This window comes from Haemaphysalis longicornis, unplaced genomic scaffold (genome assembly GCF_048455015.1).
Source record: "Haemaphysalis longicornis isolate Haplotype H1 unplaced genomic scaffold, Haemaphysalis longicornis Haplotype H1 scaffold_245, whole genome shotgun sequence".
Taxonomy (NCBI): Eukaryota; Metazoa; Arthropoda; class Arachnida; order Ixodida; family Ixodidae; genus Haemaphysalis; species Haemaphysalis longicornis.
In genome coordinates this window covers 90,618-162,096 of record NW_027526311.1, presented here as the reverse complement: position 1 = coordinate 162,096, position 71,479 = coordinate 90,618, and the positions used below count along the sequence as shown (strand labels likewise).

The window sequence follows — 71,479 nt, the reverse complement described above, 5'->3', positions numbered from 1 at the left end:
TAAAACTCAGCAGCAGTCCGCAATCCTCTTGAAACAAACCCGCATGGCAGATCTGGAGATCAAGGTCACACCCCACCGCAGCCTCAACAGCTGTCAGGGTGTGATCTCTGAGGCAGATCTCATTTCTGAAACCGATGCCGACCTTTTGGAAGGCCTAAGGGATCAGGGCGTCACGGCTGTAAAGCGCATATTCATACGCCGCGATGACAAACAAATAGCCACTAAACACATTATCCTGACCTTCGATAGATCCATCCTTCCATAAGGTTTTCCTTCGCACTCCTCCCCCAAAGGTGGCTCCGCTGGTACCGCCGTCAGTCGATGAGGACCAGCAGCGAGATGTTCGCCAGTGCGGCCGACGATCTGTTAAGCCGCCGGAGGCGGCCGTCGAGGAGTCGATGGGTTCGGTGGTTGCTGGATTCCGGTAGCCATTAGACGCAGGCTTGAGTACGATATAACTTGGAGTTTATAGGCAGTACTATTTACAAGAGAAATTTACAATATTTACATAAAATGGGGTAACTCGTTTCAACTCTCGACATAGCCGAAGGTACAGGGTACCTACAAACGAGAATGGACCCAAGTGGTGGATCTTAGAAGAACGCTCGGCATAGCCGATGGCGCGAAGCGCCTGCAAGAAGTAAAATCCGACCCCCGGTAATGGGGTTCCTAGCATTTATAGGATTTGGGCAGCGCCCCTGCTGGTGCGAGAGTGCACATGATGTCAGGCGGATATCCGGGCTGACATCAGGGTGACATCAGCTCTCAAAGCCCCGATTGGTCCACTACAAACAAATAAAACACACACACACAAAAAAGAACTAACCAATCGTAAACATGTCACCCCCGCGGTCACATGACCCGATAATCTCTCTCACGCCACTCCTAGTCAGCTTTCCGCGAACGCTATTGCCACCGCTAAGCCAAGGCAAGGCCTCGGCTACCTAAACTCGCATACCGTGAGGAGCGGCCACCCCACTAGGTTGAACGGGCGGTATCTTGTTCAAAAGCCAACCCCGGACGGCTTAGAGCGGTCTAGACTAACGCCTTACAGTAACGTCTTAACGTCTCGCCGCCTCGCCTTCGTCTACGGGCGCTCACCGGCACAATGAGGGAGTCGGGACTAATCCCCTCCCGAAGCCAAGGACGGCCGCCGCCCGACCCGCGGGAAGAGCTGACCGCATACCAGCGCAACAAAGGTTATCGGGAAAGCACAAAAGGAAGGAACGCGAGGCATGCACTCGCGGCTTCCAACTTCGCGTCCCGCCGGTAAACAAACGAGAATTCCGCAGCGGGCTTACACCCCCCTGCCAAGATTCTGCAATAACTTGAACTCAGTATTAGCAGAACAAAAAAAATAATAAAAGTCAGCTGCATGTAGCTATTGTTTTTCACGCAGTTCAGGGCTTAGAACTGAAACTAAAAATGACACAATATAACGTGAGACACGCTACACCCTGAAACAACAATACCGCAATGCTAGACAAAAGGAACAGAAAAAAAAACACATAGAAACACCAGAGGTACACTGGTTGCCGCTGGCTAGACGATTGTTCATACGGCCACTTCTTCAGTGTTCCGTTTTCGTCTACGCGCACACACTCGCACACACACCGGCACCGGTGGCCTCCCCACGCTGTTCCCCGGCCAGTGCGTATGTCAGAGCCGTTACTGCACCTCATTCCAGCACTCGTTCGGAAGGCGGGACAGGGTATCCGCGTTGGCGTGTGCCTCGCCTTTCCGGTGTTTTACCACAATGTTATACCGCTGCAATGCCAAGGCCCAACGCGTGAGCTTGGCCCCTTGCGGTACTGTCTGGGTGAGGTAACTGAGTGGGTTGTGGTCGGACACGACTATGACTTGGGCGCCAAATACCCAAGTATCGAACTTCCTCAGACCCCAAATCACCGCGAATGCCTCGCGTTCAATGGTGGACCACCTCGATTGCGTGGGCGTGAAGCGGTGGCTGGCAAATGCTATCGGCAGCTCCTTGCCGTCGTCGGTCAGTTGAGCCAAACAGGCTCCCGCGGCAATGGCTGACGCGTCGGTAAGCAGCCAAAAGGGTTTGGTGATATCGGGTGTTGTCAAGGAGGTGGCATCACAGAGAGCACGTTTTATCATTTTGAAGGAATGATCGGCTTCAGTAGACCATGGGATGCGAGAGGGAGTGCCTTTAGCCGTCAACTGAGTCAGAGGCTTCGCGATTGCGGCAAAGTTAGGTACATAGTCCCTGTAATATCCGCACAGGCCCAGCGCGCTCCTGAGCTCTTTCTTAGTCTGGGGTACCTTAAGCCCTTTGATCGCCTCCAGCTTTGCCGGGTCGGGGCCATGCTTCCCGGAACCCACCACGTGACCCAGGTAGCGGATGGAAGACTGCGCGATCTGACACTTCTCTAAGTTCGCCCAGAGGCCCACCGAGGCGAGCGTCGCAAACACGGCGTCTAAGTGTCTCAGGTGCTCGGGCAGTGACTCGCTAAAAACGGCAGTGTCGTCGAGGTACGCGCAAGCATAACCCTCATGAGGTGCGAGCAGCTGGTTCATGATTCGCTGAAAGCTGGCGGCAGCATTTCGCAGACCAAAAGGCATCACCCGCCACGCGAACTGTCCCATGTGCGACACGAACGCGGTGGCCAGTTGAGAACTCTCCGCCAGTGGTACCTGCCAATACCCGCGTCGTAGGTCGATCAAGGTGATGAAATGTGCCTTGCCTACCTTCAAAACCAACTCCTGAGGGCAACCCATAGGAAAAGCATCGAGCTCGGTGATCGCGTTGAGGTTCCGATAATCGACGCACATTCTTATCGTGCCATCCTTCTTCGAAACGCACACCAACTGGTGGGCGGAAGGACTTTCGCACCTGTATATAAGGCCTAGCTCTAGCAGTTCGTTCACCTGCTTCGTCACCTCTCCCTTCAATGCCTCCGGCATGCGGTACGGACGGTTCCGCTTCGGTTCCGCGCCCTCGATGAGTTTAATCCTGTGCTCTCCCACCCTAGCGATTCTTAAATTTCCGGAAAACAGGGGGGCATAGTGCTGAAACAATTCGCTTATGCTGACCCTATCCTCCGGGCGTAGGTGCAAGGTTTTCTCCTCAGGGAGCGCTGGGGCAACCTCAGCCGCAGCGATTTTCCTGGGCACGTATTCGACTTCTCCGAAGTCCTGGTCGTCATGAAATATGACGCCAATGTTCTGCACTCGGCAGGTGTAGGGTCGCAGTCGGTTACCGTGGACCAGCATACGTGCTCCCTCCGGCTTCTCTACATAGTAGGAATGCTGCCTGTATTTCTCCCTGACTGTATACGGACCCAACCACTTAGGGTATAACTTTCCGGGTCGCTTATCATCGAACACTAGCACCTGGTCCCCGGGGTCGAAGGACTTCGGGGTAGTGCGTAGGTTGTAGTGGGTAGCGTATTCGCGCTGGCGCTTAGCGCTAGTCCCATCTGCAGCTTCGGCCGCTTGTTGAAGTTTTCGCCTCAATTTTAGCAAGTATTGCTCGGGACTCTCAGCTAGGGCGATCGGGAGCTCCTGTTCTCCTGTCCACGAGCGTTGGAGAATAGGTAGCGGGCCGACCGGGTCCCTACCATACAACAACCGAAATGGGGACACCCCGGTTGTGTCATGTGGCACCTCGCGGTAAGCCCAGAGCAAAAATGGGACGAACTTATCCCATTCGCCCGCGTGTTCGCCTACCACATGGAAAAGCATATTTTTGAACACCCGGTTGCAACGCTCTACCGCTCCGTTGCTCTCAGGGTGGTCGGGTGTAGAGAACCGCGGGGAACACTCGAGCCGCGCCAGAAACTCGGTGGTGAGCTGCGCGGTAAAGTTCGTCCCGCAGTCCGAGCTAACTACTTCCGGGACTCCCGTCCTAGCGAACACCGTCAGCAGCGCGTCGCAGGTAGCCTTCGCGGTCAACGATCTTAGGCAGACCACCTCCGGCCAACGAGTACACAAGTCCACGACGCATAACGCGTATCGGTATCCGCGTCTCGAAGGTGGGTCTATCGGCCCTACCACATCGATGTTCACTTTTTGGAATGGGTATTTTGGTCGGCTTAGCGGAGCTATCGGCATGCGGTCTGTTAGTCGCCGGTCTGACCTCACCTGACAACCGTGACAGCTGTTGCAACACTCCTGGATGTCCTTCTCCATGCCTGGCCAATAAAAGCTGTACTTTATTCTAGCGCTGGTTTTTCGACAACCCAGGTGACCACCCCAGGGCGATTCGTGAGCCAGTCTGAGTACTTGGCGGCGACGCGCCACTGGCAAAACCAACTGCTTGATCGGCTCCCCCAGCACCTTGTCTCGGTGGTAGAGCAAGCCGTCGATAACCAGCATGCCTCCCTTCCCGTCGGCTGCATCGCGCCACGCTTTTTCGAGGGTTGCGTCGCCCTTTTGCTCTGCTCTAAGCACTTGGGTGTCACTCGCGGCAGGCTCTCGCTCGTGAACGCTATTACCCGCGTCGTCGTCAACCTCACCGGTCACCGCTTCGTTCGCGTTTTCCTCACCCTGTTCCAGGGTTTCTTGGGGAGCGTCTGCTTCGTTCAGCTCAAGCGCGGCTACCAGCTCGTCGCGCTTCGTCGGTGGCGCGACCATCCCGGTTGCCTCCTGCTCCTGATCTCGGTTTTCCTGCAGAACGCCCCAATCCTCCGCGGATAGCAAACAGTCTGTACGCGATGTTAGCTTGTCGGTGAGTGCGCAAAGCACTGGAGTCCCTTCCCCGACGTTGGAGAAAATCGCCTGGCCCGCCCTTAGTGCAAGCGGGAGGACTACTAGCTTAGCCTCGACTTGTTCCCCAAACGCGGACGCAAGCTTCACGGTGCCGTGAGACTCCGTTAGCGCGTCGGGCACGATGCTCTCCCGCACGACAGTGATTTCTGCCCCGGTATCCACTATAGCGCTTATCTCTTGGTTCCCACAGTGCATGGTTACGCTCGTTAAGCGATCCCCCACACCTGTAGGTCCCTCGGTGGCGACCCGCGCGATTAGCCTTTCTGTGCGCGCTGACGCGTTTGTCGCGGCTGTCTGTCGCTCCCGGACACGTGGGCAGTTCGGGCGCAGGTGACCCTCCGCGCCGCATTCGAAGCATGCGTTAGGTTTCCCCTTGCTCTGTTGGTTAAACCTTGTCTTGGGCCCCTGCGGAAGTTTCCGTGCCCCCTTCGGGTTGTCACCGCTCGGCTTAGTCGCCGGTTTTTCCCCGTTGGTCACGTTAGCCTCAGCGCTAGCGTCTTTGTTTCCTGCGGCACCCTCAAAGGTCTGCAGCAGCTTCGCGGACTCTGATGCGTCAAACCAGCTGGCCCCCTCACGCAGCCTCACGTATTTCAAAGCCTCCTCGGTCAGCCCCGTCTTCAGCTGATCGGCCACGAGCAGGTCCAATAGCTTTTCGAAGGTTGACACACCTCTCGCTTCCACGTAGAAATTTAGGTAGCTGCGAAGGCGGGTAGTGAAGCTTTTCCACGTCTCCGACTTACGCTTGCGGGCCCCGAGGAACCGCTTTTGGTACTCTAAGGGCGAAAGCCTCAGCTCCTCAAGTACCACCTCCTTGACCGATTCGTAGTCGCGGTGCTGAGCGGGAGTTAGTCTCGTTGAAAGGTACTCGACCCTCTCGGCGATAATGGGAAACACTATCTGCCCCCAGAACTCCTTAGGGACTTCGTATACCAAGAGGGTGCTTTCAACCGATTCAAACCAAATCGGTACTTCCGCGTCCGTAGGGAATTTTGGGAATGCGCCTGCCAGCATTTTCGCATGGTACCGCAAACCATTGTTCCTACCGCGCGGAGACGCACTGCCAGCTGGGCTGGGCTCACGCGATCGAGAGGCACTATTCGCAAGAGCAAGTTCCAGTTTTAGCGTTTTTCGGCGCTCCCTTGCCATTTTCAAGTTGTACTCCATCTGGCGCTCTGAGAGCACCTCACTTTGTACGTCGCTACCGCCACTCACCCTCTCGTTATCCTCGTCGCCAGACATGTTAGCCCTTTAACCCGCTATCTCTGGCCCACACACAGCTCTGACACAACAGTGGCAGCGGGGAAAGAAATGAGGAGACTCACCCACTTTAGCTGCGTCAAGTGTGGCTAGCGGCCTGTGGTCGCTCGAGGTTTCCGCGGTTCGGCGTTCCCGCCAGGCTTCCTAGTGATGCTGTCGATCGGTGTCTCCGCCCAGGGTGGTTCTGGCTCTGTCGACGTTCGGCTGCTCCGCAGCCAGGGGCGATGATGCGAGATCTCGCCGCGGTGAAGTTCTGCCAAGTTGTTTCGCCCGAGGCGAATCGCCAGAGGCGATGCAGGTGTCGTACCGTTGCTTCCGGATACCAGCCTGTCCGACTGCGCCAGTAAGGTTTTCCTTCGCACTCCTCCCCCAAAGGTGGCTCCGCTGGTACCGCCGTCAGTCGATGAGGACCAGCAGCGAGATGTTCGCCAGTGCGGCCGACGATCTGTTAAGCCGCCGGAGGCGGCCGTCGAGGAGTCGATGGGTTCGGTGGTTGCTGGATTCCGGTAGCCATTAGACGCAGGCTTGAGTACGATATAACTTGGAGTTTATAGGCAGTACTATTTACAAGAGAAATTTACAATATTTACATAAAATGGGGTAACTCGTTTCAACTCTCGACATAGCCGAAGGTACAGGGTACCTACAAACGAGAATGGACCCAAGTGGTGGATCTTAGAAGAACGCTCGGCATAGCCGATGGCGCGAAGCGCCTGCAAGAAGTAAAATCCGACCCCCGGTAATGGGGTTCCTAGCATTTATGGGATTTGGGCAGCGCCCCTGCTGGTGCGAGAGTGCACATGATGTCAGGCGGATATCCGGGCTGACATCAGGGTGACATCAGCTCTCAAAGCCCCGATTGGTCCACTACAAACAAATAAAACACACACACAAAAAAAGAACTAACCAATCGTAAACATGTCACCCCCGCGGTCACATGACCCAATAATCTCTCTCACGCCACTCCTAGTCAGCTTTCCGCGAACGCTATTGTCACCGCTAAGCCAAGGCAAGGCCTCGGCTACCTAAAGTCGTATACCGTGAGGAGCGGCCACCCCACTAGGTTGAACGGGCGGTATCTTGTTCAAAAGCCAACCCCGGACGGCTTAGAGCGGTCTAGACTAACGCCTTACAGTAACGTCTTAACGTCTCGCCGCCTCGCCTTCGTCTACGGGCGCTCGCCGGCACAATGAGGGAGTCGGGACTAATCCCCTCCCGAAGCCAAGGACGGCCGCCGCCCGACCCGCGGGAAGAGCTGACCGCATACCAGCGCAACAAAGGTTATCGGGAAAGCACAAAAGGAAGGAACGCGAGGCATGCACTCGCGGCTTCCAACTTTGCGTCCCGCCGGTAAACAAACGAGAATTCCGCAGCGGGCTTACACTTCCAGAATCTATAAATGCCGGGTATATACATTGCAATGTCCGCCCGTACATCCCGAACCCACGGCGCTGTTTCAAGTGCCAACGGTTCGGGCATGGCACAAACTCTTGCCGTGGCCGACTTACCTGCGCTAAGTGCGGTCAGCATGACCATCCTTCAGAAAATTGTGAATCCGAAACCTTCAACTGTGCCAACTGCCAGGGATCCCATGCAGCGTACTCGCGAAAATGTGAAAAGTTTAAGCAGGAGAAACAGATAATTAATGTGAAGGTAACAGAGAACATCACCTTCGCAGAGGCGCGGAAGAGGTTCGCCTCTTTCCCCCTGGGGAGGTACGCCGACGCAGCTCGCCGGGGGGCGGAGCGGCGTCTTGTTTCGGCGGGGACCCAGTACCGCGAGTCGGACTTGGTCCCGCCTCCGCCCCCCCCTGGGTTGCCTCTGGCAGCCCAACCCGCCACCGCACCGCCTGCTAAGTCAGCAGCGGCTGTGGTGGCATCCACGTCCGGTGGGGATGCTACTGCACCCACCGTTTCCCCCTCTCCGTCTCCATCTCGTCCGGGCCCTCGCGTGTGCTTCGGGCCCGGACGAGATGGAGACGGAGGCAGTCGCAGCGACCCCATCCCCCTCCTCACTGCCTGTGCCATCTGGGGTGCTCCCCACGCCTTCGGCACTGGCAGTGCAGGCAAAGAACACCCGAAAGGGTACCATGTCAAGGGGGCCCAGTCCGCTGGGCACCCCCTTACCTTCAGATGACGACATGGACGTCGAGCCCTTCCGGCTTTCATCGCAGCGGAAGGAACGGGCTGCGACGTCCAGGTCAGTAGAGAAGGTCAGAAAACCCCTTCGAAGAGTGCAAGCCCCGAAAGACCCTACATAAATAGTCACACTCCAGTAGCTCCGAACACTTCATAATGGGAAGAGAGAACATAGTACAATGGAACTGCAGAGGCCGTCTGAATAATCTTGACGACGTGTATGAGATTCTGCATAGCAATCAGCCAAGTGTAATGTGTGTTCAGGAAACACATTTGAATTCTAAACACACAAATTTCTTGAATAGTTACCTGGTATACAGGAAAGACAGGGATGGCTGCACACACTCTTCTGGCGGTGTGGCCATAATCGTCCGGAAATCATTAGCATGCCACCCTGTCATTTTAAACACTATCCTTGAGGCTGTAGCAATACGCTTAATAATATTTAATAGGTTGATAACGGTATGCTCCATATACATTCCTCCTCATGTTACACTTTTGAGTTCTGACTTCGAGGCGCTGGTTGACCAGCTGCCCGAACCATACATTCTAACAGGCGACCTTAATGCTCACAATTCTCTTTGGGGCTCTTCTCGTACGGATGCCCGAGGTCGCCTGATAGAGAGGTTTCTTACATCCTCTGGAGCATGCCTTTTCAACAATAAACAGCCTAGATACCATAACATAGGTCACAACACATACTCATGTCTTGACTTGGCTATTGGCTCCGCAGTTCTCTTTCCTCTTCTGGAGTGGGGTGTGGGCACGGACCCATATGGCAGTGACAATTTCCCCACTTCATTAACGTATATAGGTAAAGGCCCGAGCAGTCCATCTTCCCATAATAGGTTCAATGAAGCACGAGCTAACTGGAACACATTTACAGAGACATCCAAACTACACCACACATCCATAGGACACCTACACTGAGGAAGCTACCCAACTCCTCACGGCGCACATCCTCGACGCCGCCAAAAAGTCCATTCCCCACGCCTCTGTTGCCCCGCGCAACCAGCGGAGGCCGTGGTGGAATGAGGACTGTAGGCGGGCGCGAGAGGCCCAGAACAAAGCGTGGGGTATCCTTCGCCGGTACCCCACGTCGAGTAACCTTCTCTTATTCAAACGGGCCAAGGCGTTAGGAAAACGTGTGCGCCGTGAGGCAAAACGAGAGAGTTGGCGTACATTCATAACATAAATTAACTCCTACACAGACACACGGAAAGTATGGACACGAATACGCAAACTCAAGGGACATCAAACACACAGCCTGCCTCTGGTCAGTACAACAGGGGACACACTCGAAGACCAGGCTGACACACTCGCACAACACTTCCAACACGTTTCTAGTTCAGCACACTACACAAACACCTTCATGAAACACAAACTCGTGGCCGAAAAGAAACCTTTACATGACAATGACAGGTCAGCCACCTCTTATAACTCCGAGTTCACGCTTCATGAGCTGAGGGGTGCTCTGAGCAAGTGGAAACCCTCAGCTCCAGGCCCAGACAACATTACATATACAATGATACAGAACTTACACACAGACACTTGTAACACTTCTTCACCTTTTCAACAAGATATGGCTTTCGGGGCACATTCCAAAGTCTTGGAGGGATGCCATAGTTGTAGCATTCTTGAAAGAAGGGAAGGACCCTTCTTCCGCTAGCTATCGACCCATTGCCCTGACCAGCTGCCTGCGCAAGCTTCTCGAGAAGATGATAAACCAGAGGCTCGTGTACTTTTCGGAGTATAACGGCCTTCTCGAGAGCTGCCAGGCAGGCTTCAGGGCGGGGCGATCCACGAATGATCATCTTGTGGCACTAGAGTCATATATTAAGGATGCCTTCATTCATAAACAGTTCTGTTTAACTGTGTTTTTCGACCTAGAAAAGGCCTATGACACCGCTTGGCGTTATGGAATCCTTACTGACCTGAAGTCATTCGGTGTTTCTGGTAATATGTTTAAAACCCTTGCTAGCTATTTGTCTGAGAGATCCTTTCGCGTCAGAGTTGGTTCTGCACTGTCAAAGGTACACGCGCAAGAAAATGGCGTGCCGCAAGGCGGAGTTCTAAGCTGCACTCTCTTCATAGTAAAAATGAACTCCCTTGGGAAGGCACTGCCGCCTACAATTTCTTACTCCATGTATGTAGATGACGTGCAGATATCTTTTAAATCATGTAATATGTCCATCTGCGAACGTCAAGTCCAGCTCAGCGTCAAGAAGCTTGCCGGCTGGGCAGACAAGAATGGGTTTAAATTGAATCCTGCAAAAAGCTCCTGCGTTGTGTTCTCCAGGAAGCGGGGGGTCCATCCGGACCCAGACATTACTCTTAATGGCATGTCGCTTCCTGTGAAGAAGGAGCACAAGTTCTTAGGTGTGGTGTTTGATCACAAACTCACATTCATTCCACACATCAAGGAACTTAAACATAAATGTCTTGAAACAATGAATATACTTAAGGTTCTCTCCCATCAATCTTATGGTTCCGACAAAGAACTCCTACTACGGCTCTATACTGCTTTGGTTGGGTCTCGTTTAGACTATGGCAGTGTGGTATATGGGTCGGCGACTAAAACAGCGTTGCGAATGCTTGACCCAGTGCTACACTTGGGGCTTCGTCTCGCCTCGGGTGCTTTTCGCACTAGCCCTGTCGAGAGTCTGTATGTCGAGTGTGATAAGTGGAGCCTTGAGAACCAACGAACGTACATGGACTTGCTATATGCTTTTAAAATTTCATCACTGAATAGTCATCCTTTTTATCCTGTCTTTAACGATACATCAACATCTCTGCTCTTTGCAAATCACCCATCCGTTCCTCTGCCCTTTTCACTTAGAGTGAGAGAGCGAGCCTCGGATCTCAGTGCTTCGTTTTTAGATGTGTACAGGTCATCCTTTTCTAACAGTTTACCGCCTTGGCAAGTTCGCCCTGTGTCGTGCGACCTTTCTTTTATGAGACTTGACAAAAATCGTGTACCACGAGCTGCAATACTGCAGCACTTTCTCTCTTTGCAGTTTAAATACACATGTGCAGAATTTTATAGTTACGCTTCTAAAACCTCCAGTATGGTGTCGTGCGCTGCTCATGGTCCTAATTTAAATGCAGCCAGAACCATGAGCATGCACACATCAATTTTTTCAGCAGAAGCGTATGGAATTTTACTGATTGTACAACACATCCTTGAAAATCACATTCCCAATTCCATCATATATACAGATTCTTTGAGTGTTGTTCGCGCACTGTCATCGCATACACCCCCCAGAAACCACATAGTTAATCTTGTATTCTGCACTATCATGTCCGTGTATGCAAAAAGCATGAGCTGGTCCTCTGCTGGGTCCCAGGACACGCAGGGATCTCTGGGAACGAGTTGGCAGACGAGAGGGCCGGTGCGGCTGCACTCAGGAGCACTGTGGACATTACAACGGTACCCTACACAGACCTCAAGCCACACATAAGACAACACCTGCGCAGAACATGGCAAACACACTGGGACGAACAGACAGACAGCAAACTACATGTAATAAAGCCACACTTGGGACGGTACACAACTGACTCACACAACAGACACACGGAAGTCGCCTTGGGTAGGCTGCGGATAGGGCACACCCATACGACGCACTCGTATCTGCTGACGGGATCATCTAGACCCCAGTGCAGCAGGTGCGGAGAGGCCCTATCCGTGATGCACATTCTCATACAATGTAAGGCACTCGACACTACACGACGCAAACACTTCCCTCAACTACACTCACGACATATTCCACCACACCCGTCATACTTCTTAGGAGACGATGCCATGTTTTCTGTTCAACGCACCTTTCAGTTCCTATCAGAACTTCACTTTTTACAACTCATCTCATACCACCCATAGCTTTTACCCCTGGTCCTATACACCAGCCACCTTATTTATTTTTAACCACTCTTGTTCTTCACCCTGGCCATTTACACCAGCCGTGCTCATAGCTTTTAACTGATTTTATTTCTTGTTCTCTCCTCATCAAATCACTTTGTGTTTGGCGCTCTTTGCCCATGTCGGCCTTGCGCCAATAAAATCAAACCATCATCATGGACGCCGAGCCCTTCCGGCTGTCATCGCAGCGGAAGGAACGGGCTGCGACGTCCAGGTCAGTAGAGAAGGCCAGAAAACCCCTTCCAAGATTGCAAGCCCCGAAATACCCTACATAAATAATAACACTCCAGTAGCTCTAACATATCATAATGGGAAGAGAAAAAATAGTTCAATGGAACTGCAGAGGCCTTCTGAATAATCTTGACGACCTGCATGAGATTCTGCATGCCAATCAGCCAAGTTTAATGTGTGTCCAGGAAACACATCTGAATTCCAAAGACACAAATTTTTTGAATAGTTACCTGGTATACAGGAAAGACAGGGATGGCTGCACACACTCTTCTGGCGGTGTGGCCATAATTGCCCGCAAATCCTTAGCATGCCACCCTGTCACCTTGAACACCGTCCTTGAGGGTGTAGCCGTCCGCACAATATTATTTAATAGCTTGATAACGGTATGCTCCATCTACATTCCTCCTGATGTAGCACTTACGAGCTCTGACTTCGAGGCGCTGGTTGACCAGCTGCCCGAACCATACATCCTAACAGGCGACCTTAATGCTCACTACTCTCTTTGGGGCTCTTCTCGCACGGATGCCCGAGGTTGCCTGATAGAGACATTTCGTACATCTTCAGGAGCATGCCTTTTCAACAATAAACAGCCTACATACCATAACATAGGACACAACAAATACTCATATCTTGACCTGGCGATTGGCTCCGCAGTTCTCTTTCCTCTTCTCAAGTGGGGTGTGGGCACTGACCCTTAAGGTAGTGACCACTTCCCTACCTCACTAACGTATATAGGTAAAGGCCCATGCAGTCCATCTTCCCAAAACAGGGTCAATGAAGCAAGAGCTACCTGGAATACATTTACAGAGACATCCAAACTACACCACACATTCATAGGACACCTACAGGTTGAAGAAGCTACCCAACTGCTCACGGCGCACATTCTCGACTCCGCCGAAAGGTCCATTCCCCACGCCTCTGGTGCCCCGCGCAACCAGCGGAGGCCGTGGTGCAATGAGGACTGTAGGGTGGCGCGAGAGGCCCAGAACAAGCCGTGGGGTATCCTTCGTCGTTACCCCACGTCGGGAAACCTCCTCTTGTTCAAACGGGCCAAGGCGTTAGGAAAACGTGTGCGTCGTGAGGCAAAACGAGAGAGTTGGCGTACATTCATAACATCAATAAACTCCTACACAGACACACGGAAAGTATGGACGAGAACACGTAAACTCAAAGGACAACAAACACACAGCCTGCCTCTGGTCAGCACAACAGGGGACACACTCGTAGACCAGGCTGACACACTCGCACAACACTTCCAACACGTGTCCAGTTCAGCACACTACACAAACACTTTCATGAAACACAAACAAACGGCCGAAAAGAAGCCTATACTAGATAACAATAGGTCAACATCTTATAACTCAGAGTTTTCACTGTATGAGCTGAGGGCTGCTCTGAGCACGTGTAAACCCGCAGCTCCAGGCCCAGACAACATCACATATACAATGATAGAATACCTGCACGCAGACACTCTTCTAACAATCTTACATATATATAACAAGATATGGCTTTCGGGGCACATTCCAAACTCTTGGAAGGAGGCTATAGTTCTAGCTTTCCTGAAGGAGGGAAAGGACCCGTCGTCTCCCTCAAGTTACCGTCCTATTGCCCTGACGAGCTGCCTGTGCAAGTTTCTCGAGAAGATGATCAATCGCAGGCTCGTGTACTTCCTCGAGTACAATGGTCTTCTCGAGAGCTGCCAGGCAGGCTTCAGGGCGGGGCGATCCACGAACGATCAACTCGTATCTCTTGAATCGTATATAAAGGATGCCTTCGTTCATAAACAGTATTGTGTAACTGTGTTTTTCGACCTCGAGAAGTCCTACGACACCGCTTGGCGGTACGGGATCCTCAGTGACCTAAAGTCATTCGGTGTCTCCGGTAACATGTTAAACACTCTTGTCAGTTACCTGTCAGAAAGAACGTTTCGAGTGAGAGTCGGTGGTGCACTCTCAAGGGTTCACGTGCAAGAAAATGGCGTGCCACAAGGTGGTGTGTTAAGCTGCACTCTCTTCATAGTAAAAATGAACTCTCTTGGTAAGGCACTGCCACCCACAATCTCTTATTCCATGTATGTAGATGACGTCCATATATCCTATAAATCATGTAATATGTCAATCTGCGAACGTCAAGTCCAGCTTGGTGTAAAGAAACTTGCCGGCTGGGCAGACAAGAATGGTTTTAAATTGAATCCTGCAAAAAGCTCCTGCGTTGTGTACTCCAGGAAGCGCGGGGTCCATCCGGACCCAGACATTACTCTTAATGGCGTGTCGCTTCCTGTGAAGAAGGAGCACAAGTTCTTAGGTGTGGTGTTTGATCACAAACTCTTATTCATTCCCCACATCAAGGAACTTAAAAATAAATGTCTCAAAACAATGAATATACTTAAGGTTCTCTCCCACTAATCCTATGGTTCCGACAAAGAACTCTTGCTTCGCTTGTAACTGCTTTGGTTGGGTCTCGTTTGGACTATGGCAGTGTGGTGTATGGGTCGGCGACTAAGACAGCCTTGCGAATTCTTGACCCAGTGCTACATTTGGGCCTTCGTCTTTCGGCGGGTGCTTTCCGCACTAGCCCTGCTGAGTCTGTATGCCGAGTGTAATAAGTGGAGCCTTGAGAACCAACGGACGTACATGGACTTACTTTATGCTTTTAAAATTTCATCACTGAATAATCATCCTTTTTATCCTGTCTTTAACGATACATCCACATCTCTGCTCTTTGTAAATCGCCCATCCGTTCCTCTGCCTTTTTCACTTAGAGTGAAAGAGCGAGCCTCGGATCTGAGCGCTTCGTTTTTAGACCTGTACAGGTCATCCTCTTTAAACATTTTACCACCTTGGCAAGTTCGCCCTGTGTCCTGTGACCTTTCTTTTATGAAACTTGACAAAAATCGGGTACCGCGAGCTGCAATACTTCAGAACTTTCTTTCTTTGCAGTTCAAATACCCACGTGCTGAATTCTACAGTGACGCTTCTAAAACCTCCACTATGGTGTCGTGCGCTGCTCATGGTCCGGATTTCAGTGCATCCAGAACCATGAGTGTGCACACAACAATTTTTTCAGCAGAAGCGTAGGGAATTTTACTGATTGTACGACATATCCTTGAAAATCAAATTCCCAATTCTATCATCTACCCAGATTCCTTGAGTGTTGTTCGCGCACTGTCGTCGCATACACCCCCCAAAAACCACATAGTTAATCTTGTATTTAAATCTATCATGTCTGTGTATGCGCAGAAGCATCAGCTGCTCCTCTGCTTGGTCCCAGCACACTCTGGGATCGCTGGAAACGAGTTGGCAGACGAGAGGGCAGGTGCTGCTGCACTCAGGAACACTGTAGACATAACAACCGTACCACATACAGACCTCAAGCCACACATAAGACAACACTTGCGTAGAACACGGGAAACACACTGGAGTGAACAGACAGATAACAAGTTACACGCTATAAAACCACCCTGGGGACCATACACCACTGACACACGCAACAGACACACAGAAGTCGCCTTGGGTAGGCTGCGGATAGGGCACACCCATGCGACGCACTCGTATCTGCTGACGGGATCTTCTAGACCCCAGTGCAGCAGGTGCGGAGAGGCCCTATCCGTAGTGCACATATTAATCACATGCAAGGCACTTCACACAACACGACACAAACACTTCAGAGAACTCTACAGACAACATATTCCCCTACATCCATCGTTTTTCCTAGGTGATGATGCCATTGTTTCCGTGAAATGTGTGTTTGAGTATTTGTCCGACATCAAGTTTTTAAACCTCATTTCCTATCACGCATCATGAAATCTGGCGCTATACACCAGCCATGCTCATTGTAGTTTTGTGATTTTACTTTTGTTTTTGCTGATTTTACGTAGTGTTTAAGGTTTCATCCCTGTCATCGACTATTGTTTTGGCGCTCTTTGCCCCAGTTGGCCTTGCGCCATAAACATCCAACGATCTTCTCCTTCTTCATTTCCTTACCTTTCTCTCTCAGAGTTAGGGAGGAGGCTTCTGCACTCACGGTTCCTCTTTCAGACACGCACAAGACACCCATCTATAATTTAACTCCACCATGGCATGTACATCCTATATCATGCGACCTATCATTCACATTAGTACAAAAAAATAGGGTACCCAGGAGTGCAATTATGCAGCACTTCCTGTTCCTGCAGGACAAGTACAGGTGCGCAGAATTCTATAGCGACGCGTCGAAAACTGGTTTTACTGTATCTTGTGCAGCGCACGGACCAAATTTTACCGTTACTAAAACAATGAATTCTCGTAGCAGTATTTACACGGCAGAAGCCTATGGCATTTTACTCGTTTCAAACCACATCCTCGAACATAAAATTCCAAAGTCCATCGTCTACAGAGATTCTCTAAGCGTTGTACAGGCTCTGTCATCAGGAAAGACATCTAAAAACTATGTGATCAATGCTCTTTTCAAGGTACTCATGACTGCATATGCCTCAAATCTTCAAATAACTATATGCTGGGTACCAGGTCACTGTGGGATCCCTGGCAATGAGACTGCTGATCAAATGGCTGGTGCTGCTGCTCTTATGACCACAGTTGACATAACAACAGTACCTTACACCGACCTAAAGACACACATCAGACGACAGCTTCGTAACACATGGCAATTACACTGGAGTCAACAAACAGACAACAAACTACACGTAATAAAACCACAACTGGGACGCCACATAACTGACTCCCACAACAGATACACTGAAGTCGCCCTGGCTAGGCTGCGGATAGGCCACACACATGTTACGCACTCCTACCTGCTCACTGGAACTTCAGGACCCAAGTGTAGCAGGTGTGGAAAGGGCCTATCCGTAGTCCACATACTAATTACATGCAAGGCACTTGACACAACACGACACAAACATTTCCCTGAATTATACAGACGACACATTCCTTTGCACCCATCATACTTTTTAGCCGACGAACCAATGTTTTCTAGTAAACGTGTTTTTAAGTTTTTAGCTGAGGTAAACTTCCTGCAGCTCTTGTCATATAATGTGTAATCACCCTGGCCCTATACACCAGCCATCTCCATTGTCTTTTGTTTTGCATCACCTTTACTTTTAGTTACATGTTTTAGTACTTACGGTCTGATGAAAACTCAATAACTTCTTCTTTGGCGCTCTTTGCCCATAGTCGGCCTTGCGCCAATAAAGCCCAACCATCATCATCATCAACACTATTATGTCCGTGTATGCACAAAAGCATGAGCTGCTCCTCTGCTGGGTCCCACGACACGCTGCGATCGCTGGGAACGAGTTGGGAGACGAGAGGGCCGCTGCTGCTACACTCAGCAACACTGTAGACATTACAACGATACCCTACACAGACCTCAAGCCACACATAAGACAACACCTGCGCAGAACATCGCAAACACACTGGGATGAACAGACAGACAACAAAATACATGTAATAAAGCCACACTTGGGACGGTACACAGCTGACTCACACAACAGACACACGGAAGTCTCCTTGGGTAGGCTGCGGATAGGGCACACCCATGCAACGCACTCTTATCTGCTGACGGGATCTTCTAGACCCCAGTGCAGCAGGTGCGGAGAGGCCCTATCCGTGGTGCACATACTAATCACATGCAAGGCACTTCACACAACACGACACAAACACTTCAGAGAACTCTTCAGAAAACATATCCCACTACATTTATCGCTGTTTATAGGTGACGATGCCATAGTTTCCGTGAAACGTGTGTTTGAGTATTTATCAGACGTAAAGTTTTTAAACCGCATTTGCTATCATGCATAATCATATGTGGCCCTATACACCAGCCATCACCATTATCTTTATTGATCTTACTATGTCCAGTTTACACATTTTACACCTACCTTTTGTGGTAATCACTTCTTTTCATTAAATAACTTCTCTGGCGCTCTTTGCCCTCGTCGCCCTTGCGCCATTAAACACCAACCATCATCATCATCATTCCACTACACCCATCGTACTCTTTAGGGGATGACAATATAATCACCACAAGCGTTTTTTTAAGTTTCTTAGTGACGCAAGTTTTTACGCCTCATGAAACCCTGGCCCTTTACACAAGTCATTTTATTGCCGTTTATGCCATTTCACATATATTTTAGTTAACTGTCAACACATTCCACTACACCCATCGTACTTTAGGGAACGGCCCTATAATCACCCACAAGCGTACTTTTAAGTTTCTTAGCGATGTCAAGTTTTTATACCTCGCTACTTACCATGCATGTTGAAGCCCTAGCCCTTTACACCAGTCATTTTCATTGCCGTTTGTCATTTCACGTATATTTTAGTTCAATGTTTTACACTTACTATCACTTCGTCCTCATAAAACTTTTCCTTGGCGCTCTTTGCCCTTAGTCGGCCTTGCACCATAAAAACCCAACCATCATCATAGTAGGTTCATAAAAAGTCCGTAAAAATATGGAAGTCTTGCAACAAAGTGAAGTTACAGTTTCCATTTGCACTACTTCTTGTGACATGAAGTTAACATACAACAGGTCTTATCAATGCACTGAGTCTTTCTTTTTGTTGTTTTAGCTTTCACAAGAGTTGCTGCAGCAGCTTAAAAACAGCATTCGCGAGCTGGAGGCGAAGTGACAGCATGCAGAAAAAGAAAAATGAAAAGCTGAACAGGGCAACCGACTGCAAGAAGGTCTGCAAAAAGTGTTTCGACCAGACCAACTGAGCACCCTATCAAAGAGCTGAAGTAGGAGCTCCAAATGGTTCAACAAGACAGTCAAGCAGGCGTTGCAGTTCAGTGTTGCATGTGGTGAAACAGGCTATAACATGCTGCTGGTGCAAGGTCAGCCCCTTCTGTCAACACGTAGCTTGAGTTGACGCTTGCAAGGTAGTGTATGCAGGTTTTTGGCTCTTTTTTTACAAAAAGTCTCCTTTTTTATTTTTTTTTCAGACGTAAAATTTGAACTAGGAATCATTACTGAGGCATTCGGCCTCCTGCAGTCGAAAGTTCCAACCCTGAGGAGGAAGGACAGGCAAGCAATGTGTCTTGACGTTGGACGAGATAGCAATCTTGCCTGAGATTGAGCACGATGCCAGCACGGGTTCCGTACGCAGCTACACCACAATCCCAGTACCCGGGATTCCAGGCGAGGTGCTCGCTACAAAGGTGCTGGTGTTCATGTTGGGTGGACTCACTTCCCAACCCAACTGCAGCCCTGATGGTCCCAACTACATCCTTGCTGGTCTGAATAGCAGCCCAGCTGGTCCCAACTGAAGCCTTGCTGGTCCCAATAGCAACCCAGTTGGGACCAACTGGAGCACTGCTGGTCCTAACTGAGGCCCTGTTGGGACCAAGAGTGGCCTAGCTGGGACCAGCAGCGGCCCAGCTGGGACCAGTAGCGGCCCAGCTGGGACCAGTAGCGGCCAAGCTGGGACCAGCAGAAACCAGCAGCGCCCCAGCTGGGACCAGCAGAAACCAGCTAAAACCAGTTCAGATATTTTCTCTTAATTGGGATGGTAAGGCACATATCTCGAGATTTGTCATAAAGTGTCTTCTAGGCACTGCACCCCTTGTCCCCCTCATTTTGGCCATTTTTTTTTGGCCATCGCATCCATATATTAAAATTTAAAAACGAAAATAAGAGTGTCACAAATTTTTTTCGTTCTATTTCTGTGTTGTCTATTGCATGATGGGGGGAGCTAGGTTACACTAGCAGTGTTCAACCCCCGCCCCCCCCAAAATATATTTTTGGCTACGTCACTGAATTACGGTAAGAAGGCAGTAGTTCTTACATTTATATTTGACCGTAATAGAAAGAGGAACATTTTATTGCCAGCTGCAAGAGATGATAATACCTGTTTAAAAACCCCATTTTGTCCGTTAAAAAAAACACGTGCTCAGCAAACATTTCTGCAGAATTTATGTTACACTTGCCCGTACCCGCCTTACTCGTTGTTCCAGAAAAAGACACTTAAAGGAGCCATGAAGAGAAAATACAACTTCGTGTAATTTGAAAGAACTAGGACTCAGTATCTCACTCAGCTCCATTACAGCCCCAAAAGATGTTTTTTTAACGAAAAAAAAAGCAAGAAGTATTTAAAAACTTTCAAATTTTGCGCCACAGTGACGTGTAGTAGCAAGAATGACGTCATACGGGCCAACAATAGAACATAATTTTCAGTGCGTTAACTGCACGTTAGCATTCAAGTGATGCGGTCAAATAGAACCAGAGGCCCTATTACAGGCGTCCAGTCATGTGTTGTCGCGACAGGTCAGTTAGGCGGCCGCCAATCGCACAAACAAGGTACCGTGACGTCATAGAAAAGTTGCGGGAAATTGGCTAGGGGGTCGTGACTGCTTCACGCGTTTTCTCTAATATCTCCGTTATTTGTTGGAATATTGCGATGATATTGGTATCATTGTTATCGGGACTAAGCAGTCTTTCTAATAAACCCAACTTGTATTTTGTCTTCATGGCTCCTTAAGCAAGCTCCACCGATTCGCCACCATTCACAATTTGTGATTTCACAGATCGTAGTGAGAGAAACTGGATGTGGCAGCATTTCTGAAGAGCATTTCTAGGGCCTTTCTACTCCTCCTTTGAATCCTTGCTCCTACATATCCCTTAACGCCCATGCTGAGGTTCTACCGCTTGTCCCATCCTACCCTCGTCCTCTGTTTTTAGTGCGCTATGTTTTCTGTGTGACTATGAACCAACACGCCCAAACCTTTTCCCTTTTGAAGGGCCACACCTATTTGAACACTTTTCGCATTTCCTACTTTAACAAGCAAATGCTGCTGCTGCAAGCAGTATTTGTTTTCATGGCCCTGTAACTGCCGATAAAGGACAACTCAAATGTTTTTACATATTAGCACCCTAAGAAGCCATAAAATGGAGGTAACTCCATGTTCAACGTTGATGCTTGTGCAAATTGGTGTTCCATATTCCTGAATTCACAGAGCAAGCACCAAACACAAGGATGAGAAGGGCAAGGGATAAAGAGGACGACTTACGATTTCATTTCCACCATACACCTCCACACTCTGAGAACAAATAAAAAAAACAATCCAAAACCAGGTCCTTTTTTGCATCTTTATTGACATCATGTTAACACGAAACCTTTCTGTGAGTTACGGTAGCAGGTTCTACAACTGTCCGCTGTAAACAGCTATTCAGGCAGAACATGTTTGTGCAGTGTGTATTGCACTCACGGCTTGGCCTTGGTTGTCCACTCAAGTGTTGGAGTCGCTTCCCTTTTTACACATTCTTTTTGAACACAAAAATACACAATGCAAAATCTTCGCATTTACACCCAAGAGAAAATATTTGAACTGGTTTTAGCTGGTCCCTGCTGGTTTCTGCTGGTCCCAGCTGGGCCGCTGCTGGTTCCTGCTGGTCCCAGTTTGGCTGCTGCTGGTCCCAGCTGGGCTGCTGCTGGTTTCTGCTGGTCCCAGCTGGGCCGCTGCTGGTCCCAGATAGGGTGCTGCTGGTCCCAGCTAGGCCACTGTTGGTCCCAACAGGGCTTCAGTTTGGACCAGCAAGGCTCCAGTTGGGCCCAACTGGCCTGCTATTGGGACCAGCAAGGCTTCAGTTAAGACCAGCTGGGCTGCTGTTGGGACCAACAAGACTGCAACAAGATCATAATGGCTGCATTTGGGACCAACAGTTGCTCCCAGGACTTCTTGGTACCCAGATGGTCTCTGCTAAAGAACCTACTGGAACCAGCAAATCATTAGCCGAGGGTCGTCTAGGACGTCTACAGCTCAACTTTGTGCTCTTAAAACGAATAAATATAAGCCTGGTCCAGAAACAATTGGAGAGATGCAGTGTATGTGCCCACTTCGGTCCTTGAGTCCTGGTTTTATAGCTATTTCTACGCATAATATACTCGCCGAATATTCTATTTTCTAACCGAAGAGAAAGAGAAAGAAAAACGGACCCTCGCCCACCAACAATGCAAAAATCGGCTATGCCCTAACCCACACTTATGTCCTTCACAAAGCAGCCAAGTCGGAGAGAACCTAAAAGCTGACAATTAATTGTACAAGGAACCTGAATTTGCAGCTTCAAGGTAGAAATGTGTTTTTGCCGTTGATTGTTCGTTAACGTACCGGCAACGTTTTTTTAACAAGCCGGCCGCGAAGCCAACTCGGCCAACTGAAGCCATGCCAAGCTAGTTGTTTCCTAGCCAACATGGCGACGATTACGAAGTGCGGTGTGCAGTGGTGTGATCGTGTGTTTGCGCGGGACGAATACGGCGCCAACTGAGCATCTTGTAGCGAAATTCGACATCAAAACAGTCGGCGTCATGTCATTGAGTGTTGCCGAAGACGTTTTTTTGCCCACTGAACTTTTGTGAGCGTGAACACGGCCGCATGTCGCGGCGTCATGGTGTGGTACGTAGGACTCGCCGCTTCGTGTGTCTTTGTTAGAGGTCATGTGTCCTGTGTACTAAATGCCTGATGACGACGAAAAGACGCTGCCTGCATCGCTTTCTGTGCAAAGGTGAATGCCGTTCTGATATAAATTCATAATGGGAATGCTGTTCAATATCCATTGTATAAGTTGTCCAGAGGAGTTCAAGACGCCAGGAAATTAATTCGCTGTAAAAACGACAAGGGAAGTGTGCATGGCAGCTGCAACATTTTCTGGTAAATAAAATGCATCTGAATGCATCATGCTGTTCTAGCTGGAGGCACATGCCACTGGCGATATATATTTTACCCACCAAGTGACTAATTCTAACTGGCAGCAGCAAGCCTGTGGGTCCCAACGGGGACCAACAGCCTGCTGGGACCAAGAGCTTGCTGGTCCCAATGGGGACCAACAGCCTGCTGGTCCCAGCTGCTTGCTGGTCTGGTCCCAACTGGGACCAGCGGCCGGCTGGTCTCAGCTGGGAATTTGGCCATAAACCACCTCAACAGGGACCAGCAGAATAATTTCTCTTTGGAATGGAAGCAAGTTCCGGGCTACCACTACATGAGTTTGGTATGTCACCAATGGTCAATTGTGCTAAGCGCAGCATTTACAACAAAGGTCTCCTGGCAATTGACTTCATGGTGAATATCCGGAAAATGTGTCCGTGACGTCTTGCAAAGGTGCCACAGGGTCTACCTTGATCTGGTGGCACTGACATCTGACAACGCAACAGGTCAGGCAAGAGGAGCATGTGAAAAGTGTTTGGTGTAGTGGTAGCGAGGGAGTCAAGGCTTGTAAACACATTCCCCCATCCATCTGACCAAACAAAAGAAATCGCTGCTATAACAGATATGTCCCTCACCTTGCAAAAACCTCTGCGGGCATTTGCTGTGGGGCCAAACAATTACACAATCAAAATTACACTTAGCCAAAGAAAACCTCCCACCAGAAAATATCTTTGGCCCTGGAAAAAAGAAATTGTCAAGCAAAAATGCACAACCTTCAAGCTCGCTCCCAAGCTCCGGCCTGAACTGTTTACACAGAATCAGTTTGACAGAATGAAGGCAAGTGTCAAATATAGTTTTCTACTCACGCGCAAATTGAAAACACATTTGCAATGAAGAATGATTGTGACGTATGTTGTTTTGGCCAGCTTGCCTTGCAGGTGAGCAACAACTTGGCCATCTTTAGACATTCAATGGCCAGTGCCCTGCGCTTCATGGTGCAGCGCGAAAACTGGGACCGCGCCATGCTGACTACAGCTTCGCTTATCGACCAGTTAAACCATTGGTTCGACCTTATGTGCAGTCAGCCCTACAATGACACTGAGCCTTTTCGACCAGACAAAGTATCAGTCAGCCACAGATTCCGTCCCAAATTTCAAGCGAATTGAAGGGTTCGACCAGCCATGCTTTGTTCGATCTTATCTGAAATGACCCATGTGCACATAACAGCTCAAGCCCACTCCAGCAGGAACTACTTTAACTACATGGTATGTGAGGTATCATTTTGTATATTAAATATTTTCCAGTCTTGATTTTAGGCTTTAGTTTATTGCATTGAACACAGTGTAAGTCCATCTGTGCTCGAGTATCAGTGGTTTAGGCAAACAAAACATTACAAAGTTGAAGTTTTGGCAGATATACATAGTGTGCAGGACAGTATCACCATGCCAAGCAACGGGAATTGGGCCGACGTGCAAGGAAAAAAGATATATCTTCTTTACATTCACTAGCTGCTTCTGGCTATCCTGCCCTACATCCTTTGCCCATTCAACCATTTTATATCCTGCCAGATCTGCCATTGGTAGCCACAACGCAGAAAGTAGTGCTTTTACACAGTGGCACATTTCATTTCGAAGGAACATTCAGAAAAAAAAGACAATAGAGGGAAAACAAAACGAGACCATGAAAAGTAGAAGGAAGGGAAAAAATTACCTCATTAAAAGACGTCAGAGCAAATCGGGCAGACAATTTCAGTGTTTTTCCTGTTTTCTTTTTTGTTTGAAGGCATTGCCTAATGAATGACTCTTGGAGTGAAATCATGGCATTGAAGTAATGTCAGTCTATTCTTCGTGTGTGGAAAAAAGTTATTGTATGTCATTTTATTTTATGCACCGCACGCCCCCCTTTTCAATCCCTGCAGTTTCATGAGAGCCTTCTGGCCCTGTTCACGTCTACACCTTCACGGAAGCTCAGCTTAGTGTGAAAACAGCTTAAGTTTTGAGAAACTCTTTATTGCGAGTTCCAGGAAGGGTACTGCATTTTTTGCAGTTGTTTATGGGGTAAGAAGCCATCTGAGGTGACATGCATTTATCCTTCCTTTCAACACAGTGTAGCAGCAGTGACCTTGGAGTTGTTGCAACGGTCTTCTTTTTTTCTTCCTCCTTTCAGGAAACTTTTTTTATATACTCATGGCCGTGCTGGACATGGTTGATGTTAGGGCACCAGGCTGGCACAGCGACGGGGGTGTGTTCAAGGCATCCGAGTTCGGTCCCTAATTGGGGAATTCGATCCTGGATATTCCAAAGCTATCCCAGCTCCCAAGCAGCACCAAGGTTGCCCTGTACGTCTGTGTTGGAGACGAAGCCTTCCAGCTCCGGGCTGACTTCATGCATCAATTCCCAGGAAAGAACATGCGGCCATGCAACAGGGTCTTCAACTACTGCCTGAGCAGAACAAGGTACGCAAACGGAAGTGGGTAAAAAAAGCAGCCTGGCGCAGGAAAACAAATTTGTATAAAAAATGCGCAACAGGCGCAGCTGTCTCACCCCTGCTTTAAGAGTTTCATGGTTTTGCTTTCCCTCGCACAATGGCTTGTTCAGACCAGGTATGCGACATTTCAGTACATACTAATATTGGAGACGATAAAAACTGTGTCAGACTGTGCAACCTTCTTGAGACATCAGCAAGGCCACTCAATGCTTGTCAAGAATGTAACAGACAGTGAATACTTTTGCAAACATAGTGTTTTTAAGAAGTACGACAAAACAAAGCTTTTGCTCTTTAACTATGTTTTGATGAATTTGAAGTGTGCACTCTGCTTGGAAGCAAATGTGGCAAACAAAACTCCTGCTAGTTGCCACAGGCCCGGTAAAAAGCTAGCGATAAATGCCTCGTCCTTCTTGCAAAAGCATTATTGGTTGTAAAACTTGGTTTTCACAAGATTATGTAGCTACTGCTGGCTGATTCTATGAGCAGGAAGCAGATGGAGTTAACTTAGCTGGAGAAATCGCAAAAGGTTCGCTTCTGTATCTCTCAGGCGACAACTTATCAAGCCACAGTTTGGTGCATTTCTAGGTGCTTTTCATCTGGGCTCATTTGCTGTTTCTGTATGGCGTCGATGATATTTACAGAAAATGAACCGAAACGGACTTTGTCCTGCAAACGATTGATGAGTATACTCACCATGCAGAACTTGGAACCGACGGAAACTTGTCAAGTAGCTATGGCCTCACAGGGAAAAGCTGTCTGAGCAAGACTGACTCGATGTGACCCAAGGGCTACCACCTGACATCATGCATGACATTTTTCAGGGGTTCATTCTTGTTGTAATTCAGCAGGTGATCAGGTTCTTGGTCACTGGCTATGTATCGATGTGAAAACAAATGACATCAGAAATAAACGCCATGTACTTAAGCAACAGGTCAATTCAGGAGATGGTCACTGCCTGTCGGATGTTATAGAGGAGAAAATGTTATGTGAACTTTGGCAGAGTGAGCGTTATGCTATTATGTTCAATGAAACGATCAACAATGCAACTGTGGAACAGCTAATTTATTTGCCACGTCTATGAAGTGCTGTGGTGCAGTCTCCAGCTACAGTGTACACAAGAACACAAAACAGAAAACAGCTATATAGACAAAAATAAAAAAAGCTGTTACGCACACCGCAATGAAAATAATTGTTTCAACTTCGCTCTTGTAGCTAAGGCTACTCAAAGTGCTGTTCCTGCAATTTGTATGACATACTAACAGCCAAAAATGCCGCAAAGACGCCGCGAAACAGACCACCTCATCTTGTACAGTTAAAATAAAAAGTGAAGTACAATCTCGTTTTTCTTTAAATTCAGTTAATAAATACACTGGGGCAACATTGAGGGCACCTTGTACTGTTAAGATTACAAGTTAAGGCGCGTTCCCAAAAGGCCGACCATCGGCCGATTTGGTCGGCCAACACCGTGTCGGCGAGCTGTCGGCGGCCATGTCACACCGCGCCGACGCCGACCGTTGCCCAACCGTCGGCGTCGGCGAGAAATCGGCGAGGCGTCAGTGTCTCCGCGATGTCGGCCGACGCGCTTGTCACACCGCACCGACGGCCGCGCGACGCCCACACCGACGGCCCCGCGACGGCCGACTCCGCCGCCTCGCCTCTCCGCCGGGGATCTTTCTTTCTCTATAGTCAAACTTGGTGTATCGTGTCGCCGCAGCACGACTGAAGCCATTCGGGCGTACTGGCGTGTGCGCTGCTTGTACTGTATGTACTCCTCAACTTCTTGTTAGATCACGGACAAAGAAAAAAGAGCTGTGCGCTGCTGCCGCGGCAGTAATAATATGGATGTTAACCCCCGGCGAAAAGACCTCTGTAGCACGTAAAATATGCATATAAATTAGTGCGTATGTCAGCAGAAATTTAACCTCCTCTAATGGAGAAGGCCTGATTTTGCACCATGCTACCGCATTTTCGAGAAACATGGTGCGATTAAGAAAAGGGAAATTAATTGTTGTGGCTCAAGACGCCACTCGCTGTTTCGAAGGAAATATTTAAATGCAAAGGTAGTTGCTTCTCAAAATCACGCGATTCCCAAATTGGATGCGCAAACCATACCCCTTAAAAAACCGCTCTCACACACACACACACACACACACACACACACACACACACACACACACACACACACACACACACACAAAAAAAAAAAAAAAAAAAAACCTGACCCCGCCGGGAATCGAACCGGCAACGTTGAGCGCACGGGCGCGACGCGCGAGAGCACTGCGCCACCGCCCAAATGCCTCCGCGACTGCGAAATAGCCTGGGTAACAGATGGAGGCCCATCCTTCCGTGTCATACGTCGGTGTTTACTAGCTGGTTTACAGAATTCCTGGCTGGTAAACTGAATTTTCTTAAATTGCGCTTGCACAGCAAGGTTCCCCGAAGCCCCCACAATAGCTTATCGCCATAAACTCCGCTTCTTCGCGAAAGCGCTCGCAATAATGTGTGCGCGCGGCTGCCACTGCGATTTCCCACTGCGGGGATAGTGCTTGCCGTACTTTGGTTTTACGTTTCCCATGAAAACCCTTGGCCGATATTGATGCCTTATTACCCAAATTACCCTACGTAACTCTTCTTCTGCACGAAACTGACCTTACATTTTCTACAGGCGAGCCGATCGCAGAGAGAGAGAAAGACTTTATTTAATGCCAGCAGAGGGGAGGTACGGGCTACACAGAGCCGCTCCCTCCCCCCGACGCGTTTACGTCGCCCTCGGGACTAGGCCCCGCCGGCGTCGGCGAGAGCGGCGCGCGAAAGGTACTCGGGAACTCGTCCCTTTCCCCCCCGTCGGCGCCTCTCTCCGCCTCTGCCTGGCGAGAGCAGCCTCGAGCTGCTGGACGACGAAGGTTTGTGATGTCAGGTCCGGTGAGTTCGCGGCACTGACGATGGTGTCCGGCAACCGGCCGTAGAGGTCCGCTGCTTCTACAGGATGCACTGCACAGTCCCACAGGATGTGGGCCAAAGTTGCGCGTTCACGCTCACATACACTGCACACATCACTGACGTAGACGTCCGGGCACACGTGGCGTGCGAGTGCCGGCGTGATTACCGATAGTGTCTGTAACTGGCGTAACAGCACTGCCTGCGTACGCGTGAGTCCCGGGTGGGGCGGTGGCGCTGTGCGGCGGCCGAGGCGGTACCACTCCAGCACCTCCCCGTACGTGAGGAGGGGCTCCGGGTCCCACCCGTCGTCGTCGTCGTCGTCGTCTTCTCGGTGGTCTTTCGCCGCGGAGCTCGGAGGAGGAGGGGGGGCCCCGCCGGCAGCTCGGTGGCCGCCGGCCGGACTCGCCGTCGCCGCCGCCGCGCGGTTGGTCAGTCCTCGCGCGGCGGCGTCCGCCGTCTCGTTGCGGTTGGGAAGACCACCGCCCACGTCTCGGATATCCGTGTGCGCCGGAAACCACCGGAGGTGGGTGGCCGGCACCGCTTCACTGATCACTGCACGACACCTCACAACGCGCACAGCACTTTCACACACGTTGATCTTGGCGTAGTTCGCGATGGCCGAGCGCGAGTCACTGATCACCGTGGTGCATCGCGGGTCCGTCAGCGCCACTGCGATCGCCGTCTCCTCCGCCTGGCGGGCGGACGGGGCGCGGACGCTGCAGGCGCTGTACACTTCACCCGTGGTGGCGCGGACCGCCACCGCGACGTAGGCGTCGGGTCTGTCGGGGTACCGGGCGGCGTCCACGTACAGGGCGCCCGTGTCGTTTGCGTGCGTCGCGGCGAGGGCGCGTGCCCTCGCTTCTCGGCGGTCGGCGGTTGCGGTCGCGGTTGCGGCGGTTGCGGTCGGGGTGGACGTTGCGGGGTAGCGGGAGGATCCGGAGCCGCTGCATCACCTCCGGCTGGAGCTGCGTCGTCTCGTGCCGATGCGAGTCCGTTGTCTTCGGTCCCATCCCGAGGCGCTCCAAGATGCGCCTGCCCGTTCTTGTGGAGGCGAGGCGCTCGAGCTGCGCCGTCGTTTGGGCCTCGCTGATTTCCTCGAGGGTGTTGTGCACCCCCAGCTCGAGTAGCCTGGCCGTACTGGTGCTGCATATCAAGCCCAGGGCCGTCTTGTAAGCCTTGCGGATGGCTGCGTTGATGCGGTCCCGCTCCTGCCGTAGCCAGTAGTGGAACGCGCCAGGCGACGTGGCTCAACGCAAAAGATTGGAGCAGTCGGAGGAGGCTGGCCTCCTTCATTCCGCTGTGCCGCGTCGCCACACGTCGGACGAGTCTGGCCGCCGCACCGATCTTGGTGACGAGGCGGTCGACCGTGGTCTTGTTACTTCTGCTGGCCTCGAGGTACATGCCGAGGACCCGGAGCGTGTCTACCCTGGGGATGACGGCGCCGTCCCTCGTTCTGATTCTGATGTTCGACGAGTCCTCGGCCTCCCTCTTACGGTACTTGCCCGGCGGCGGGACGATAAGCAGCTCCGACTTTTGCGGCGAGCACCGCAGGCCCTTACCGTCGAGGTGGTCTTCGATGGCGTCCACCGCCGTCTGAAGCGCGTCTTCGATGTGGCCGTTGCTACCCCCGGGGACCCACAGCGTGATGTCGTCCGCGTAGATGGTGTGGCGGACCTGTGGGATCCCCGAGAGTCTGCGCGCCACCCCGATCATCACGAGGTTGAAGAGCAGCGGCGATATCACCGAGCCCTGAGGGGTTCCCGTGCTCCCGAGCTTCTTCTGCGGCAGCTGGAGGTCTCCCGCGTGTATTTCGACGGTCCGCTCCGAGAGAAAGTCTCGGATGTAGTTGTAGGATCGTCTGCCCAGGCCGAGCCTGCCGACCTGTTCCAGGATGGCGGAATGCTTGACTTCGTCGAACGCGCTCTTCAAGTCCAGCCCCAGCACGGCCCTGTTGTCTTGGGTGCGGACGGACGTGTCCAGGATGTCGTGTTGTACCTGGATCATGGCGTCTTGAGTGCTAAGCCTCTCCCGGAAACCCAACATGGTGTCGGGGTAGAGCCCTTCCGTCTCGAGGTAGCGTTGCCATCTGTTGTTCAGCACGTGTTCGAGAATCTTCCCCACGCATGACGTTAGGGATATCGGGCGCAGATTCTCGATGTTGGGCGGCTTGCCCGGCTTCGGTATCAGCACCGTTCTCGCCGTCTTCCACTGGCGCGGGAGCGCTCCCGCTCGCCAGCAGCGGTTGAAGTACCTCGTCAGGGACGCGATGGCCCCGTCGCCGAGGTTACGCAGGGCCTTGTTTGTCACCCGGTCCGGCCCGGCCGCCGACTTGCAGTTGATGGTCTGCAGCACGGCCCTGACCTCCCACTCCTCGATGTCGCCGTCGAGAACGGGATTGTCTGCGCCCGCGTACTCTCCGTGGCTTTCGCTGGGGGTGCTCTGGAGGTACTTCGCGTCGATGCGCCTGCATGTCTCTTCCCTTCCCAGCGCTTTGGTGGTCGTGTGCACGACTTGCGCGAGGCGATGCTGCTGGTAGCCCTTGGTGCCGGTCTCGTCCAGGAGGTGACGCAGCAACCGCCACGTTCTCCCCTTGTGGAGCTGGCCGTCCGCCTCGTTACACACCGCGTGCCAGCGCTGGGTGCAGAGTTCTCTGCTGTACTTCTCGATCTCGCGTCCCAGCGTCACTATCCGCTTGCGGAGACGGTGATTGTTTCTCCTTCCCCTCCATCTCTTCTGCAGCGACTGCCGGGCCTCCAACATATTTGCCAGGCGGCTGTCTATGCCGGGGTGTTCCTCGTCCGTTTCGAGCTCCGTCGTTGCGTCCGTTATGAGGCGGACGATGTCTTCAGTCCAGCTCTCGATGTCCGCGATGTCTTGCGTGGACTCCTCCTCGGCGCGCGCGCGGAAGAGGCTCCAGTCTGTGATCTTTTGCTGGCGGCGACGCTCGTCCCGGGGTCGCGCGGTCGTCGGCAGTTCGATCTCTATTACGAAGTGGTCGCTACCCATGTTCTGGCCCGTGTTCCGCCACTTTGCTCCGCCTCTGACCGAGTTGGCGACGCGGACGAACGCGAGGTCCGGGTTCGTGTCTCTGGTGACTGACGTGCCGATGCGAGTGGGGGACGAGGGGTCCGTGTGCAAGGTGAACCCCGCGTCGGCCGCCTCGTCTAGCAACTCCTTGCCCTTCAGCGTTGTGCGGGTGTACCCGAGCTCTTTGTGGGGGGCGTTAAAGTCTCCGCAAATCGCGATCGTGTCCATCGGCGCCGTCGCCAGTGCCGTGTGCAGAATGGTGCGGAATCTCTGTTGGCGATGCGCGGGATTGCTGTACACGTTCACCAAGAGGATGGACTCTTTCTTCTTCTTCCCTAGAACCACTTCGGTTGCGCAGTATTCCAGTGCGCTGCGGCCGAGGAGGCCCTCGTGCTTCACAAACGGGATCCCTTTCTTCACGAAGGTGCAGACGCCCTGCGCACACGCATTTGCCGTTTGCAGCTCCGGGGTAGCGGCGTCGCCGAAGAGCACGGCCGAAGCGTCGAACGCCAAAATACGGATTGCGTCAGCGCTAGTGTTGAGTTGTATGGGCTTCATGGACGTTACTGAGTTTATTACACTCCAGAAACTATCAAAATAGAGCCGCATTCATTGCGGCACGAATGTTGTCGGGGAGCAGTTTTCGCTTCTCGGTCGATTCCCGACGACACGTCCGGCGACCGGTCGGACGACCGGTTTTGTTGGCGTCTTCGGTCGGCGAGTCAGTCACACTACGGCGACTTTCCATCGGTCGACGTGTTTGTGTCGCCGTCGGCGTAGTATGACAGCGCGGTCGGTCAACTCGGCAGTTGGCCGATGGTTTGGCGACTCGTCGGCGTCGCCGTCGCGTCGTCGTCGCCGTCGTGTCGGCCTAGTGGGAAGTGCTCAAAACAAGCGGTCGCAGCTGTCGAGAGTCATCATCATCATCATCATTTATTGTACCCTTAAAGGCCCCTTGTGGGGTATTACATAAGGGGGGGGCGAAATAATAGTACACACATAGCAAGAATACAGACAGTAATACAGGAACAATTCCGACATACATTCGTGTAAAGAAAGTGTAGACCTACAGGCATGAAAATAATAAAAAAGGGGGGGGGCAAAACAATAGCACACACATAGCAAGAATTAAGACAATAAAACATAAACAACTCCGACATACATTCGTGTAAAGAAAGGGAAGACGAACAGGCATGAAGAAAGAAATGAAAAGAGAGAAGGGGGAGGGAGAGAGGTGAGCAATTTCAAGAAGTCAAAGTTTCCTTCGTCCGCCAAAAAAAAAAGCTAGAAAGAGCAATGAACTGACTGAGGGCGTCAACCTTATGGCATTTGAAACGCGTGCCAATGCCCTATGAACGAGCAGCCAGAAGGGCGCCGGCCTGCCGGCCTGAGTACTCTCACACGGTCACAAGCTTTTGGCGTCAGTGGGCCGGCTAATCCTCTTGCCCCAAGGACCATGCAACAATGGGCGAAGCACTCGGAGCAGAGTTCCCCACTCTTTGCGCTCAGTACCCCAAAATATTCCCGGGAGGACAAGGCAGGGCAAGAATGACGACCGCAGACAGGTCAAGGAACGCAGCCCCCGTCTCCGAACAATGCGGGGCGGCAGACCAAAAAGCTGACCTTGCCGGAACTGCCACCTTCGAAAAAGGGGCGAACTGGAGGAAGTGCCTTTACAGCGAACCCCACGGAGCCGCAATGGCTCGCAAGGGACTCCCCAGTCTGTGTAAACACACGAGCTGCGTTCCGCAGGGCGGGGTTCGTGGAAGGCCGGCAGCGGCGAAGGGTTGCAAGGCGGCGTTGCAATGTAAGCCGTGTCACCTCTGAAGAAGGAGCCTTGCCGTCATCGGGACGCAGGGGGAGTAATTATATTTTTCCAGACATGAAAAGAAGCAACCAGAGGAAAAAGCAGTTGGAAATGACGCTAAAATTACGCGTAGAAAAAGAACGAGAAACAGAATATTGTAGGTTAATTAAGGATATAGGAGCTTAGTAACTCACGGAATTTCGAAGGGTTATGCTCGGCAACGACAGATTCTGGTAGGGAGTTCCATTGTTCTATTGCTACGGGAAGGAAAGATTTGTTGAAAGCGTTGGTAGAACCGTGAAGTCTCTGAATGCTCATAGAATTGAAGAGGCGATGTGATGAGCGCACGGGTGGAAATAAAAGCGTAGAACGAAGGTCAGGGAAGTTATAATACAATTTATGGAATAGGCAGAGTAGTGAGATTTTACGTCTTGATGCTAAGAGTGGCAGTCCGACAGATGCTTTTAAGTGGGTGACACTGGTAGTGTGGCCATATTTGGATGAGATGAAACGGGTAGCGCGGTTTTGGACAGCTTCTAGTATATCAGCCAGGTACGTTTGGTGCGGGTTCCAAATGGAGGAGGCATATTCCAGTTTGGTGCGGATGAAAGTCTCATATGCTATTTTACGGATCGATGGAGGGGACAGGTATAACGATCTTCTAAGGTAGTTCTGGGACTTCGAGGCATCGGCTCTTAATTTTAGAATGTGGTTAGACCAGTTTAGTTTGTTAGTGATGGTAACGCCGAGGTAGCGGTAGCTATGGACCTCAGATAGATTAACTGTGCCTAAGCAGTATGGGAATGTAGTTATGGAGCGCTTCCGGGTCACATGCATGAACTTACATTTACTAACATTTAGACTCATCATCCAGCGTGAGCACCATTTGGCAATTAAGGTTAAGTCCTTTTGGAGGACGGATTGGTCGTCGCTGGTTGTGACACGGCGGTAAATTACACAATCATCGGCAAAAAGACGGATTGGAGATGAAATGCCAGTTGGGAGGTCGTTTATAAATATAAGGAAAAGAAGTGGACCGAGTACTGATCCCTGAGGAACCCCGGATATTACTTTGGTAGTTTCTGAGCAGCGATCTCCAACACAAGTGAACTGAACGCGATCTGTTAGGAAACAGGTGATCCATGATAGGATTAGCGGGTCGAGATGAAGAGACGAAAATTTGGACACTAGTCGTTTATGAGGTACGCAGTCAAAGGCCTTTGAAAAATCTAAGTAAATGACGTCTGTCTGGAATGAAGAATCTAAGTTTAGGAGAAGGTCTGTGGTGAATTCAAAAAGTTGAGTTTCACATGACAGGCCTGGACGGAAGCCATGCTGATTGCTGAAGAAAAAAGAATTTCTTTCGAGGTGGTTAGCTATGTGCGAATATATGATATGTTCCAAAAGTTTACAGGCAATACATGTAAGTGAGATCGGGCGATAATTGGTTGGGTCGGAGCGCTTGCCGGACTTGAAAACAGGGGCTACTTTGTTTATTTTCCAGTCTTTCGGCAGAGTACCCTCGCGTATGGACTGGATAAAAATTATTTGTAAGATCTGGCTGGAGATGACGTCGGTAGCTTTTAGTATTTTCACTGTTATGTTGTCAGGTCCGGGGGAGCTAGAAATTTTAAGCTTTTTTATTAGGTTCATGATACCTTCAGCAGTCACTTCAATGGCAGGCATGTCAGTGAAGTCCAATCTTGGTAAGGCAGGAATGTTGGTCGAAGGTTCACACGTAAAAACGGAAGAAAAATAGGAATTTAGGACGTCAGAGCGTTTTGCGACTGGGACGTGTGACCCATCAGGATTGGTTAAGGTGATGTTATGCGACTGATGTCTGTTGGGAGTGAGTATTTTCCAGAATTTTTTGGGATTACCATGGAGGATATCAAGAAGGTCCTGGTGAAAGAATTTTTTCTTTGAGCGCTTCAACAGGCGGTTGTACTCTCGCAAGCAGTTGAAGTAGTTCTTCCTTTTCGGGGCAGTACCAGATTTTTTTGCCACTTTGAAGAGGCGCTTTTTCTTTTGGGCTAGTTTTTTTACCAGATTTGTGTACCAGGGCCTTCCCATTTCACCACGGATGCAAACGAGGGGTACGTAATTACTAATTAGGCTGAGTAGTTTTTGCTTGTACAAACGCCAGTTTTCGTCTACAGACCTTGTATAAGCAGTTTCTTTTAGATATTCAAAGAAGGTGTTAAGTTCACTGTTAATTCTAGAGGTGTCAGCTTTACTGTAGTCTCGAATTAATTTTATTGAACGCTGTCTAATTGGAGCGGAAATATTCAAATTAAATAGAACAATACTGTGATCACTCAGCCCGTCTACGGGCGATAAAGACTCAATGTTTTCGGGGTGAGAAGTCAAAACCAGGTCAAGAGTGTTTGTGCCACGGGTTGGAAAATTTACGGTTTGCGTAAGGTTGAAGTTTAGTGCTAGGTCAAGGAAGTCTTTTGACTGGCGCGATGATGCTGTTAGATTGACCCAGTTTATTTCCGGAAAGTTGAAATCCCCACAAAGAATGTAGCTGGCACGGGGAAATTTAAAGGTTATATCTAAGAGGACGGAGTGAAGTTCATTGGTGAAGGAAGAGTCGGAATCTGGCGGGCGATAACAAGATATCAGTACGTATGTGCGAGACGGCACGGAAAAGTGCACACAAAGGATTTCGTGGGCACAGTTGTTGGGGAGCTGGTAGGAAGGAATGTTGCTTTTAGTGAATACAAGGACACCACCACCCTTTCGTCCATTCCTGTCGCGTCGGAAAGCAATGTAGGGGGAGTTGGCTTGCAGTAGCTCAGTGTCGTTGATGTTAGAAGATAACCAAGACTCAGTGAAGATGGCCATGTCTGTGTTGTTGTCATCGAGAATGGATACCACGGTGTCTTTTTTCGGCATGTAGCTGCGAACGTTAGCCATAATGACTGATAATGTGTGTTTGGGTGATGAATGAATTGGGGTTAATAGCGGCTGCTGGGGAAGGGAAAGTTGGGTCGGGCAGGCCTGCTGTGATGGCTAGGATTTAACTTCCAAGACTGAATCTGATTGTGCATCGTAACAAAACTGCTTTCCGTTCATCTGTAGCTTATCAAATCTCATCTTAAAACTGGAGAAATCGCTTTGTTTTGCATACGCGTACAACTTTTTCCTTGCAAGCCGTACGCCCGAAGAAAAATCCTCACGGATAGAAATTTGTGAACCTTTAAGTTTTGCCCCGGCTGACAGAATACTGTAACCTTTAACTTTAAACCGCGCAAGCTTAACAATGATTGGGCGGTTCTTACCATCCTGAAAACGCCCGAGCCTGTGTGCTCGTTCGATGTCCTCTTTTGTAATAGGAATGTCAAGTTTCTGTGCACAGAGAGAAATAACCCGCGATTCCGATATTTCCCAAGTTTCGTCGCGTATATCTTCAATACCGAAAAAGAGTAGGTTATCCCTGCGAAGGCGATTTTCCGAGTCGTCGCATTTTTGTGCGAGGTTATTTAATTGTGAAGAGAGTCTAATTATTTCAGGTTTGCTACTCGGGTCAGATATCGGGGGACGTGGTTTAATAGCTTCGACTATTTTTTCAAGTTCGTCAACACGGGTGAATAGGCGACCAACCTGGTTTTCGATGGAGGACTGCGCGGCACGAATTATGGCTAGCTCAGACAAAACAGTGTTTTGCGAAATTTCAAGGCGTGATATGGTGCTTGCAATAAACTCAAGGGTCACAGGAGTCGGAGTTGCATTGTCGGGGCCAGGGTTCAGTTCAACATCCCCAGAAAGGGCAAGTAAGAGAAGAGTAAGGTGAGCATTGACACAGAATGAACTGAGAGATTGGTAAAGCAGTTTTCGAGTGGCATAAAATGTGTCGGTGGGGCACGACACCGCGATTAACATTCGGTCGCTAGTACATACACATCTTGCACAAGGTAGGTAACTAACCTGCACGAGCAAAAACGGCGTCATGACCACGCTCGGTCCGGTGGCGTGCCCCAAGTGGGTCCGGGAGGGGGGCTGCTTAAATAGCGGCAGGGAGTGTCCCGCGCAGGAAGTAGCTCTCCGTGGCCAGGCGGAAAGCAGGGAGAGGGCTAGAAGTGGTGGGCTTGAGGGCGAGTTGTTTTCGTAGTCTGGATCTGAGGCGGGCTGGCAGGAGATGTCTTAGCGTTGAACCGGGGCAGGGGTAGATGGAGGCGCCTCCGAGATACGCAGCCGAAGCGGCGGACGATAACAGCAGAGCCTGCACGAGCAAAAACGGCGTCATGACCACGCTCGGTCCGGTGGCGTGCCACATATTTCAATATTTGGGGCAGTCTTCACTACTGTCAAGGATACTGACCGAACTGTGAAAAACTAGCAGCTGGGGCAGCTCAAGTTTCACAAAAACAAGGCGTGTATACGGCCGATTTTCTTCCTTCTGACCACACAGTTCATTTCATTTTCTGCTAGTTCCCCGCCGCTTCTTGCTGCACGAAGTTCCTTTCTTCGCCACTAGCCGGGGCATAGTCTGCACCACTGGTTTCACGCTTTCGGTGTAGAGCCGGCAGGGAGATGGCGAGCGCACACTGAGGCTTCTCTCCGAGCCGGCCTTGTCGGCAGAATCCCCATTGGCTGCGGACGAACTGGTTGGGAGCTCATTGTCAGACAGCAGGAGCTCATTCACAGGCTGGAAAGAAGGGTCCCCTTCAATGCCCAGGTCGAGGAGGCTTGGCGTGTACTGCACCAGCTCGTTGCCCACAGCATCAGATGAACTTCTGCTCTCAAGCAAGCTGTCAAGTGATCTTCAGGCGAAAACAACCCCATGACTGTGGAAGTGTCCAGGTTGAGCCCTCCACTCATCAGCTGGTCCTGCAGCCAGTCCAGGTCGGAATCGATAGATTCTACGTGGTCTGCAAACACCCTTGTGGGGCCAGAAGGCTTGTCCTGCAGGACCACCTGCATCCCTAGGCTGGCCGGACGGGCAACATCCTTGTGCCCAGCGTCGTCGTCGTCGACCACCGGACTGCGAGAACCCCGGCCGGACGGAGAGTCCGTGTCGCCAGAAAACATGGGGATGCCTTCCAGCATCACACAGCTGCTTAGCAAATCTGAGGCTCCATTTGCCAATGCCTTCTCCCCAACCAATGCTGGCCCTTCAATCGCCTCGGCTGAAGTAGAATTCGCTCCGGTGGTCATCTGCTTTCCTCTAGAAACGGCAGGTCTCGCCAGCTGCAGTGCCTTCATGGCAGTTGCCTCTTGTCTTTTTGAGGAGGCTGCAGCTGATTCTTTTGGACTAGACTCGGACGAATCCGCAGCAACTTCTTCGTCACAGGGTAGCACGTACATCGCATTCTCCACACCCTGCAGGGTTCGAGGAGGCACAGGGGCTCAATCACACCTCCTGTGCTGAGGGGGCTGGCCACTATGGGAGCCACCTCGACATCGTCCGAGTCTGGAGGGGTAAGGCCAGGGCCAGGCACCTCCACAGCCCTCGGGGAGGTCGCCACAGTTTCGCCAATCACAGTGCTGCTCGCCTCGCCCACGTCTTCGATGAGATCGGTCACGTCTCGTATTACAGGACCCTCGGACAGCGTAGAGCCGGCGGGCGAGCTGACTTGGTAGTCGGTGACGTAGGCCTTGGAGAGCCGGGTTGGGGCACCTTGGCGGCGTCGCTGGGGCTGTCGTGCCGCATGAGAGGCATCTTGCGCTTTACGGTGATGTTGCGGTTGGCCTGCACCATGGTGACCAGGAACTGGATGAGCTTCTCGACGATCTGCTGCTGCTTGAGGTGCTTCTGGCGCAGGCGGGCCACCTCGCGCCACAGGGCCTCGTTCTCCTTCTTCATGTCGGCCAGCAGCTGGTCCATGTGCTCCTGTCGGCCCTGCATGCTGCCCACATCCGACAGCAGCTCCCGTAGCACCTCGGCCCGCGCCCGGCCCTCCTCGGGCCCTCCTGCCGCACTGCCACCACCTCTGCCAGAGGGCACCTTCCGCTTTATGAATTCGAGTAGGCATTCTTGACCCCGAATGAAGAAATTGTGAAAAAACTCAATCTCCTCTCGATCTGACCTCAGGGCTTGGTCGATGTTGGTCACCTTACGAAAGCCATACATGTTAAGTTGTCTCATGAAGCTTGCGATGTTGTGCTTGAAGTAGAGGGGCAAAAGTTCCTTGGCAAACGGTGTCTGGTTGTGAATAATGAAGCTTTGGCCATTCGAGCTCCAGCTGATCAAGTTGTTGCATTTCTCGTCCTCGACAAGCTTCCGTAGTTTCACTAAAAACGCAGGGACGTTGTTGACTCCAACTTCCGTGGTATGCATCGTTAACACGTTACGCACTCTGCGATAACAATAATATTGTTCCGTGAAATGTGACCATCATCGGAACAAGGCATAAGCCAAAAGTTCCTGCGTTTTTGCAGCCTCCCCTTTCCATAGGGGCGATTTCCCGTGCAAGCCGGGTGAACTTCCCAAGCGTTGTAGTTCCACACAAGGGCCGAGCGCCAGGCCGGGGAGTCGCTTGTACCTATTTTACCGCTTGTACCTATTTTACCAAGGAACACGAATTCACGTGGTGCCTTCCACAGCCACGATGGACGGTCAACTCGCAACCGCCTGTGGCAGGACATGCCGCCAGACTCTCACCGCCGGCATTGGCGCAACGCGGCACGATGGCCGGGGGCCCCGCCAGATGGACGAGGGTCAGGGGCCGCTCGATAGGGTAAAGGCAGCTTTCCAGACGTGGATTCCCCTTTCAGGGGTCCGCAGTCGACCAGGGACGCCTGTACCCATTAAAAAAACCGGTGAGTGCCTGGCGGCACCAGGATTCGAGCCCAGTACCTTCCGCATACGAGGCGAGTGCTGTACCTCTGAGCCACCGCTGCGGTACAATTATGTTCAATGAAACTATTATGTTCAATGAAATGCTATTATGTTCAATGAAACGACCAACAATGCAACTGTGGAACAGCTGGTCATCCAGTGCAGAGATATTTTCAAAGAATTAAGAGTAAAATTCCTGCTATGATTGATTTACTGGGCAGCCTGAAACTACATTATAGCGATTAAAGAGCATTAGCAATCAATGCAACCAACATTTCTAGTGCTGTAGAAAATGTTATGATGCAGAAGGATTTTTGCTCTGATGCCGTTTGCAGAAACAGAAGCGGCGGCGCATTTGTTATGACAGGAAAAGAGAAGGGAGCTGTGAACTTGTTAACTGAGGAGCAACAATCTCCAACAGCTCCCCAGAGGTTTCAGGCCGCAGGGGTTCATTGTGAAGCCCACCAGGTTAACCTAGAAGCGTGCCAGGCAGTGAGAGTACTTCCATACGTCAGTAAATTTAAAGAACTGTTGCAGCAGCTGTGCAACTTCTATGCATCCAGCTCACTTTAAACAGCTGGATAGAGTGCCGTACAAAAACGCCTGTAGCAAGCCATCAAGCCATCTGCCCAAGCCATCTGCCAAGCCATCTGCCACCAACACATCTACCAAGCCATCTGCCACATGGTGACTGTGCGTTAGTGGGTCATGCACAGCCCCCCACAACAATCCCGTGGCGATCATGGTCAGCCTGTCTAGGGAGGCAGAAGCACGCGGCAACATTAGGGCCGCAGGACTGCTGAAGTTTGTTGGTACCTGCTGATGATGTGTAGGCTTCTCCCATTAATTGGTAGGCTTTCGAGAATGCTTCAAACATCATCCCTGCATGTGGACCTTGTGCAGGGACCTATCAAATTGTGTATAAAGACCCTTTAAACACATAGCAACATCGAGACAAAGATTGCGGAATTCTGTGTGAGTCACGATGTACAGGTGGCAGTCACAAAAACAGCTCAGAAATGGCTCCTTAGCACCAAAAGGGCATTCATCAACAAGCTGGCACAAAATATCAATGAAAGGTTTCAAGACCACCCTAGTTATTCTACTGTATTTGCCTGCAACAGCAACAACAACAAAGAGATTGTGGGTGGCACTGGAATCGAAACAGCCAATACATTGGAAAAACTGTGCCCTATTCTTGCAAGCCATATACCCAGGGCATGCATGCAGAGTGGACTGCATTCGCCAACCTCGTGCTTAACTGACTGCTTGCTTTTTGTGGCCCATGATTTCAAACAGCTGTTTCCGCTCATTGCACGCATAGCTGCATCATGCCTTGTGCTCCCACAGCACATGGTGGACTGTGAGACTTGTAGGCTCTGAAACAATTGAGTTGATCGGCCTGATGTCGACAGCTAGTCATGCAATATGGAGAAGACAACTGGGACAAACTGAAAAATAAGGTGCCAAAAGTGTAGAAAGTCTGTAACAAAAAAAATTATCTTGCAGTTTTGCAAAGTGTGATTGTGCTCGGACGACGGTTGTCTTTTCATTTGCTGTCTTTCCCTCCTGGCCCCTCCATCATCCTATGCCCACCTCAAAATTTTCTGGTGAGAACCCTGTCTGGGTAACCCACCATCATATACACACAGTGCGAAGCATAGATGGTGTTTGGCAATGAAGCACTGGGCAGGTGCTGCCTGAAGGGCTCAGCAGTAGGCAATGGAAAGCTGGCTTTCATTAATTTCATTTCATTTTTCATTTATTCAAGACAATCGTCATTACAAGTTTGTCTTCGATGGCGTGGCTATAGGCAGAATTAATGCCTGAAGGGGCCACGACACCCCTTCAGGCGTTGCGAATAAGCAAAAGGGGATGAGGCTGCTTGTGCAAAGCAAGTAGAAACTTCATTTAATAATCCTGCATGCAGCACATCAATGTTGCAAAATAATGTCATTGCTGCACTTCAATTGCATTAAATACATATTTGCATTCAATAACGGATCACAAACTAGTGTCGGGCTGCTGAGCCCCACTCTAGTTGGGGCGGGTTGGGTTGGGGCGAATCTTAGTGGTGGTGCAGATGGTGTTTGGAAATGAAATGCTATAATCGGTGACAACTTAAGAACGGCGCCGGAAGTTGCCGCTGTGCCTTATCAACGTAGCCGGATGTTTCTCCGCGCGGCGCAAGTAGGGCGTTACTGGGAATATTTTGAACATGGCGTGAGCCGTTCCCGTGATTTTTTGGGCTGAATATGCTTATAAACGACTCCAGTGACGACAAACAAACTGCGTGAGACAAGGCAGACGATATCACGCATTCATAGTAAACCCCTTTCAAAACGCGCGCGCACTGACGTGACGGGTCCGACGCTTTGGCGGAGTGATACACTACATGAGGTGGTGCCGTTCTTGAGTTGTAACCGAGTAGGTGAGTGCTTCCTGGATGGCTCAAAGAAAAAGAAGTTAGCAAGAGAAACAGGTTACTTAGGAAGAACTTACAACCCTGTAGTATTTTCTGAGCCTCACAGTAAAGAAGAAGCAGGCAAAGTAAAGGAAGTACCTGGAAAACAATATAAACATGCTTTACGGTAAGAACAAGGCTATTGACTGCTCTACACTTGTTCACCTGTGCTTATTCACCCTTAAGAAAAAGTTGTCCCATGTGGCCAAGACTTGCATAAAAATAGTTTTTTTAAATACAATAAAATAAAAATAGGAATAAAAATAGGAAGTACATACTTCCTAACATTGATTTCTGGCTCAACATCTCAGCAAGTAGGTTCAGACATAATATTTCAATTAGGATTTGGGTACAGGTTCTGAGAGCTGCATGATTCTGGCAAAAGTTCATTCATTTCAAAGGCATTCATCCTCCTCGGGGATGAGCCAGGAAAAACAAAGCAAGTGGCAGCGCCACATATGTTTTCATACCCTAGAATCAACAGAGATAAATGCCTGGCTCCTATGGTGGTGGCTGGGCATAGCTTCTTAAAGTCAAGCTGTTTGTTGTGGAATTTATGTGCCGAGCAGGCAAGGGGGAAAACCAACAGCGCCGCGGGAAACCCAGCTGAGAAAACAGTATCCTCGTTCTGACCAGAAAGATGAGAGCCCTGCTCGCGACACTGCTGACATCGGAGGCCACCTGGAAGAGGTGGACTACCTTCTAAGCGTGTCTTGATGGACGCAGCTCTACCGCCAACATGTGCCGTGGCAATCGGTGCGGGGGAGTCGATTGACATGCTCAAAACACTCAGCAATCCACCAGCAAAATGGGGGAGGTTGTTCCCAGTTCAACCATAAGCTCTAGCACCAAGTCAACCATGAACTCTAGTGGCGAAATGTTTTCGGCACAGATGGTCGCCGACAGTGCTTATTAGAATATACTAAGAGGAGGGATTCAAAGTGAGTGTTGCCAGTGCGTGATTTTCTAAATGTTTATTTGTAAAACCAGGTTAGGGGAGTCTTTTAATGGTGGACGGGTGTGGGAATTCATAACTATTCCCGCATCCGTTCAGAGTGGGCCAGCTACCCGTCAAGGATTTGGGGTGGCATAGTGTCCGAATGAACAGAGAGCAATGCCTAATTAATGCAATTAAGAACTATGGCGCCAGCCACGGCACCCTCCATAACAACTTAGACGGGAGGGGTGAAAAACAGCTCCCCCATGTATGCTGATCAGAAGATGTGGTTCAGACTTGCTATCTCGCCATAGTTCCACACCTGATCTGCCACTGGCGTGAGGCATGAGTCCAGACAAAGAATTCTGTAACACACCCAAGCACTTTTATCTACCTGAACACATAGGAAATGCAGCACTGTTTATTGCAAACCAAGTCAGCAACTACAACAGAAAGAAACTGTTGTTCAAAGACAGTCTTAGAGAATGCAGGGTGTGGAAGGCATGCACAGCCTATTAAAGGGTATGAGTACGCTATATAAAGGAACCTTCTGGAGTTCCCCTGCTGCGCCACACTGCAAAAGCGCACTGGCCAGTCAACTGGAGAAATTGGAATAGCGTGATCAATCAGATAGCGTCATCAGGTCGAGTGTGAAGGAATCAGTGTGAAGCACTTCCTTACTATTGACGAAATGGCTATTCAGCAGGACATTTACTACAAGCAAGTCAACAAAATATTCGACCTTGTGGACATGGGAGTGGCTGGGGAAACAACTACGGTTTCCGAAGTTACTAGCCACCTATTATGCTTTTTCTTGAGAGGCTTGTCAACAGCATATGTAATACCAGTACGTTACTATTTTACAAGGGCTCTGAAGCCTGACAAGCTATTTTACATAACAATGGAAGTTATTGAGGCAGCTGAACAAGCCAGTTTCCGGGTGGAAAGGATTGCGACAGACAATAACCACATGAAGACAGCCCTGTTAATAATGTCCACTCCGAAGATGGTGCACTTGTGCACACAGTACCTCACTTTCTGCAAGAGGACCCTCTATCCTTGTTGTTTGACCGAAACCACCTGATAAAGAATCTCCGCGACTTTCTTGAATGACAACCCATGTTTGACGAGCAGCTTATCCCCGGTGGGTTCTACTTACGGAAGCTGTTTGAAATGCAAAGCCAACTTCCAGTAAAGCTTTTAAGGTTTCTGACACGAGCCCATCTTGGGCCAAATATCCTAGAAAAAATGAAGGTATCTAGATCTACACAAATATTTTCTGCCCCATATCTCCAGAAAAAATGACTTCAGAGCTGCTGCAGAAAAACCGAAAATGCCATCCGGATGCTTTTGAATTCCAAGACAGCACTGCCACGATCACTTTTAGGAAGGTGGTTGCACACAGTGGTATGCAGCGCCGTCAAGCCATGTGAACAGGACGAGCAGCCCTTTCCTTTAACCGAAGATGAACAATTTTTGGTTGGGAGGTGATTTTTCCGGGTACATTGAAGAACTTCAAACAATTCTGACAAGTCCAAACAGCTGACTAAGGAAACATACATCTAGCTCGCTCTGGCTGGATGCCTCGCAGCCTCCCAACCGCCAGCCAGATATCATACTTACAATTCCGCCAAGAAATCACACTCCAAGCCCAGCCGGGGCCCAACCTCATTGTCGCCGGCACTCCAGATCCCTACTTGGCTGATCACCTATCTCAACTAACTTTGGGAAACCAACTACACTGGTTCTGCCTACATGAAGCCTGCCTACATTAGGGGCGTTAGTTATGGCATCCCCAACAACATCACGAATGAACAATAGACCGATCCCACAGGCCAGCTTCGTGACACGACTGCTGCAGCGGCAGCCACGGTGCATACCGGTACTTGTAGTCATCCGGGCGTGCCATTTCCAAGAGATTTTTCGATCGTGTAGAGCCATCGTGCGATGAGAGGATTGACCTGCTGTATTCCTGGGTGCTACAACATCACAAGAGATAAAGGATTGGGTTTGTACATCTTCCCCAAAGAGCTAAAGCTTCGGGAGACGTGGATTCAGCGTATCAACAGGGCTGGACGGGGCGGCAGGTAAGACAGCTTATTGTGGTGGCTTCTTATCTTTTAATGTATAATCATACCTTAACATTCCAAAGAATATTATCTTTGCTCACTGCTCACTTTGCCTGCGTATACTTTTACCGGATAGCTCAGCTGCTGCTCGCGGTTGTGCATGCCGGTTATTTTGTATCATATCTTCCTTTTTCTAACGTTTTTTTATCGCTGCATACTATTATTATTATTATTATTACGAGTTGTAGTGCTGAGGTCTTTAGGTGTCCAGTTTGTTTAAGTACAGCACTGCGTACGTGGCTTGCATTTTTTTTACAACCCAAGTGGCAACCATGCAGGCATAAGGGGAAGGTTAGCTCATTCATGAGGCTCTCCTAATAGTTGTACTGTACAACGAGACCTTACTTTTTTAGAAACGATGTAGCATACTTCACAGCATGCTTGCCTGCAACAACTTTGTCGGAACTTGTTGTGCCAAAGGGCGATTAGCTTTCGCGGATCACCCTCGATGCAAACGGTGCCATGGGAATCTCGCCTTTTCCACAAAATAGTTATCTAGCCTACGCACGCAGCTGATTTCGCTGCAGCTATAAAGATGAGTGGCACCAACAGCTGTATATTTTACGTGTGTGTGGCGTTGTCAAGTAAGGCTGAAAACTACAATTCCATTTGTCATTTGCACTTGACTGATATGGAACCTTTTGTACATTAATCAGGAGAAAGTGATACTGTTGTCTTGCAGTGGTAGCATACAGAGGGGACATTTATAAAAAAAATATGAAAACGCGGTACAGTTATCTAGGTGACGTTCAGTGTGTGATACGCAATAATGCTGGAACTTGTTGTGCTCAGGTTCTGCAAGTTTACTTCTACAATTGGACACCGAGTATGCGGTGCCCACTTCGAAGGGGGAAAAACGACATACATGAACAGAGTGCTCACAACCTTCCTGCTGAGACCGCAAAAGGTGGAAAGGAGGCGACCACTGATAAGGACAAGGGTAATCTGAGCACAAGCAATGCAGAGAAATAGCATTACGTTGTTGCATATACACTACTGAATATTTTGCTATGGATTGATGCAGGGAATGGCTACTTAAGGGTTGTGCTACTGCGTAAAAAAGCTAAGATGCTGAGTAAACTTAAACTCCTGTGAAAGTATATAAAATGCAGTATACAATTTCTCATCTGCAGCTGCACACTGTGTAGTAAAATCACTGAAACACATGGTGGATTTCTTTTTTCATTTTCCCCTGACAGCCGGAAGTTCCCAACAGTTCAACTGTGGCACCCCAGTGCGACCCAGAAGTCTGCAATCACTAGCAGAAGCAGTGAGAGTGAGGACACCGCACAGCAAAGCACTCATCTACTCATGGACCATGCCTACTGCAGCCAAGAGTCAAGCTATGACCAGCTTGCCAAGAAAGTTGCTGAACAAAATATAATTAACTGAGCTTGTAGGAAAAGCTGAAGCTGCTAACGCACATGTTGCAGAGCTGAACCGCCCGCTGAAACGCTCTCAACAGGACGACACGGAAGCAAAAAAAGCTATGTGACTGCCCTCAGCAGAAGAATAGGTGCTTGTGGCTTGAGCTATCCTGTATGCAGAAGAAAGTAAAAAGATGCAAGGCTGAAGCTGGACAAAAGATTGACATCACGTATGAAGCCTTTTTAGAAGACGAAAAGAAGCTGCGGCACTACACTGGCTTCACATCTAGAAAGTGCTTTGACAGTTTTTGGTCCCTCCTTGAACCAGAAGCCAAAAAGCTGCGGTCCTGGCAGATGAAGGAAATAGAGAACGCGGACCAGAACTTTACCCTGCCTTTGAAGAACTAGCTTGTGCTCATCCTGATGAGGCTACGGCTTGGTCTTGACAGCCACGAAACAGACCACCTCCTCTTGTACAGTTAAAAAAAAGTGCAGTACAATCTCGTTTTTCTTTAAATTCAGTTAATAAATACACTGGGGCAACATTGAGGACACCTTGTACTGTTAAGATTACAAGTTACTGTACTGCGTGTATAGAAGTGCTCAAAACAAGCGGTCGCAGCTGTCGAGAGTGCCACATATTTCAATATTTGGGGCAGTCTTCACTACTCTCAAGGATACTGACCGAACTGTGAAAAACTAGGAGCTGGGGCAGCTCAAGTTTCACAAACACACGGCATGTATACGGCCGATTTTCTTCCTTCTGACCACACAGTTCATTTCATTTTCTGCTAGTTCCCCGCCGCTTCTTGCTGCACGAAGTTCCTTTCTTCGCCACTAGCCGGGGCATAGTCTGCACCACTGGTTTCACGCTTTCGGTGTAGAGCCGGCAGGGAGATGGCGAGCGCACACTGAGGCTTCTCTCTGAGCCGGCCTTGTCGGCCGAATCCCCATTGGCTGCGGACGAACTGGTTGGGAGCTCATCGTCAGACAGCAGGAGCTCATTCACAGGCTGGAAAGAGGGGTCCTCTTAAATGCCCAGGTCGAGGAGGCTTGGCGTGTACTGCACCAGCTCGTTGCCCACAGCATCAGATGATCTTCTGCTCTCAGTTGCCAGGTCTCCCAAGCAAGATGTCAAGTGATCTTCAGGCGAAAACAACCCCATGAGTGTGGAAGTGTCCAGGTTGACCCCTCCACTCATCAGCTGGTCCTGCAGCCAGTCCAGGTCGGAATAGATAGATTCTACGTGGTCTGCAAACACCCTTGTGGGGCCAGAAGGCTTGTCCTGCAGGGCCACCTGCATCCCTGGGCTGGCCGGAGGGGCAGCATCCTTGTGCCCAGCGTCGTCGTCGTCGACCATCGGACTGGGAGAACCCCGGCCGGACGGAGAGTCCGGGTCGCCAGAAAACATGGGGATGCCTTCCAGCATCACACAGCTGCTTAGCAAATCTGAGGCTCCATTTGCCAATGGCTTCTCCCCAACCAATGCTGGCCCTTCAATCGCCTCGGCTGAAGTAGAATTCGCTCCGGTGGTCATCTGCTTTCCTCTAGAAACAGCAGGTCTCGCCAGCTGCAGTGCCTTCATGGCAGTTGCCTCTTGGCTTTTTGAGGAGGCTGCAGCTGATTCTTTTGGACTAGACTCGGACGAATCCGCAGCAACTTCTTCGTCACAGGGTAGCACGTACATCGCACTCTCCACACCCTGCAGAGGTTCGAGGAGGCACAGGGGCTCAATCACACCTCCTGTGCTGAGGGTTCTGGCCACTATGGGAGCCACCTCGACATCGTCCGAGTCTGGAGGGGTCAGAGCAGGGCCAGGCACCTCCACAGCCCTCGGGGAGGTCACCACAGTTTTGCCAATCACAGTGCTGCTCGCCTCGCGCATGTCTTCGATTAGATCGGTCACTTCTCGTATTACAGGACCTCGGACAGCGTAGAGCCGGCGGGCGAGCTGACTTAGTGTCGGTGACGTAGGCCTTGGAGAGCTGGGGTGGGGCACCTTGGCGGCGTTGCTGGGGCTGTCGTGCAGCATGAGAGGCATCTTCGCTTTACGGTGATGTTGCGGTTGGCCTGCACCATGGTGACCAGGAACTGGATGAGCTTCTCGACGATCTGCTGCTGCTTGAGGTGCATCTGGCGCAGGCGGGCCACCTCACGCCACAGGGCCTCGTTCTCATTCTTCATGTCGGCCAGCAGCTGGTCCATGTGCTCCTGTCGGCCCTGCATGCTGCCCACATCCGACAGCAGCTCCCGTAGCACCTCGGCCCGCGCCCGGCCCTCCTCGGGCCCTCCTGCCGCACTGCCACCACCTCTGCCAGAGGGCACCTTCCGCTTTATGAATTCGAGTAGGCATTCTTGACCCCGAATGAAGAAATTGTGAAAAAACTCAATCTCCTCTCGATCTGACCTCAAGCCTTGGTCGATGTTGGTCACCTTACGAAAGCTATACTTGTTGAGTTGTCTGATGAAGCTTGCCATGTTGTTGTGCTTGAAGTAGAGGGGCAAAAGTTCCTTGGCAAACTGTGTCTGGTTGTGAATAATGAAGCTTTGGCCATTCGAGCTCCAGCTGATCAAGTTGTCGCATTTCTCGTCCTCGACAAGCTTCCATAGTTTCACTAAAAACGCAGGGACGTTGTTCACTCCAACTTCCGTGGTATGCGTCGTTAACACGTTACGCACGTTATTCTTTGTCGGAACTTGTTGTGCCAAAGGGCGATTAGCTTTCGCGGATCACCCTCGAAGCAAACGGTGCCATGGGAATCTCGCCCTTTCCACAAAATAGTTATCTAGCCCATGCACGCAGCTGATTTCGCTGCAGCTATGAAGATGAGTGGCACCAACAGCTGTATATTTTCGTGTGTGTGGCGTTGTCAAAAAAGGCTGAAAACTATAATTCCATTTGTCATTTGCACTTGACTGATATGGAACCTTTTGTACATTAATCAAGAGAAAGTGATACTGTTGTCTTGCAGTGGTAGCATACATACGGGACATTTATAAAAAAATCTAAAAACGCGGTACAGTTATCTCGGTGACGTTCAGTGTGTGATACGCAATAATGCTGGAACTTGTGCTCAGGTTCTGCAAGTTTACTTCTACCATGGGACACCGAGTATGCGGTGCCCACTTCGAAGGGGGAAAAACGACATACATGAAGAGAGTGCTCACAACTTTCCTGCTGAGACCGCAAAAGGTGGAAAGGAGGCGACCACTAATAAGGACAAGGGTAATCTGAGCACAAGCAATGCAGAGAAATAGCATTACGTTGTCGCATATACACTACTGAATATTTTGCTATGGATTGATGCAGGCAATGGCTACTTAAGGGTTGTGCTACTGAAAAAAGCTAAGATGCTGAGTAAACTTAAACTCCTGTGAAGGTATATAAAATGCAGTATACAATTTCTCACCTGCAGCTGCACACTGTAGTAAAATCACTGAAACACATGGTGGGTTTCTTTTTTCATTTTCCCCTGACAGGGGGAAGTTCCCAACAGTTCAACTGTGGCACCCCAGTGCGACCCAGAAGTCTCTGCAATCACTAGCAGCAGCAGTGAGAGTGAGGACACCGCACAGCAAAGCACTCATCTACTCATGGACCATGCCTACTGCAGCCAAGAGTCAAGCTATGACCAGCTTGCCAAGAAGGTGCTGAACAAAATATAATTAACTGATCTTGTAGAAAAAGCTGAAGCTGCTAACGCGCATGTTGCAGAGCTGAACCGCCAGCTGAAACGCTCTCAACAGGACGACACGGAAGCAAAAAAAGCTATGTGACTGCCCTCAGCAGAAGAATAGGTGCTTGTGGCTTGCTATGTGACTGCCCTCAGCAGAAGAATAGGTGCTTGTGGCTTGAGCTATCCTGTATCACGTATGAAGCCTTTTTAGAAGACGAAAAGAAGCTGCGGCACTACACTGGCTTCACATCCAGAAAGTGCTTTGACAGTTTTTGGTCCCTCCTTGAACCAGAAGCCAAAAAGCTGCGGTTCGCGCAGATGAAGAAAATGGAGAACGAGGACCGGAACTTTACCCTGCCTTTGAAGACCCAGCTTGCACTCATCCTGATGAGGCTATGGCTTGGTCTTAACGGCCTTGACCTTGCGTACAGGTACGCTTTCAACGTTCAAAGCTTAAATTAAGTTTTTTTGCACCAATACTTATTTTTACCTTTACATAAGGTCTAAGCGGAGTGACAAATGAAACTCTGCTTCCATGCCAATCCATTTACGAGGACATTCTGTGTATAATGTTAGTTATGAATATACTGTGCGAGGGAGCACTCAGCTTGTTGACGCTATTACCACCTGCGGGCTCGCCCCCATCAACACCGGGGAAACAACATTCGCCAAGCGCAACAACCGGCAGTCGTGCATCGATGTCGCCTTTACATCTGAACACCTCAGGTACTCCTGGAGGCCTCAGGCCAGCACATGGGGCTCGGACCACAAACCAATTTTAATGGAACCAGAAAGCGGGTGCGCCGCACGAGGCCGCGTTTTCTCCGTGACGCACTGGGACCGCTTCCGAGAACTGCTCTCCGACCGCCAACAGGACGACTTTCTCGGCGCGCTCGAGCGGTCCCTCAAAGCGGCCACAACAACGGCCCACGCGGCCCCCTTCCAGCCGGCCCCGGATCTGAAACTCCTCAACCTGCGCACCGCGAGACAGCGAGCGCAACGCCAGGCCCTCCGCTCCGGCGCGCGGGATGAATGGACCCTTTACAACAGGACCGACGCCGTATTACGCCGCCACGCGAAGAAGCTGCGGCGCGAGAGCTGGGTTTCTATCTGCGCCTCGCTCGAAAGCGCCGCGGGCACGGCGAGAGCGCGGCGGCTCCTACGTGCCCTCATCCAGCCCCCCTCGCCCGGCAAGCTTCCCCTGCTCTCGCTGGCCATCGCCCAAAAGAAGCCCCTCGCCGAAGTGGCCGAGGCCTTCGCCGCGCACGTCACCTCCTCCTCCCCCCCAGCCTCCGTCGGCCGCGCGCCGCCGAACGTAAACAAACCATCCCTCTCGGCCCCCGACGTGCGCGCGGCTGAGGTCATGAATGAACCCTTCACGGCGCAGGAGCTGGAGCGTGCGCTGGCGAGGGCGAAGCGAAAGAGCGCCCCGGGCCCCGACGGAATAACCTTCCAGGCGCTCAGAAACCTCAACGAAGAACAGCGCAAGAGGCTCCTGACCTATTTCAACACGCTGTGGGAACGGGGCACGCTGCCCAATTCACTCACCCTGGCGCACGTCTGCCCCATCCTAAAGCGCGGCAAGCCACCATCCCACCTCGGCTCCTACCGGCCCATCTCTCTAACCTCTGCAGTAGGAAAACTGCTGGAGATGATGGTGCTGGCAAGGCTGGAGTGGCTCGCGGGGGAATACAAATGGAGCCCCGAGCAGCAAGTCGGCTTCAAGAGGGGGCGCAGCACGGCGGACTGCATCGCGGACGTCGTCTCCACGTCTGAGCAGGCCAAGGGAAGCAAGCACACCATGTTTTTGGTCCTGCTCGACGTGGAGAAAGCTTTCGACGCCCTCCCCCACACGACGATCCATGCCGCGCTTGACCGCTGCCGAGTGACGGGGCGGATGCGCGTATACCTGAATGCCTTCCTAGGCAACCGCCACCTTCAGGTGCGCGTGGGAAAAACCCTCAGCTCGGCCCGCCCCGTCACAGCAGGCGTGCCCCAGGGCAGCGTGTTGTCCCCCTTCATGTTCAATCTGGCCCTATCAACCCTCCCTACAGCATTCCCCTCCTCCGACCCCATCCCGACCCACATGATGCTCTATGCCGACGATATAGCCATCTGGAACAGCGCCCACACGGGCAGGCGGGAGGCTGCCCGCGAAGCCATCCAGGTGGCCCTCAACATCGTCGGCAGACAGCTAGAAGAACTCGGCCTGCGGGTATCGCCCACCAAAACTGTGGCCCTCACATACCACCCCACGGCGGGAATGGAGAAGCGCACCCAAGACCTCCACCTGAATGGTGTCTCCCTGCCGTGGCAAAAGAAGGTGGTGTATTTGGGGGCCACACTAGACAACAGGCTCTGCTGGCGGCCCCACCTGAAAGCTGCCCGAGCCATGGCCGCCACAGCATTACAAGCCATCAAGAAGATTGTGGCAGGTGGGCGTGGCTGCACCCCGGAGCTGGCCGCGCGTATATACACGGCCACTGGCGTCAGCCGTGTACTTTACGCGCTCCCGCAGGCCAAGTTAACCCCTGCGACTTGGAAGAAGCTCGAGCTTCAACACCGTGCCGCCCTGCGCCTCTGCCTCGGCCTCCCCAACCACTCACGCATCATCGAGACCCACTTCGAGGCAGGATCGTGGCCCCTGCAATCAATCGCAACGCGCTACAAGCTCAACTTCATCGCGCGCTTGAAGCTCGCCCCAGACGGCCACGCCCTCCTCGAGCGGTTCCGCCAGCGACCCCACTCACAAGCATACCAGCTTCTAACCAACTACGAAGAGCTCGTGGGTCCAGACCCGCCACCCACAGACCCCCCCCCCCCCCCCCCCCCACCGCAGCGCGACGCGGGTGTGCACATCGACACCACGATCCCCGGCGTCAGAAACAAGCGCGCCACCCCCACCTGCGCTTTACAACAAGAGGTCGCGTGTCTGCTGCACGAGCGTTACGCAGGCGCAATAAAATTGTACACCGACGGCTCCGTGCTGCCCGGCCCCCCAGGCTCCGCCGCCGCCGCTTGCGCGGTCCCCGAGCTAGAACTAACGGTGCAGCGCCGTCTCAGCTTTGCCTCCAGCTCAACAACAGCCGAGCTGGTAGGCCTGCACCTGGCGGCGGACGCCCTGGCGGAACGCCGCGACATCATCCAGGCCGTCATCCTTTGCGACAGCCGGGCGGCACTCCTGCGCCTGCAAAGCCCATACAAACATGGGCCGCTCGTGCGGCAGCTCGCCAAAAAGCTGCGTGACCTACATTCTGAGGGGAGACGCGTCTGGCTGCACTGGGTGCCGGCTCACGTGGGTCTGGCGGGCAACGAGCTGGCCGACTCACTCGCCAAGGCGGCCCACTCGGCGGACACGGCCGTCTATGAAGCGGCCACCAAAGGGGACGAGGCGCGCTACTGGGTGGCGAAGCACGCCGGAGAACAGCACCCGCACCCGCGACTGGCCAACGGAAACTCCCCGGGGCGCCTCCCGAGCCGCACCTTCGGCCGCGCGGACTGCAGCCTGCTGCTTCGCCTCCGCACGCGCAGCGCGTTCTCCACGGCCCGCCGCTTCTTCTTCGGCCGGGCCGCCTCCCCCAACTGCCAGCACTGCGGCGAACTCGACAACACTGAGCACGCCCTACTACGCTGCAGCCTCCACCACACCGAGCGGGCCAAGATGCTGCAGCGCTACGCTGCCCTCGGAGTTGCGTGCAGTACGCGGGAGGAACTCCTATTCCCCTCGGCCTCCCGCGGACGGGGTGCGGCACTCAGCGCACTGCTGCAGTATTTGCACGCCACCGGCTTGGCCCAGCTGCTCTAGAGGCCAACGGCCCCGCCGCCGTCGCTCTCCTTCCCCCTTCTCTTTCCTCCTCCTCCCCCTCCCCCCTGCTCCCGCCCGGCGCTCCTGTGCGCGGCTCCCCGTGGCCGCCGCCGCACGATCCGGCGCTTCCGTGTGCGGCCCCTCGGGCCTGCTGCCGCACGAACTCCGAGCCCCCTGTGGCGTGCGGGGCCCCATCCGTCAGCCAAGAACATTCCCCCCAAAACTTTCCTGGCCCAGTGCCCGCATCAGAACGCGTGTGAGTGTGTGTGTGTGTGTGTGTGTGTGACACAGTGCGGTCTGGCAGGAATGTGCCCACGCGCCTCCCAGCACACCCAGCCTGCCTCAAAACTTTCCTGTGCCACAGACATCTGAACTCTACGAACACTCCGCTTGCGGCGCGCGCCTCTTCAACCCTTTACACATTATCACCAGTGACTATACACATATCCCTTTCCAACAAACCTAGTATTTACCCCCGCAAGCCCCTTATTACGCCCCCTGTAGCTTGCTTACCAGCTATCCCCACTTATATCCGCCCCACCTATATCCTGCTGCCACTATCATGTACCCCTGCAACCCGCTATACGAGGTCCCTTATTCTTATTATTCTTATACCATTTGTTGCTACTGTTTTCTTCCCCTGCAGTGTCGGCCGTACCTAGCACAGCTGGCTAATTCTGATGTGGCCCCCTGTTGACCCACGCAGTAACCAATGTCTTACACTTTACACTGTCTTTTTATTATTATTATTATTATCACCCTTTTTTTATTATTCTTATACCATTTGTTGTTATTGTTTTCTTCCCCTGCAGCGTCGGTCGTACCAAGCGCACAGTTGTCGACTTTATCTGCCGCTTGTACAGCTGCTGCTGTTACGTCTCCCCCCAGTTGTTTTCGCGTTCCCTGCACATGCTACCTATGACATTCGCAAATCCTGATGTGGCCCCCTGTTAACCCACGCAATATCCAATGTCTTACACTTTACACTGTTTTTTTTTTTTTAGTATCATTCTCTGCTGAGTCCCCCATGTTATTCTACTCCGGCGTCACCCGCTAATGTTGATGTATCCCTCTGTTATTATTAGTTTCTGTTTCCGATGTCTTCTGCCGATTTTGTTGTGCCCCCCAGTTTTTCTACTCCGTTCCTCATGCCACCAGCTAATTCTGGTGTGACCCCCTGTTTTCTTATTTTGTATTCGTTGTCAACCGCTAACCTTGTTGTAACACCCTGTCTTCCCCGCCTGCCCCACTGTACTGCGAAATTTGCGTGTGCGACTCCTCTTACCTGCCATTCACCTTCTCCCTACACCTTCCCCCCCACTTTACCTACTCTTTCGTCTCTCCCACCCTCCTCGCTTCCGTTCGGCCGGTTGAGGTGTCGGCGTAACGCCAGACAGTTACCGGCCTCTGTCCCCCCTCCCCCCCCCCAACAACCACTTCATCATCATCATCATCTTTGGATTGCCCTCGCTGAAAAATCAGCTATGCAATGGTTGCTAAGCAATTCCTTAATACAGCTGGTTCCAGAAAAGCATTTTGATGAGAAACTGGGAGTTTTTTTATGAAAAAAATGACAATAAACCCTGAGAACATTCTTAAGAGGATGTGGGCACTTACTACTTGCTTACGGGAAAACTGCTTTTTAGCAAGAAATAAGACTTTTTAAGGCAAGTGTGAATATGGAAAATGTGCACAAGGAATTGAACTTCCTTAATTGCGAAGAAAAACAAAAAGTCATTTTTTCAAAATTTCGCCTTACCCTGTGCCCTTAAAAACGGAATCTTTCTGCATTCACAACAGGGGAGTCAGGGATAACTACAGAATTGTGGTATTTGCCACACAGCGAAATATTGATTTACTTGCAGGAGCTAAGGTGGGGTTTATGAGCGGCACGTTTAAGGCTACATCATCCATATTTTTCAAGTGCACACCATCCATGCGATGTACAAGGACGGCATGGTACCATTGGTGTACACTCTCCTTCCGAACAAAATGGAAGACAACATGCACCTAAGGTCTAAGGACCTTATTCAGGCTAAGCATGAAATGGTGAATTAAAAATTTTCCATGTTGGAGACAGACACTTTTTTGCAGTACTTTCAAGCATCCTGACTCAACCCGCCTGGAACTGGCATACTGTGACTTTGAGTCTGCAGCCATCATCGCCACCAGAAACATAATCCAGCAGGTGCGAGATCAAGGATGTTTTTTCCATCTGTGTCAGGCTGTTTACCTCAAGCACTGCAAGCTTGGATCCCAGATACGGCATGGTTCAGATGAAGATTTCGCCGTTCTGGTAAGTTTGCATGTTTGCGTTAGACTTGACAAATGTGGTAACTCATATAGCATGTGCATTCAATTCCAGGTGAGGATGCTGCCTGCTTGGGCATTTTTGCTACTAGTAGAAGTGGCAGAGGCTTTTAAATATGTCGCGACTCTTTTTCCACCAGAAGCCATGCAGATTATGCTTTACTTCAAAGATGTGCATATTGGACGTCTTCAATGCAACGGGCTGCTGCCAGCCACATTCCCAACAAGCACCTGGTTCGTCCATAGATCGGTCGTAGAAGGACTTCCGTGCACAAACAACTCCGCTGAAGCTTGGCACCGCAGCTCCCAGAAAGGAATCGTTAGGCCTGCGACACAAACTTGTCTTGTGAGCTTTCAATGAATCATGATGATGATGGTTGGATGTTTATGGCGCAAGGCCAACTGGGGCAAAGAGCGCCAAGACAATAGTCATATATGAGGGGTGAAACCTTAAACACTACGAAAAGTCAGCAAAAAAAAAAAGTAAAATCACAAAACGACAATGAACATGGGCCAGGGAGTGATCATGCCAGGGCCAGGGAGTGATCATGCGTGGTATGAAATGAGGTCTAAAAACTGAACTTCTTCTAAATATTTAAAAACGCACTTGATAGAAAACATGGGATCGTCAGAGAGGAAAATTGCTGGGTGTTGTGGGACGTGTAGTCTGTATAGCTGTGGGAAGTGTTTGCGTCGTGTTGTGTGAAGTGCGTTGCATTGAATGAGTATGTGAACTACGGATAGGGCCTCTCCACACCTGCCACACTGGGGTCTTGAAGACCCCGTGAGGAGATACGAGTGTGTGATATGTGTGTGCCCTATCCGTAGCCTAGCAAGGGCAACTTCTGTGTATCTGTTGCGTGTGTCAGTGGTGTATGGTCCCAAGCGTGGTTTTATAACGTGTAACTTGTTATCTGGTTGTTCACTCCAGTGTGCTTGCCATCTGTTGCGAAGTTGGTGTCTGATGTGTGGCTTCATGTCTGTGTATGGCACTGTTGCTATGTCCATTGTATTCAAGAGTGTAGCTGCAGTGGCCATTCCATCTGCGGTTTCGTTCCCGGCAATTCCAGAGTGCTCTGGAACCCAACAGAAAATTATTTGAAGGTTTGATGCATATGCAGACATAATAGCCTTAAAAACATGATTGATGACAAAGTTTTTAGAGTGCTCTCCTGATGCAAGTGCTTGTACAACGCTAAGAGAGTCCGTGTACAGGATGGATTTTAGGATTTGATGCTGGACTATGTGATTTATTACCATTAAAATACCGTATGCTTCCGCTGTGAATATACTGCTACAAAGGTTCATTGTTTTACTGACGTTAAAGTTTGGCCCATGCGCAGCACAAGTTACAGCAGTTGCAGTCTTGGACGCATCGCTGTAAAACTATTCACAGCGGTACTTATGCTGCACAAACAAGAAATGCTGCAGAATCGCAATCCTTGGTGACCTGTTCTTGCTAAACTGCATAAAAGACAGGTCACATGACACAGGGCGGAGATGCCATGGTGGAATTGAATCAATAATGGGCGTCTTGTGAATGCCTGAAAACGAGACTTCTAGCTCAGAGGCTTCTTCTCGCACTCTTTGATGAAACGGCATGGAGATTGATGGACGATTTAAAAAGAGTTGCTGTGAGGATGCATCATTAATGGTCGGAGTAAAACGATGATTTGTCATAGATATGATTTTTGAGGCATATAAAAAGTCCATGTACACCCTCTGGTGATCTAGAGACCATTTATTGCATTCTACATAGAGACTTTGGACAGGGCTAGTGCGAAAAGCACCGCATGCGAGGCGTAGCCCTAAATGCAGCACTGGGTCCAGCATTTTTAGTGCCGTTTTTGTTGCGCACCCATATACAACACTGCCGTAGTCCAAGCGGGATCCCACTAGGGCGCTATAAACATGTAGAAGGAGTTGCCTGTCTGCACCACATGACTGGCGGGAGAGAACTTTGAGAATATTCATAGTTTTTAGGCATTTTTGCTCAAGATGTTTCAAGTGTGGGACAAATGTTAGCTTGTTATCGAATATTATGCCTAAAAACTTGTGCTCCTTTTTAGCAGGAATTGAAACGCCATTCAGAGTAATATCTGGGTCCGGATGGATCCCGCGCTTTTTGGAGAACACAACACAAGAACTTTTTCCTGGATTGAGTTTAAAACCATTCTTGTCTGCCCAGCTGGCAAGTTTTTTAACCCCAAGCTGAACCTGACGTTCAGAGATTGACATATTACAAGATTTAAAAGATATCTGTACGTCGTCTACATACACGGAGTAAGAAATGGTAGGTGGCAATGCCATCCCAAGCGAGTTCATTTTAATTATAAAAAGAGTACAGCTAGAACTCCACCTTGCGGCACGCCGTTTACTTGCACATGAATCCTTGACAGTCGCTACCAACTCTCACGCGAAACGTTCTGTGGGACAGATAACTAGCCAGAGTGTTGAGCATATGGCCCGAAACACCGAAAGACTTCAGGTCACTGAGGATCCCGTAGTGCCAAGCGGTGTCGTAGGCCTTCTCGAGGTCGAAAAACACAGTTACGACATACTGTTTATGCACGAAGGCATCTTTAATATACGATTCAACAGCTACGAGTTGATCATTTGTGGATCGCCCCGCCCTGAAGCCTGCCTGGGAGCTCTCGAGAAGACCGTTGTACTGAAGGAAGTACACGAGTCTGCGATTTATCATCTTCTCGAAGAGCTTGCACAGGCAGCTCGTCAGGGCAATAGGACGGTAACTTGAGGGGGACGACGGGTCCTTTCCCTCCTTCAGGAAAGCTACAACTATAGCCTCCTTCCAAGAGTTTGGAATGTGCCCCGAAAGCCAAATCTTGTTATATAGGTGTAAGAGTGTTACAAAAGTGTCTGCGTGCAGGTGTTGTATCATTGTGTATGTGATGTTGTCTGGACCTGGAGCTGAGGGTTTACACGTGCTCCGAGCAGCCCTCAGCTCATGTAGTGAAAACAGGGAGTTGTAGGAAGTCTGTGATTTGTTGTTGTCGTGTACGGACTTTTTTTCACAAGAGGCTTTATGGTTCAGGAAAGTGTTTGTGTAGTGTGCTGAACTGGACACGTGTTGGAAGTGTTGTGCGAGTGTGTCAGCCTGGTCTTCCAGAGTGTCCCCTGTTGTGCTGACCAGGGGCAGGCTGTGTGTCTCTTGTCCTTTGAGTTTGCGTATACATGTCCATACTTTCCGTGTGTCTGTGTAGGAGTTTATTGATGTTATGAATGCACGCCAACTCTCTCGTTTTGCCTCACGGCACACACGTTTTCCTAATGCCCTGGCCCGTTTGATCAAGACGACGTTTCCCGACGTGGGGTACCGACGAAGGATACCCCACGCCTTGTTCTGGGCCTCTCGCGGCCGCCTACAGTCCTCATTCCACCACGGCCTCCGCTGGTTGCGCGGGGCACCAGAGGCGTGGGGAATGGACTTTTCGGCGGCGTCGAGGATGTGCGCCGTGAGGAGTTGGGTAGCTTCTTCAACGTGTAGGTGTCCTATGGATGTGTGGTGTAGTTTGGATGTCTCTGTAAATGTATTCCAGTTAGCTCGTGCTTCATTGAACCTATTATGAGAAGATGAACTGCTTGCGCCTTTACCTATATATGTAAGTGATGTGGGGAAGTGGTCACTGCCATATGGGTCAGTTGCCACACCCCACTCGAGAAGAGGAAAGAGAACTGCGGAGACAATAGCCAAGTCAAGACATGAGTATGTGTTGTGACCTATGTTATGGTATGTAGGCTGTTTGTTGTTGAAAAGGCATGGTCCAGAGGATGTAAGAAACCTCTCCATCAGGCGACCCCGGGCATCCGTACGAGAACAGCCCCAAAGAGAATTGTGAGCATTACGGTCGCCTGTTAGAATGTACGGTTCGGGCAGCTGGTCAACCAGAGCCTCGAAGTCAGAGCTCAAAAGTGTAACATTAGGAGGAATGTATATGGAGCATACCGTTATCAACCTATTAAATATTATTAAGCGTACTGCTACAGCGTCAAGGATAGTGTTTAAAGTGACAGGGTGGCATGCTAAGGATTTCCGGACGATTATGGCCACACCGCCAGAAGAGTGTGTGCAGCCATCCCTGTCTTTCCTGTATACCAGGTAACTATTCAAGAAATTTGTGTGTTTAGAATTCAAATTTGTTTCCTGGACACACATTACACTTGGCTGATTGGTATGCAGAATACACGTCGTCAAGATTATTCATAAGGCCTCTGCAGTTCCATTCAAATATATTTTCTCTTCCCATTATTTAGTGTGAGAGCTACTGGAGTGTGTATGTATGTGTGTCGTCTTTTGGGGCTGTGACTCTTGGATTGGGCTTTTTGGGCGGCCTATCTGTAGGCTTGGACGACGGAGGCCGCTCCTTGCGCTGCGTTGCAGGCAAGAACGGCACGACGTCCATCCCGTCGTCCGATGTCCAGGGTGTGCTCGTGGAACCGGGCCCCCAGACTTGGCCCCCATTCGGGGGCCCTTCGTTTGAGCCACCACCGCCGCTGGTGTCGGGGGCACCAGAAGGGGCACGGGCGGTGCGGTGGCGGTGGGAGCCGGTCCGGGGCCCGTGGTGTCCATGGCACCCTCCAACGCACTGGACGATGGGGAGTGAGGGACGGGAGCGGCACCGGTCCAGACGGAAGAGGTTGCGACCACAACCGCTGCTGGCTCAGCGAGCGGTGCGGAGGCGGGCTGGGCTGCAAGAGGCAACCGAGGGGGATGGGCGCGGGCGGGCCCAAGTCCGAGTCCCGGTACTGGGTCCCCGCCGAAACCAGACGCCGCTCCGCCCCCCGGCGAGCCGCGTCGGCGTACCTCCCCTGGGCGAAAGAGGCGAACCTCTTCCGTGCCTCTGTTACTTTGACATTGGTTATTTTCTTTTCTTGTTGGAATTTCTCGCAAGTGCGGGACCACGCTGCGTGGGGCCCCTGGCAGTTGGCACAGGTGAAACTCTGGGTGTTACAGTTTTCGGATGGGTGGTCATGTTGGCCGCATTTTCCACAGGTAAGGCGGCCGGGGCAGGAGTTTGTGCCATGCCCGAACCGTTGGCACTTGAAGCAGCGCTGTGGGTTCGGGATGTATGGGCGGTCAGAACAATGTATGTAACCGGCATTTATGAATTCTGGAAGCGTGGATCGATCGAAGGTTAAGATAATGTGTCTAGTTGCTACCTGTTTGTCATCGCGGCGTATTGATATGCGCTTTACAGCCGTGACGCCCTGATCCCTTAAGCCTTCCAAAAGGTCGGCCTCGGTCTCGGACATGAGATCTGCCTCAGAGATCACATCTTGACAACTGTTGAGACTGCGGTGGGGTGTGACTCTGATCTCCAGATCTGCCATGCGGGTTTGTTTCAGGAGGATTGTGGATTGTTGCTGAGTTTTAACTTCAACTAGCACTTAACCAGTTCTGAGCTTTTTGGCGTCATATGTTTTGCCGATGATACCTTCAAGGTATTTAGAAACAAGAAATACAGATTGAGAGGAAACCGGCTTCGATTTGTCTACAGATTCAATGATCAAAAAACGAGGGTAGTTATCTGGCTTTGGGAGCGAGATAGAAGGCAAAGAAGGAAAGGATCCTTTTCAGGGACCGATCACGTTTGGGGGGGGGTTTGAAAATGCCATATAGCATAGTATAAAAGCAGGGAGACGGGGGTACTTTCTTCTTTGACCTTACCCTGGTAGTCAAAGAGGTCCCGGAGCTCCCTGCCTGGTGAACAGACAGGGAGCCTATCCGCCGGAGCTTGACCTGGGCTCCGACGGCCACCGTTCGTGGTTTCTAACCCTCCACCTATAAACACATCGCCACGGTTGGATCCAGCTTATGTTTGGGGGCTCGGGGTCCGCGGTATCGCCAGTACCGTCACCAAGATTGCTCAAGGTGCCCCGTGCGGGGTTTCACTCAATCAATCAATAAATTTATTAATATCTCCAAAGGATACATGGGGATTATATACAGAAGGAGGTCTCAAGGTCAAAGACTTTAACGGGACCTCCTGCCAAGAATAACTTAAAATACACTGAATAATAGCAGCAAATGAAAACAGGGATGTGTACAAGAATGATGTAAAGCAGAGTCAATAAGTAAATTACATGGTAGCAATAACTATACACAATCAATTTAGAAAAGAAAAACACTGAAAAACAAAGCATCAGGAACAATCTTGGTTACGTCTGAGGCAGGGACATCAGGTAGCACTTTAATTCTTTTTTGAATTTGTGGAATGTGTTAGAAGACTTAATGGCGGGTGGCATAGAATTCCATAGACATATAGCCGAGAAGTGCGCTGTCTGTTTGCCGTAGTTAGTTTTTACGTTCGGTAAAATGAAATTGTGCTTAAAAGCAAACCTAGTAGTGTTAGTATTAAGAAGACTAGCGGCCAAAAAAGAGAAACATGGAAACTCATTGTGGAGCACCTTAAACAAAAAATACCTAGGTTATAACTCATCAGTTTCGAAACAGACAAAATATTATTTGAACAAAGCAATGAATGAGCATTCGCGCCATACGCGCTTGATGATATAATTCGAATAGCTTGATTTTGTATTGTTTGTATGTATTGCCCCAGCATGAGATGCAGTATGTAATATGTGGATGAATAAATGAATAGTATAGTGACATTAGCGTTGAATGACAGAAGAAATATCTTGCTTTATTGAGGATGCGCATGCCGTAAGCCATTTTTCTTTTTACATTAGCAATATGATGATGATACTTCAAGTTGGAGTCAAGTAGGACGCCTAAAAATGAGGAGTATTCACTTGCGAAAATTAGCTGATTGTCAATGGTAACAGATGGTGTGAATGCTATGGCCCTTTGGTGGGAATGGAAGACCGCGAACTTTGTTCTAGAAGCATTAATTTTTAACTTATTAAGATTACACCACTGTAACACGTTACGAAGATCTACATTTAGTTTAGACGTTAGTGACAAAACAGTACTGTCATAGTTGTAGAGAGTGGCATCGTCTGCATATAATAGACATTTTGAACAGGCAAAGCAATTCGGTAAATCATTAATGTATAACAAAAAAAGTAGTGGCCCCAATATGGAACCTTGGGGTACGCCAATGTTAGTTGTTCTAGCTTGCGAGTAGACGTCACTTACGGAAACAACCTGAATTCTGTCTCGTAAGTAATTTTTAATGAGTAATAATGGTGGACCACAAATTCCAAGCAATTCGAGTTTAGTAAAAAGGATAGACTGATTGATAGTATCAAATACTTTAGACAGATAGATAAAAACTGAACCAGCGTAGAAGCCTTCGTCAATAAATGATTTTAGCTTGTCGGTAAGGGAAACGAGGGCCAGATCAGTGGAATAACCAGGACGGAAACCAAATTGGCATGAAGAAAGGATATTAAATTTATTTAAATAGTTTGTTAGACGAGTTGCAATTAGTTTTTCAATTATTTTACTGAAAAATGGTAATATGCCTATGGGCCTGTAGTTAGGAAGCAATGATCGATCACCGTTCTTAAAGACTGGAATAATTTTTTCCCGCTTAAGTTCCTCCGGAAACACACTGTTTTTAAACATTAGATTAATTAAATGAGAAAGTGCCTCTGAAATGAGATGAGCGACCATTTCTATTTGGCTGGGGTGAATATTGTCAAGCCCGGAGCTGGTTAGTTTTTGGTTGTGTATGGTATTAAAAATTTCGTGGGGTGTTGTAGGTGAAAGGAAGAATGAATGCGGTAGCCGTGCGTAGTTAGGCTCATAACTGAAAATGTCACTTTGATCATGACTGAAAAAGAAATTGCAGAAAGCGGTAGCCATATGAATGGGTTGAACGTACTCGATACCATTGTGCGATATTTTGGAGACATGATCGTGACACATGCGTCTATTTAAGAAAGAAATTATAATTTCCCATTTTTTTCTTAAATTATGGCCAGCTTCTGTTAATTTATGTTCGTAATACTTTCTTTTGGCGGTCTTCAGTTGCGCAGAAATGTTGTTAGCTAGTTTTTTATTCCGAGCAAGTAACTTAATGTTGAAAGGCTGTTTTTTTGTTTTTTTGTAAAGATTATCTCGCCTGCGCATGGCCGATAGGAGTGTATCGGTCATCCAGGGATTGTGTGCAAATGGAAATTGCCTTTTACATTTTCAGGTACAGGAGTTAGAAAGCAGGCATGATGAAATGATCAGTAAAAACTGAGAATAGGCTTTCTGCGTATCATCTGTGTGCATAACTTCAGACCAATCTACTTTTGCGATCGCTTTAACGAACTTTCCTTTGTCCAAGATATTTTTTACAAAAGCAGACGAACGTTGGGGCTGGGTACCGTTAAATTTGATAAAAATGGGGCAGTGATCAGTAATATCGATGTCAAGAACACCAGCTAGAGGCGGAGTAAGTAGATTAGACAGGGCGTGATCAATAAGAGAACTACCGCCGGCACTGGCATGACGAGTTAGAATATTAATAAGACACTCAAATCCGAAGCTGTGAATTGTATTTGTATAGTTAATACATCCGGAAGATGTGTTATTAATTAAATTTATATTAATGTCACCCAAGATAACCATATTTTTGTTTTCCAAGTACACACTGTTCAATGACTGTTGAAGAGCTAAGCAAAATTCAGGAATCGATGTTGATGGGGAACGATAAATTCAGCCACAGATAAAAGATTTGCCATCAATATTTAGAAATGAAGGATCAAACTCAATAAAGACAGATTCACAGTTGGTCAACGAGATGTCTAAATCATACCTTCGCTTATAGGACATATTAGAAGACACAAATAAAGCTACACCACCGTGGTTACTTGTTTAACCTGTAACAATATTCGGGTGAATAGGAAGGCAAGCAGTACAGGTCCTTATCGTCGTCCGATAGGCAAGATTCAGTAATTGCGATGATAGAAAAATGGTTATCAAAGGATGAAAGTAGATTTTGAATTTCGTCGAAATGTTTTCGCAGACTTCTTGCGTTGAAATGTATAATAGATTGAGAGTCGCTAGAAAGAAACGATCTTAATTCATTAGCCAAGAATGATGGGGATGTCTGAGGCATGATAATGATCTACATAGGTTACGTCTGGTGCAGTCACTTAACGCGAGTTTTGACAGGTCGGATTCCTTGCGGATTCAGAGAACTTTACTGTCAGTGGCCTTCCTCGACTTGATCTGGCAGTTGTCCATCCATAGAAACATCCATTTCTTTTCCTTCTTTAGAGTTAGTGCCTTAGCGAACAATTACTTGTTACCTGGGGTCAAGTGATCGTTAATGTACACCGGGGTGTCTGGTGATGCCACAACACCAATATCACTGAGACAAACTTTCGCCTTGCGTGCTTGGCTAATGAACTCGGATTTCTTGGTTCGGGAACAAAATCTAGCAATGATATTTTTCTGGTTTTCCGAACGCGTCGGGACCCGATGAACAACGTCGATGTCAAGGGGTTCTAGAGGGCACTCAATCTTTTCCCCAATAGTTTGCATTATTGCGATGCAATCTTCGCCCTGAGTGCAAGGAACACCCTTTATTTCCACGTTGTTCATCTTCGAGTACTGTTCCAGGTCAGCTACCTTTTCAGTCAGAGCCGAGTTTGCTGACTTCAGTGCCTTGTTGTCGGCGACCAATGAAGCGACCAATACGATAGTGTTTGCCTCATTAAGTCATAATTAAGACCTGAAGTTGTCTTTGCCCTTTGGGGGGTTCTAACTGAAGTGGTAGTAGCTGTTAGTGGATGAATGACCGGCCGCACCCCGGTATGAGTTGTTGTAGGAAAAATAAAATATTTGTCGTTTTGTTCTCACAGCGAAAAGGCAATGTTCAAGTGATGTGATGATAGCCCCCAGCATAACTGATTGAGTTTGTCGTTGCATACAAGCATCAGAATTAAATGCCATTAACATGAAGTGGCCCCCATGCAATGTAGCGATTGGACGTTTTCTGGCTTCGAGTCTTTGCAATAATAGCGAGAGTGTGTAGCATTAATATTTAGTTCTTATTAGAGACAGGAGACCAATAAAATTCTCTAAGGCATTCTACTACTCCTAGCCCCAATTCGGGGAATAAACATAAGCTATTCTTCCTTTTGTTTTATTTACTGGCAGTACATGTTCCAGCAAATGACCAGATATTTTTGCCTGTGCCATCGGGTGCTAATTCTCGCCTTATATGCTGTCTTTTATAAGGATCACTTTAAGGAAACTCAGTTAGAAACAAAGAGGGCACACGGTTGGAAGCAGTGTTGTGGAATGGGCGTCCCCATTCTATTCCAATTCCATTCCGAGGAATTAAAACTTTTCTTGATTCCATTCTTTGTAATTCCTCGGAATAACAGAAGTTAGCCATTCCCATTACTGGAATTGACAGGAAGTTCAATTCCATTCCTTTAATTCCTCAACGTAAAAACTACCTCAGGTGCTCTATCGAGTTGCAGAGGAACGCAACATGAATCTGATGTTATCATACGGGTAGAATACTGCAAAAGTATGCAAAATGTGTCGCTTGTCACCGAAGTTTAGAGGTGGTAGCAGGTCGGTTACATATCTCGTGCAGAACAACTACCCAATGCAAAAAATTAGCGCCCCTTCCTAACGAAAGCAGAGAGAAGCACGAAAGCTAAAAGTGCGTCCAACCTTCTCTGAAAGTGCGTCTAACCGATCGTCAAATCATCAGACACCCAAACCGCAAGCGAAGAACGAACCCATGCAACAATTTTTTGCGCTCTGTAAGTAAACGCAGCTACGAACGATCTAAATGCACACCGTTACGTGGTTTATGAGATAAGGGATTACTATTGTACTCCTTCATGATTGACGCATGTGTTGTCTTATTTAGAACCGTTCTTTTATGCGATTTTCAAGTTAGTATTTTGACACAGTGCAACCACAGTTTCTGACCGAGAGCAAGAGAGAGACTAAATCAGTGGCCCCGGTTTCACGCACGCGCCGTGTGTGCACAGACCTTGTCAGAGCTTTTCGGTCGCACAACCAGTCTAAAGGGAAATGAATTATGTTTTCCGACCGAGTGCGATCTGCCCCACTAAAAAAGCTGTAGCTTTAAAAAGGGGCAGTGTCACACTGCTCCTTTTTGCATAATATGAACAGGGATCCCACTACTTATTATAGTATTCACATGTTAGCATGTTTTAACGGTTTGTTCTTGCGGGACGCGAGGTGAAGCAGCTTTTACGTTGATGTTCGCGTTTTCCGTTTTCTTGCACAGTCTCTGGCGTGCTGTCTTGCTATGTGCATTGCGTGCCGTCATACCAGCGTAATTAGTATGCTGTGGATAACTGATTGATTGTAGGGTTTACCGCGCCGACGCAACGCAGGCGATGAGGCGCGCCGTAGTGGAGGGCTCCGTATTAATTTTGACCACCTGGGGATCTTTAACGTGCCCCGAAATTTCGTACACACGGGCGTTCTTGCTTTTCGACTCCACCAGAAGAGCGGCCGCCGCGGCCGGAAATCGAACCCGCGACCTCGTCCTCAACAGCGCAACGCTGCTGTGGATAACTCACAGTCATGTCGCGCGAAGCTTGCTCACATGTACACGCTTTCAAAGTGCTTACTTGAATGATTTCAAGTGAATTTACAGCCTTGAGCACTAATGCTACTGTACCAACGCGAGAGACGGGAGGGCAGCGGTACAGAACACCGTTAACAGTTCTTGCAATCACCGTACGAAAGTCGCGACCGCTTCCACGTTCACCTCCACTGCGCTTGTTTATTGTCCTTGAACTACCTCAGACCAATGCGCTCAAAACGGGACATTATTTATGACCAACTCATTTAAAGGGAGCGAACCACACCGTGACGGGAGCCCTGTCAAAATAAAGAAGTCTAGTCCGGCAGTTTGTGTCCATGAAAGCGGAACCAATATGCACGAGGACATGATCAAAATTTTGAAATCAGATCTTCCTACCTAAATAGTGGCGATGCTCCAACTTTCAAGCCGACGACTAAGGCTTCAGTATTCAGGTATGTTTGTACCCAGGCGTAAAGGCCACGTGCACAGAATGACAACAACCAAACCATGAATAAGTTTGGCACGACTGGAGGAGTGGGCCGCACATTGCTTTTGAAGCAAATCACGGTGTCGCACTGCTGAGAGCTGGCAAAGCACTCGCAAATAGGGGCGCTATTGGAGCCGCAACTATTGCAAACAAACCTTTCGGCAGCTGTGTGTTCTGCATTGCCTTATAGCACGAGGACGCGGGTTTCGTGGCCGCGGTGGCCGCTTTTCTGGTGCAGGCGAAAAGCAAATGCGCACGCCTGTGAACGAGCTTTCGGAACACGATGAAGATCCCCTGGTGGTCAAAATTAATCCGGAGGCCTCCGTTACGGCGCGCCTCATCGCCTGCATTGCGTCAGCGCGTTAAACCTGACAATCAATCAATCAATCAATCAATCAATCAATCAATCAATCAATCAATCAATCAATGCATTGTCCAAAAATATCTAGTGCAATGGTATATCCCAGCTGCGCACTACCAGAGCTTGGAGGTAGAAAGCTCAGTAACATATCCGAAGCCCGCTTCTTACGCTCACATTGGCTGGTGCCGGGCACGGAAATTCATCACCCACAATTTTTTTTCTGCCTTTATTTTGATTTGCTGGAGCCCCGGGGCCCCATTGCAACACACGGACAGACGGTTGAAAATTTGGCCCGTATTCCCGCGACATGCCTACCAGGTCGGCTTGCAAGCTGCAATGCTACTCAGTGCGCGCTGGGTACGGAGGGTGGAAGGAGAACGCCAAGCAGACTCGCTGTTTCATGTTTCATACGCGAACGCTTTGTATTGTTAGCTCCAGGATTTCGCAGCATCAGCTTGCGGTGAGAAACACCGCGGCTTCTGCTTCTGGATGCTATTCCCCGCTTACTGGCCTGGCCACAGTGCGCCTGCCATTGAGACGCCGGTCTGCCATTGGCGCCACGGAGTGTTGTAAAGAGAAAGCTATGCCCCAAAAAGCCTTCTGAAGCACGAAGAGCCGACCTAGCGGAGCCACCGGCCATGCGGGCTATAGTGCCTACAATATACTTCTAGGCACTATACTTGCGCGACTCGCAAGTTCATTTTCAAACGCGCTGAGGCAGGCTGCGCGGATTCAGTTTCTTTAGATGCCGGGTATGCGTTCTCGTTTTCGTTGCCGCTGCTCCCTTTGAGATATACCGACGCAGTCGTCGCCACAGACCACTTAAGTAGCCAGAAGGCTCCAGCGATGGTAACACCAGCATCTGAAAATCACCATTCTATTTCCATTCCATTCCGGGCAAAAGGAGCCTAATTCCATTCCCATTCTATGCCTCCAAGCGTTGTCCTCATTCTATTCCCATTCCATTCGGGCATCTCCAAAAAGTGCAATGAATCCGGAGTCATTCCAATTCTGGAATGGTAACTCCGCAACACTGGTTGGAAGCTTGTCAAATGGAACGCAGTGCCAACCATCCCAGCGAAGATGGTCCACTGAAAGCCAGAGCACAGCCCCGATATGTAGTTCACAGCTAATTTTTGTAAAGATTGAGCACCTGTAGGTGCCCAGATTGGGTATGTAGTTCACAGCTAATTTTGAGGAAAGATTGAGCCCTTAGCCTTCGCGGGCATGAAATGTGGAATACTGCTTTTCCATCTGCTTCATGCACTTCAGATGCCGGAGACAATCCACACTGCACATCAGAGCAGCCAGTACCGGTGATCACGGAAGAAGTCCCAGGCGAACCTGACGAAAGAGGTCAGCTTCTTTCTGCCAGGGTCACGGAATGGCAGGAGACACCTGAGCCGATGGTGCTATACGTGGACACGATAGGAGCTGGCTTCTTCCGACAAGAAAGGTAAGTCTTCTCATCAGCCGAGTTTTCTCGTTCAGTAGATGTCTATTCCAACAGGTAGAAAAAACTGGTACCGAGTTTACAACAATATGCCCACTCGGACTTGCCAACTGATGTGTATAAAATGCAGTTTTTACGCTTTCCGTAACCACCTGCCACGCAGAAAACCTGCAAATTGGATGGCCTTTTCTTGTGAATCTATGCAACTACTGGGGGGCACTGTAGATGTAATGACTTCTGGTCCTTCTCTAGACGACATGGGTAAGTGCCAGGTTTAGACTGAAGATACGAAAGCTGTGACTGTTTTGATTCGTAACTGGAATTACCGTTAGAATACTCTTACAGGTGCCTGATCTGTCAACTTCGACGACATTGCGATGGATACCTCAGCCACAACTGATGAATCTGGTGAGAAAAAAATGGAACTTCTGAAGGGAACCTACAGAAAATGAATTGAGTAGGTAGGTATACATTTCTTAATTGTATAGCTGTCGAGTCATCGCAGGATGTTTTACTACTCAGGACAGTTTGTAAAGTACAAACATGATTTCTTTAGTGCTTGCAGTGCAGCCTGGCGCATCCATGCTGAGCAACAATCTAGACGAGTCCCTGGAGATCACCCAGACCCTCAACAAGGTATGAAACAGTACATGAATTGAATGTGAGTTGATAATAGACACCTTTAGTTAAACATTGTATTTCCATAAGTGTTCATTCTGGCACCACTTTATAAATTAGTTTTACGGTGATACATTAGTTAGTTTACTTAACATGACCGGATCCCTTTATGAGATAAAATCCACAAGTGCGACAGCACTAGGTGCCCCACCTCATAAACCCATACGTGTCATTGTCGGAGTGTGAAGTGTGTCAATGATGGTCACAGAGTGACACAATGCCGTTTGAGTGACAAAGAGCTTTGAAATAGTTTCTGAGAAGGGATGGACTAAGCACTTGAACCAGTATCGATAATAAGCATCGTGTTCATTCAGCTGGATAGACCGGATAATCCTGCAAACTTCGCTT

At 49.9% G+C, this 71,479-nt stretch overlaps 3 protein-coding genes and 4 pseudogenes across 3 annotated transcripts; 4 read left to right on the top strand and 3 right to left on the bottom strand.

Moving 5' to 3' along the window:
* Positions 1-314: 314 nt before the first annotated feature.
* On the bottom strand, positions 315-5,973 carry LOC144172605 (uncharacterized). Its single transcript, XM_077701256.1, has 4 exons — positions 5,947-5,973; positions 4,249-5,646; positions 2,246-2,658; positions 315-363 (listed from the first exon to the last, which is right to left on the bottom strand). The coding sequence occupies exons 1-4, from the start codon at positions 5,971-5,973 to the stop codon at positions 315-317; spliced, it is 1,887 nt and encodes a 628-aa protein (XP_077557382.1).
* Positions 5,974-25,097: 19,124 nt separating this feature from the next.
* On the top strand, positions 25,098-41,342 carry LOC144172604 (uncharacterized; annotated as a pseudogene).
* On the bottom strand, positions 37,482-39,522 carry LOC144172597 (uncharacterized; annotated as a pseudogene).
* A 3,965-nt stretch (positions 41,343-45,307) lies between the features above and the next one.
* On the top strand, positions 45,308-47,339 carry LOC144172603 (uncharacterized; annotated as a pseudogene).
* LOC144172599 (heat shock factor protein 1-like) lies at positions 47,328-49,529 on the bottom strand. The gene is given in 2 exon segments (XM_077701252.1): positions 47,328-48,902; positions 48,905-49,529. Coding segments are annotated over 2 exon segments (1,446 nt in total). The 5' UTR covers positions 49,335-49,529; the 3' UTR covers positions 47,328-47,886.
* Positions 49,530-49,914: 385 nt separating this feature from the next.
* On the top strand, positions 49,915-51,056 carry LOC144172602 (uncharacterized; annotated as a pseudogene).
* Positions 51,057-51,314: 258 nt separating this feature from the next.
* On the top strand, positions 51,315-54,338 carry LOC144172601 (uncharacterized). The gene has a single exon (XM_077701255.1). The coding sequence runs from the start codon at positions 51,315-51,317 to the stop codon at positions 54,336-54,338; it is 3,024 nt and encodes a 1,007-aa protein (XP_077557381.1).
* The last annotated feature ends 17,141 nt before the right edge of the window (positions 54,339-71,479 follow it).

What these genes read in the sequence shown, in the direction of transcription:
- LOC144172605 (XM_077701256.1), bottom strand. Translation starts at nt 5,973, where the DNA reads ATGTCTGGCGACGAGGATAACGAGAGG. An exon ending in GCGACGAGGATAACGAGAGG is followed by an intron (nt 5,647 to 5,946) that starts GTGAGTGGCGGT and finishes GAAGTCCCTAAG; the next exon opens with GAGTTCTGGGGGCAGATAGT. An exon ending in CTCAGGAGCGCGCTGGGCCT is followed by an intron (nt 364 to 2,245) that starts GTGCGGATATTA and finishes GCGGCTTAACAG; the next exon opens with ATCGTCGGCCGCACTGGCGA.
- LOC144172601 (XM_077701255.1), top strand. Translation starts at nt 51,315, where the DNA reads ATGGAACCAGAAAGCGGGTGCGCCGCACGAGGCCGCGTTTTCTCCGTG.